Source organism: Sciurus carolinensis, chromosome 16, assembly GCF_902686445.1.
Source record: "Sciurus carolinensis chromosome 16, mSciCar1.2, whole genome shotgun sequence".
Lineage (NCBI taxonomy): Eukaryota > Metazoa > Chordata > Mammalia > Rodentia > Sciuridae > Sciurus > Sciurus carolinensis.
In genome coordinates, this window is record NC_062228.1 from 53823496 (window position 1) to 53895584 (window position 72089).

At 41.5% G+C, this 72089-nt stretch overlaps 1 protein-coding gene and 2 pseudogenes across 1 annotated transcript; 2 read left to right on the top strand and 1 right to left on the bottom strand.

The window, feature by feature from the left end:
* Positions 1-14192: 14192 nt before the first annotated feature.
* Positions 14193-14606, top strand: LOC124966467 (ubiquitin-like; annotated as a pseudogene).
* Positions 14607-23519: 8913 nt separating this feature from the next.
* LOC124966143 (voltage-dependent anion-selective channel protein 1-like) lies at positions 23520-51123 on the bottom strand (annotated as a pseudogene).
* A 1345-nt stretch (positions 51124-52468) lies between these two features.
* LOC124966459 (insulin growth factor-like family member 3) lies at positions 52469-58224 on the top strand. The gene is made up of 4 exons (XM_047527714.1): positions 52469-52568; positions 52935-52985; positions 53080-53338; positions 54371-58224. Exons 1-4 carry the CDS (start codon positions 52499-52501, stop codon positions 54447-54449), a joined length of 459 nt encoding a protein of 152 aa, XP_047383670.1. The 5' UTR covers positions 52469-52498; the 3' UTR covers positions 54450-58224.
* The last annotated feature ends 13865 nt before the right edge of the window (positions 58225-72089 follow it).

The window sequence follows — 72089 nt, forward strand, 5'->3', positions numbered from 1 at the left end:
GGTCACTAAAGTGCATCCTCCTGAGGACTGGAGACAGCGTCCTGGAGACCCCCTTAAACTCAGAGAGCCAAATTACACACGTGTGGTTCGGGAGCCTTCATGTTCGTCTCCGTCCCCAGCCTGGCACCAGAGTCTCCAGGCCGCGCCTTGCGTTTGTAAACCGAGTTTCTGGAGAACTGCAGCCGCGGGGCGCATCTGCTCCGGCTGCACCTATCTGTGCAGGGCTCCAGTCAGCTCAGCGGCAGCCCGGCTTTGCCTCAGGGACCTTCCGGAGAGGACGAGGGATGTGAATAGCCATTGCTGTCTTCTCCAGTGATGCTCAGATAGGGGATCCTTGGCACTCTGGTGTCTGCAGAAGCCAGATGCCACCGCAAGGTTCTCAGCCTTTCATGTCTGTGATGTGTATGGTGTCAGTGGACGATCACCCTAATGTTATAAATCAGAGAGGAGCCTTCCTGCCTCCGTCCTCCCTGCCTGTGCTCCCAGCAGCAGAGAAATAGAAGCCAGGTCAACGGAGAAGATGCACAGGTTGGGGAGACAGAGAGAAAGGCGCCCATATCCTGTCCTATGTCAAGCTTCCAGGAAGATAGAATAAAATGTAACTTTATTTATTTTTTAAAATCCACTTTTTTTATTGGTGCTTTCTAGCTGTACATAATGATGGGATTTGTTGCTGCATATTTGTACCTGCACGCGATATAGCAATATAACTTGGCAAAAAGTAACTTTTTTATTAAAATCTTTTTTATTTTTACAGATTGCATTTTGATTCATTGTACACAAATGGGGTACAACTTTTCATTTATAGGTAGATTCACATCATTCATGTAACCATACATATACATAGGTTAATACTGTTTCCTTCTACTATCTTTCTGTCCCCCAACCCCTCCCACCCCATTTTCCACAAGACTACCCAAAGTTCCTTCATTCTTCTCTTACCCCCACCCCGTCTCATTATATATTGTCATGTACTCATCAGAGAACACATTTGGCCTTTGGTTTTTTGTGTTTGTCCTATTTCACTTGGCATGATATTTTCCAACTTCATCCATCATCCATTTACCAGCAAATGCCATAATTTTATTTTTCTTTATGACTGAGTAATATTTCACTGTGTATATATAGCACAGTTTCTTTATCCATTTGTCAATTGAAGGGCATCTTTGTTGGTTCCACAATCTAGCTATTGTGAATTGAGCTGCTATGAACATTGATGTGGCTGCATCACATAGTATGCTGATTTTAAGTCCTTTGGGTATAAACTGAGAAGTGGGATAGCTGGGTCAAATGGTGGGTCCATTTCAAGCTTTCTGAGGAATCTCCATACTGCTTTCCAGAGTGACTGCACCTATTTGCAACTCCACCAGCAATATATGAGTGTGCCTTTTCCCCCACATCCACACCAACACTTACTATTGCTTGTGTTCTTGATAATAGCCATTCTAATTGGAGTTACATGAAATCTTAGGGTGGGTTTAATTTGCACTTCTCTAATTACTAGGGATGATGGGCACTTTTTCATATATTTGTTGATCACCTGTATATCTTCTTCTGTGAAGTGTCTGCCCATTTCCTTAGCCCATTTATTGATTGGGTTCTTTGTATTTTGGGTGTAAAGTTTTTTAAGTTCTTTACAAACTTTGGAGATGAGTGCTCTGTCTGAAGTGTGTGTGGAAAAGATTTTCTCCCACTCTGTAGGTTCTCTTTTCACATTATTGATTGTTTCCTGTGCTGAGAAAAATCTTTTTAGTTTGAATCTATTCCATGTATTGATTCTTGCTTTTTATTTCTTGTGCTATGGGGGTCTTGTTAAGGAAGTCTGGTCCTATGCCAACGTAATGGAGATTTGGACCTACTTTTTCTTCTATTTTGTGAAGGGTCTCAGGCCTAATTCCTAGATCCTTGATCCATTTTGAGTTGAGTTTTGTACAGGGCGAGGGAGAGGGGTTTAGTTTCATTTTATTGCATATGGATTTCTAGTTTTGCCAGCACCATTTGGTGAAGAAGCTCTCTTTTCTCCATTGTAAGTTTTCTGCATCTTTGTCTAATATGAGATAACTGTACTTATGTGGGTATGTCTCCCTGTCTTCTATCCTGTACCATTGATACACCTGTCTATTTTGGTGCCGATATCATGCCATTTTTGTTACTATTGCTCTATAGTAGAGTTTAAAGTTGTGATACCTCCTGCATCACTCTTCCTGCCCAGGATTGCTTTGGCTATTCTGGATCTTTTGTTCTTCCAGATGAATTTCATGATTGCTTTTTTGTTTTCTATGAGAAATGTCATAGGGATTTTAATTGGAATTGTGTTAAATCTGTATAGCACCATTGAAAGTATAGCCATTTTTACAATATTAATTCTGCCTCTCCAAGAACACAGGAGATCTTTCCAACTTCTAAGGTCTTCTTCCATTTCTTTCTCTAATGTTCTGTAGTTTTCATTGTAGAGATCTTTCACCTCTTTGGTCAGATTTATTCCCAAGTATTTTATTTTTTGAGGCTATTGTTAATGGAGTTGTTTTTCTCATTTCCCTTTCAGATATTTCATCACTTATGTATAAAAATGCTTTAGATTTATGCATGTTGATTTTATATCCTGTTATTTTCCTGAATTCATTTATGAGGTCTAGAATCATGTCATCAGCAAATAGTGACAGCTTGAGGTCCTTTTTTCCTATTTGTATCCCTTTAATTTCTTTGGTCTGTCTCATTGCTCTGACTAGTGTTTCAAGGACAATGTTGAATAGAAGTGGTGAAAGAAGGCATCCCTGACTTGTTCCCATTTTTAAAGGGAACGCTTTCAGTTTTTCTCCATTAAGAATAATGTTGGCCTTCACAATGTTGATGTATGTTCCTACTATCCCTATTTTTTCTAGTGTTTTACATATGAAGGGGTGTTGTATTTTGTTGAACACTTTCTCAGCATCAATTGAAATAACCATATTATTCTTAACCTTAAGTCTATTGATGTGATGAATTACATTTATTGATTTCTGGATGTTGAACCAACCTTGCATTCCTGGGATGAACCCCACTTGATCATGGTGCACTATCTTCTTAATATGTTTTTGGATGTGGTTTTCCAGGATTATGTTAAGAATTTCTCATCTATATTTATTAGAGATATTGATCTCCAATTTTATTTCTTTGATGTTACTTTGCCTGGTTTGGGTATGAGGGTGATATTAGCTTCATAGAATGAGTTTGGTAGGGTTTCCTCCTTTTCTATTTCCTGGAATACATTGAGAAGTAGTGGAATGTGTTCTTCTTTGAAGGTCTTGTAGAACTTGGCTGAGAATCGGTCTGGTCCTGGGCTTTTCTTGGAGGGTAGGCTTTTGATGGTTTATTCTATTTCATTGCTTGATATTGATCTGTTTAAATTGTGTATGTCCTTCTGGTTCAGTATGGGAGAATGATATGTCTCTAGAAATTTGTTGACATCTTCAGTATTTTCTATTTTGTTGACGTATAGATTTTCAAAGTAACTTCTCATATGTTATGTATTGCAATGGAGTCTGTTGTGATATTTCCTTTTTCATCACGTATTTTAGTAATTTTAGTTTTCTTTCTTCTCCTTTTTAGTGTGCTAAGGGTTTTTCTATTTTGTTTACTTTTTCAATGAACCAACTTTTTGTTTTGTCAATTATTTGAATTGTTTTTTTTTTCAATTTCATTGAGTTTAGTTCTGATTTTCATTATTTCCTGTCTTCTAGTACTTTTGGTGTTGTTCTGTTCTTCTTTTTCTAGGCCTTTGAGCTGTAATGTTAGGTCATTTAGTTGTTGACTTTTTATTCTCTTCTTGAATGCACTCCATGCAATGAACTCTCCTCTTAGTACTGCTTTCATAGTGTCCCAGATATTTTGATTTGTTTTATCATCATTCTCATTTACCCTTGTGAAATTTTTATCTCCTCTCATATGTTTTCTGTTATCCATGTTTCCTTCAATAGCATATTATTTAGTCTCCAGGTGTTGGAGTAATTTCTGGTTTTTATTTTGTCATTGATTTCTAATTTCATTTCATTATGATCTGATAGAACACAAGATAGCATCTCCATTTTTTGGTACTTACTTAGGGCTGCTTCGTGGCATAACATATGGTCTATTTTACAGAAGGCTCCATGTGCTGCTGAGAAGAAAGTGTATTCATTCTTTGATGGATGGGATATTCTATATATGTCTGTTAAGTCTAAGTTATTGATTGTGTTATTGAGTTCTATGGTATCTTTGTTTAGTTTTTATTTGAAGGACCTATCCAGTGGTGAAAGCGATGTGTAAAAGTCACCCAGAATTATTGTGTTGTTGTCTATTTGATTCCTGGAACTGAGAAGAATTTGTTTGATGTACATGGATGCACTGTTGTTTGGGGCATAAATATTTATGATCCTTATGTCTTCCTGATTTATGGTTCCCTTAAGCTGTATGAAATGTCCTTCTTTATCCCTTTTGAATAACTTTGGCTTGAAGTCCACTTTATCTGAAATAAGGATGAAGACCCTTGCTTTTTTACTGAGTCCATGTGCGTGGTAGGTTTTTTCCCATCCTTTCACTTTTAGTCTGTGGATGTCCTTATCTATGAGATGAGTCTCCTGAGGGCAGCATATTGTTGGGTCTTTCTTTTTAATCCAATCTGCCAGTCTATGTCTTTTGATTGATGAGTGCAGGCCATTTTCCTTTAGGAACATTACTGACATATGATTTGTATTCCCAGTCATTTGGGCTCATTTTTGGTTTTTAACTTGACTTGGTTTCTCCTTTGAGTGGATTTTCCTTTAAGGTATTTCTTCCCTTTGCTGCCCTTCATTGTTGTTTTTCATTTCCTGCTCATGGAATATTTTGTTGAGAGTATTCTGTAGTGTAGGATTTCTATTTGTAAATTCTTTTAATTTTGTTTATCATGGAAAGATTTTAATTTATCTTCAAATCTGAAGGTTAGGTTTACTGGGTATAGGATTCTTGGTTGGCAACCATGTACTTTCAGAGCTTAAAATACATTGTTCCAGGCCCTTCTAGCTTTTAGGGTCTGGGCTGAGAAATCTGGTGATATCTGTATTGGTTTCCCCCTATATGTAATATGACGCTTTTCTTTCACTGCCTTCAAAATCCTATCTTTTTTTGTATGTTAGGCATTTTCATTATGATGTGCCTTGGTGTGGATCTTTTGTAATTTTTTGCATTTGGTGTTCTGTAAGCCCCTTGTACTTGATTTTCCACTTCATTCTTCATGTTTGGGAAAATTTCTGTTATTATTTCATTGACTAGGTTGTTCATTCCTTTGGTTTGTATCTCTATGCCTTGCTCAATCCAGATAGTTTTAAAATTTAGTCTTTTCATGATGTCCCATAGTTCTTGGAGGTTCTGTTCATGATTTATTACCATCTTCTCTGTTTGGTCAACTTTGTTTTCAAGATTAAATAACCTGTCTTCATTGTCTGAAGTTCTGTCTTCCAAGTAATCTAGTCTGTTGGTGATGCTTTCCATTGAGTTTTTCAGTTGGTTTATTGTTTCCTTCATTTCAAGGATTTCTGTTTGGTTTTTTTGAGAATCTCTACCTCTTTGTTGAAATGATCTTTTGTTTCCTGCAGTTGCTCTTTTAACTGCTTATTGGAGTGATCATTCATTGCCTGCATTTGCTCTCTTATCTCATCCTTTGCTTCACAAATCATTTTAATTATGTATATTCTGAACTCCTTTTGTGACATTTCTTCTACCATGCTGTCACTGGATTCTATTAATAGAGAATCTAATTTTGTTTGGATCATTTTCTTCCCTTGTTTTTTCATGTTGTTCATGTATCTTCCCCTCTAGCAGTGCAGATTTGGGGTATTGCTGTTTCCACCCACAGGCTTGTAGTGACCCTATAGGTTTCCAAAACCTTTTCTTTAAGGGGGAGATCAATATTAGCAGTGCCCAGTACACACAATATGCAACCTTAAACCAATTAGTCCCTATGAAGATGTTGACAATATTGTCATAATAAACAGTATGAGCTCAATTATTATCTACATTTTAACAAATGGATTTGCAATAAAGTCTGTAGTTTCAAATGGAGGACAAAGAGGATGGGGACAGGTGTAAAAACTACAACTGTACACTCTAACAGTCACATAGTATTCCAACCTCCCAGTCTTCAGTTGCCTGATGTATGAGAGGCACCTGACAATGAGCTTCTAGTCTCCAGCAGGAGTGTCAGGATGAGATTTTCCCCTCCTAAGATGGGAACTACTGCTTCCGGGATTATCCTAGATGTCTGCTCTGGCTTTCAAATGTGTTGACAAATGGGGAGCTGCAGCTCGGTGCATTGGTGTTGGCAGCTGGAGGTCCTGGAGGTGGAGTGCTATTGATCAGGCAGGGATCCTGGAGGCGGGGTGTGGTGGGTCTGGTTGAAGGATCCTGGTGGCTGGGCACAGCCATTTGGTCTGGGTGTCCCAGAGGCAGGGAGTGGCTGGTTGGGCTAAGGGGTCCTGGAGATGGGGCTTAGTCAGTCTGGCCAGGGGTCCTACAGGTCTTGGCTATTGTCTCAAAATGGCAGCAGCCATGTGTAACCAAACCTGCAGGTACTGTGACAGTGGACTTCCAGGCAACAGCAGGCAACAGGTGCTTGGTTGGTGTGCTGGCTGCTGTCAGTGATCAGCAGGTGAACCTTGGGTGGTGGGTGATGTGTAGGTGAAAGGCAGGTGATGAACCAGCAAGAGGCAGGCAAATGGTGGATGATAGGTGCCAGTCAGTGAGCAATCTGTACTCAAAAAGTAGTCAATATGCTGGCAGACTGCAGGTGATTGCAGTAGACAAATGGGGAAAACAGCAGGGGATCAATAAGCAGGAAAACCTGCCTCACCAAGAAACAGATATCCTCTGCTTGAAACCCAGGTTATGGAGTGACAAGGAACACAGACTCCCTCTAGTTTGCCATCTTGGATCTCATCAAACTGTAACCTTTAAATTAAGATCATTGTTTTCACTTTTGTATATTTGTGGAAATAATAAGCTCATCAAGTGAGAATATTCATGAACATTAACAAACTAGAATCACAGAATAATTTTATAAGGGAAAATATGTGAAAGCAAGCTGCAGGGCCTTTGGGGAAATGTGAGATTCTGGGTGTGGGTGGGAAGAATATAACCTGATCCAGGGACATGGGATGCCAGGAAATAAGGCAGTGAAAAAAAAATGCACACATTTAAAACTCATAACACTCACATTGATCACCATGTGTCCGGGGCTCAGGAGCCAACTGGAAAAGCTCTCAGTGGCAACACTGGAACCATTAAGGCAAAAACAAGTTCAGTGATATTGGCTGATAACCCAGGTGTGGTTTGAATGTTTGTGTCCCTCCTAGAAGGTGTTGAAACAACCCCCCAGTGCAACAGTATCAAGTGGTGGGAACTTGGAAGAGATTAGGTTGTCACACTTCCAGCCTCCTGATAGAAACTACTGCTTGTATAAAGGGAATGAGGGAGTCTGCAGTCACTTGTCTCCTGTTTATTCTGCTGTAGTTTTGTTTTGAAATGTCCCCCAAAATCCCATTAGTTCATGGCTTGGTCCCAAGTGTGTGTCTCTGTTGGGATGTGGTGGAACTTTTAAGAGGTGGGGCCGACTTGTGAGCATTCAGGTCAGTGGAGTCATGTCCCTGTATGTGACACTGGGACTCTGGCCCTTCCTCCCTTAATTTCCTGACTGCCATGAGGTAAGTGGCCTCCTGTGCTAGGTACTCCTCCCATTCAGGCTTCCTCGTCACAGGCCCTGAAGTTGTGGGGCCCACTGACCATGCACTGGCACCTACAAAACTGTGGATCAGGGAAGCACATTCTCTCATGAAGTTGATTTACCTCCAGTATTTGTTACAGTTACAAAAAACTGACTAACATGCACCCTGTGAGACACCACAGCCAGGCACCATCTGAGCCAGGTATGGTGGCACACACCTGCAGCCTCAGCTACTCAGGAGGTTGAGGCAGGAGGATCACATGAGCCCAGGAGTCCAACACTAGCCTGGGAAACATAGAAAGACCCCATTTCAAAACAATTCAAAGCAAGGCACCACCTCTGAAGCCCAGAGCAGCTCTCACCAGACTGGACTTGCCACTGCCAGAACCAGGAGAAATAAATTTTGTTGTTTATAAAGTACCCAGTGTAAAGTATTTTGCTACAGCAGGAATGGACCAAGAAAAACCCAACATTTGAAATAAATATGCTTAAATTCAGACTGGTATGTATGTTTGTATGTGTGCATAAGTAAATAGGAAATGGCACATCCCCAGTGCAGAAGAATTCTAAGCAATTTATGTGGACACAACATCCTTAAGGATGGGGAGAATAACTCCATTCCTGACGTGTAGCTGCAAATAATTCTCTGGTTCCAAAGAGCACAGTATGTAAAGGGAAGAGAAAAGTAAATTTATCCTAGAGAAATCTAAAGAATACTCCATCTGTGTGGTGATCAGCGTCACAGTCATCAGTTGTGAGCCACGTTGCTCTGAGGTGATGAGTGTGGCAATTTACTTCTGTGACCTTCCTCCCCCAAACCAATGATTCAAGAGTACTCATGAGAAAAACCTCACCTAGATTCCAGTACCAGGACCTGCTATAAAATGCCTTACCTGTACTTCTCAAAACTGTCAAGTCTCAGAACCAAGGAGAATCTGAGAACTGTCACAGTCAAGAGGAGGCTGAAGAGACTTGACAACCCAATGCAGATGTGGTACCCTCAACAGAAAAGGGCACTAGGTGGAAATGAAGGAATTTGTATAGACCCTGGACTTCAGTTAGCAATGCTGTAGGGATTGTGTCTCACTAATTATATCAAATGTACCACACAAATGTAAGTAGTTACTACTGGGGGAAACTGGAATCAGGAAGTATGTAACCTTTGTATGCTTTCCTATTTTCTGTAAATCTAACATAATTCTAAAAACTGAATTTTGGTTTTAAAAAATATTGAAAATTCCATGTATGCAGTACCTTCAAGAGAGCTACAAATTCTTTCTATTTTTCCCAATGAAAGGTGGAATCTAGTCCCTGCCTCTTACTTCTGGATTTTTCTCATAGAATGGGGTGAAAATGAAATGATTTTCATGTCAGTGATGTTCTTTCCACAATCAAGGACAGATTATAAACCTTGTGGCTACTGCTCATGATTCTTGGAAAACTTGCTCATGGCTGTGAGGAAGCCCACATAGCCCCAACGAGAGGCCCATGTAGGAGGAACTGAGGCCCCAGCCAAACGTCTGGACTGAGCTTCCAAATGACAACCAGCACCAGCTTCCCAGGGAACACAAATGAGCCCATCTGGAAGCAAGTCCTCCAGGCCCAGTCAGTGCCCCCCATTACCATTTGTGAAGGACACATGAGCTTTCCCACTCAGCTGTGGAAATAAATATGTGCAAGGAAAATTAAATGACTCTTGCTTTTTAGACCTGTCATAAAAGAAGAAAGATGGTTTGTTATTACATTCCATAAATCAATGTTTTCAGGGAAATGATTCTATTTAAATATTAATAGGAATTTCATTTCTCATTATAAAAAAAGCTTTCAATCATTCTGGCAAAAATCTTTTTGTCTGTGAAGACTTCCACTTGCCAGAGGAGAAGTGGAGATGATGGCTCTGACTCAAGGTCATTGAGAGTTTTTCCAAGACTCTGGAGTTTTCCCAGCATGAGCTGCTGTCAGGAGAGGCCCGGGCAGCATGACCTGGGGGGAGGAATGTGATTCCTCTGGTGGTAGTAGAAACTGGAGCAGTTCAGACTCTAGAGGTTTCTCTGGGTTCCATAGGGTAGGTGGAACTTTGCCTCCCTGGCCTTCAACATCACACCCATCCCATGCTGAAATGGTCAACCTGTCTTTGCTCTTACACTAGTCCAACAATGGGCCAGTCATCTCGTGGGTGTAGAGTCACCATACCTGTGCCCCCGAATTCCCATGAACTCTCTCCTACAGCTCAGAAAGAATGGCCTAGACCACACTAAAGCCCAGGGAGCCTAGACAATAGTACTGAGAAGAGACATTTGTAATTGTAACTTCAGGCTTGAGGAGGCATTTAGGGTACCCTGATTGTGTCTTGAATGAGTTCATAGGATTTCTCTTGGCCTCTTTTTGCTTGGTTGTGTTTTGGGATAATGGACATTCTTTATTCAAAGGCAGTAGAGCCTCTCTATTGTATCATTTAAAATATTTCCTCTCTCCCCCCGTGTGTGTGTGTGTGTGTGTGTGTGTGTGTATGTTTTATTGGGATTGGACCCAGGGTGCTCTACCACTGAGCTGCATACCCAGTCCTTTTTATTTTATTTTTATTTTGAGGCAGCATCCCTATAAATTGCCAAGGTTAGCCTCATACTTGAGATCTACTGCCTCAGCTTCCCAAATAGCTAGGATGACAGAAATGTGCCATTGCACTTGGCTCATTTAAAATATTTTCTAACTTATTATTTTGAAATCATTTCAGACTTACAAAACGGTCGTGAAGACAGGACAGTGTCTGCCTTTCAGACAGCTTCCTCTCATGCAGCATCTTACGTAATCCCACTACAATTCTCAACACAGAAAGCTAACATTGACGTGATACTATCAACTCACCTATAGGTTTAAATTTAGTTTTCTCACTTGTCCCCTAATGTCTATTTCTTGCTCTAGGATCATGAATTACTTTTCAATATCATAACTTTTTTTCCTTCCAACTGGAAGAGTGATTTATGTTTTTACAGAGTCTCTATTTATCTCTTTGGTATCCATTAATTAGGCCCAAATAATCACCCAAATTGTTTACCTGTCTCCTATGATCTGCAGACCAACCACAGACCACCATTGGATTGCCTGCTGCCCACTGTTGCCTGTAAGTCTGTTGTCCCAGTTCCTACAGGTTTGGTTACAGGTGGTCACTGCCATCTTGGGACATCAGCCAGAGTGTACAGGTTTGCAGCTGCCATTGCTTCCATCTTAGGGCATGGCCACCTCGATCTGGAGACACAGGCCAGGGCCTGGAGATAGGTTGGGGTACCTGCAGTTCTGGTTGCACCTGAGGTCTTTCTGCTCAGGGTGGTGGTGGTTGCCATCTGGCTGCCTCTTTGCAGGGTCACACCTCTGTGTGAGTGCATCCTTAGTGGTCTCTCAGCAAGTTGAAAGGAAATTGAGATCTTGGGACTTCAGCAAGGCAGGGTCTGTGGAAGCTGAAGCCCAGGTCCATCAGATTGCAGCTGGGTTTCCATGGGTTAGTCTGGGTCTGACAAGCCTGCGGAAAGCTGGAGACCAAGGGCAGTTCCCTGTGGAGATAAAACTGGACTTTCTCCAGCCCAGTAAATACTGAAGTGTGCAGGGACAGAAGGGGCTGAATAAAATTAGTGGGAATACTGGAAGAGGGTGTGAGGGCATCTTTCTATCAGCTCACCTTCACAAGCAGTCCAGCATCCACTAGACTGGAGCTAACATCAAACTTCAGACAACCCCACCTATTGGTGGAGAAGGGAAGCTGAGAAAATTTTTGCAGTCTTCAGAAGCAATCATTCAATTTTCCATTGAAATTTTCCTTTTTTATTTCTTTTTTGTCATCGTCTCTCACACACCTCTACCATCTTTGTATCCAAACTTTTTCATGCATCAATTTATTGAGGAATGGGATGTCTGAATAGTACATTACAGTTTTGTTGTGTATTGTTATATTTTTACTTTTTAAAATCTGGATATATATTTTCTCTCACCTGTTTCCATGGATTCTCTTTCTCACTTCTCTCATACTAACGGCTGACCTCTATTAGTTCCTCACTCACTCTTACTATAAATGATTTCATCCATCTTCTCTCCTTCTCCCTCATAAACATCACATCTTACACTTCTGTTACCTCATTGTCAATCATTTGAAATGGTAAACCCTTTTAGCAAACTTACTGTTTATATTGCAGACAATAATTGAGCACTTCATAATTGTCCATTGTGACAAAACTGTAAATGCCTTCATAGGAGTCATTTGGGTAAAGGTGGCATATCATTTGCATTAAGTGCTGTTAATATTGGTCTCCCCCTTAAAGGTGAGTACCAGAAGACTTCAGGGACACTATAAGACAACAGAGTAGAAATTGTAGCACATCAGCTCCATACCACTAGATGAGCAGACACAAAAACAACCTGAAAAACCAATGAAACAAAATGCCGCAAAAAAACAAGATGTTCCAAAAATAGAATCCATTGACAACACAGTAGAAGAAAGTTGGAGAAGAAGTTTAGAAAATACATAGATTGATCTTTGAAATAAAGGATGGTATTGGAGAGAAAATACAGGAAGTAGAAGATCACTTCAATAAAGAGGCACAGGTTATAAAAGTAATCAAGCAAAAATCCTCAAGCTGAAGGAAACAATAAACCAAATTAAAAATTCAATGGAAAGTGTCAGCAACAAACTAAATCAGTTGGAAGACAGAACCTCAGACAATGAAGACAAAATATACACTCTTGAAAATAAAGTGAACTATACAGAGAAGATGGTAAGAAACCATGAACAGAACTTCCAAGAAATATGGGATAAAGAGAAAATTTTAGATATCAGAATAGATGAAGGCAAGGAGATATAAACCAAAGAAATGCACAATTCTTTCAATGACATAATATTGGAAAATTCCCCAAACCTAAAGAATAAAATGTAAAAGAATCAGCTACAAGAGGCTTACAGTACCTCAAATGTACAAAATTAAGCAGACCCACATCAGGACACAAGAAATGAGAATGACTGACATACAGAATAAAGAGAATTTTAAAGACTGTGAGAGAAAAATTCAGATAACATGTATGGGGATACCAATTCAGATTTCACCTGATTTCCCAACCCAGACCCTCAATGCGAGGACATCCTGGAATAACATATATCAAGCTCTAAAAGAAAATGGATGCCAACTGAGAATTTATATACAGCAAAATTAAACTTCAGATTCAAAGAAATAAAAACCTTCCATGATAAACCAAAGTTAAATAATTCACAACTAGAAAGCCTGCACAACAGAACATTCTCAGCAAAATATTCCATAAGGAGGACATGAAAAAAAAACAATGAAAAACACTAATGAAAATATCAATGAAAGGAGAAACTAAGTTAAGTTAAAAAAACAAAAATAAACCAAAAGTCTGGGAATACAAATCATATATCAACAATAACCGAACATTAATGGCCTAAACTCATCAATCAAAAGACATAGACCGGCAGATGGGATGAAAAAGAAAGACCCAACAATATGCTGCCTTCAAGAGATTCATCTCATAGATAGGACAACCACAGACTAAAGATGAAAAGATGGGAAAAACCTACCACACACAAATCGACTCAGTATAAAGGCAGGGGTTTCCATCCTTATTTCAGATAAAGTGGGCTTCAAGCCAAAGTTATTCAAAAGGGATAAAGAAGGACATTTCATACTGCTTAAGGGAACCATAAATCAGGAAGACATAACAATCATAAATATTTATGGCCCAAACGATGGTGCATCCATGTACATCAAACAAATTCTTCTCAATTCCAGGAATCAAATAGACCACAACACAATAATTCTGGGTGACTTTAACACACCGCTGTCACCACTGGAGATCTTCCAAACAAAAACTAAACCATAGAACTCAATAACATAATCAATAACTTAGACTTAACAGACATATATAGAACATTCCATCCATCAACGAGCAAATACACTTTCTTCTCAGCAGCACATGGAGCTTTCTGTAAAATAGACCATATGTTATGCCATGAAGCAGACCTTAGTAAGTGCAAAAAAATGGATATATTCCCTTATGTTCCATCAGATCATAATGGAATGAAATTAGAAATTAATGACAAAATAAAAAACAGAAATTACTCCAACACCTGGAGACTAAATAATATGCTATTGGAGGAAGCATGGATAACAGAAAACATCAGGGAGGAGATAAAAATTCTTAGACTAAATGAGAATGATGATATAACATATAAAAATCTCTGGGACTCTATGAAAGCATACTAAGAGGAAAATTTGTTGCATGGGGTTCATTCAAGAAAAGAATCAAAAGTCAACAACTCAATTAAGGTGAAAGATTGGGAGAACACACGACTCACATGGACTGCATAAACAAGCAGGGGTTTTCATACTCATATCAAAGTGGACTTCAAACCAAAATTAGTCAGAAGGGGTAAAGTGGAATTGGAAGTTTCTGGTTCCGCTGCCCTCTTTCTCTTCAACAAGGCTCCCGAGCAGCAGATGCAGAGATGCAGATCTTTGTGAAGACCCTGATGGGCAAGTCCATCACCCTTGAGGTCGAGCCCAGTGACACCATTGAGAAGGTCAAAGTCAAAATTCAAGACAAGGAGGGCATACCACCTGACCAGTAGTATCTGATTTTTGTGGGCAAACAGTTGGAGGATGGCCCCACTCTCTCAGATTACCACATCCAAGAAGAGTCCACCCTGCACTTGTCACTTCACTTGTGAGGTGGCATCACTGAGCCTTCCCTGCTCCAGCTTGCCCAGAAGTACAACTGTGACAAGATGATCTTTTGCAAGTGTTATGCCTGCCTGCACCCCTGTGCTGTCACCTGTCTCAAGAAGAAGTGTGGCCACACCAACGAACTCTGCCTTAAGATAAAGGTCAAATAAAACCCCTTGCTGGCTCCTTCCCCAAAGGGTGGCCTCCTTCCAAGCCCCTTGTATGGCCTCGGGACCTCAATAAAGTTTTCTTTACATTGCCTGGAGCAGTCAAACAAAAAAAGAAGGGACAAAGAATGACATTTCATTCTGGTTAAGGGAATCACACATCAACGAGTTATAACAATCATGGCTATATATGCCCCAAACAATCAAGCATGTATGTACATCAAACAAACCCTTCCCAATTACAAGAATCAAATAGACAACAACACAATAATCCTTGGTGACTTTAACATAACCCTGTCAGCAGTTGATAGGTCTTCCAAACAAAAACTAAACAAAGAAGCTATAAAATTAAAAAAATATAATAAATGATTTAGACTTAACAGACTCATATAGAATATTTCATCCATCATCAAGCATATACACTGTTTTCTCATCAGCACATGGATCCTTCTCTAAAACACACCACATGTTATGCCACAAAGCAACTCTCAGCACATACAAAATAATAGAAATACTACCCTGCATCCTAACAGATCATAATGGAATGAAGCTAGAAATCAATCCTTCAATAAAAAATAGAGGCTACCACAACAGCTGAAGACTAAATAGCATGCTATTGAATGATGAATGGATAAAAGAAGAAATCAGAGTGGAAATAAAAAATAATTAGAGGGTCTGGGGTTGTGGCTCAGTGGTAGAGCACTCACCTAGCATGTGTGAGGCCCTGGGTTCCATCCTCAGCACCACACAAAAATAAAATAAAGGTACTGTGTCCACCTAAAACTAAAAAAAAATGCATACATATATTATATGTATATATACATACATATAATTATTATATATATAATAATTAGAGGTAAATGAGAACACAGATACAACATATCAAAGCCTCTGGGACACTATGAAGGCAGAGTTAACAGGAAAGTTCATTGCATTGACCTCATACATTAAAAGAATAAAAAGTCAACAAATAAATGACCTAACATTACATCTCAAAGCCCTAGTAAAAGAAGAACAAATCACCATCAAAAGCATCAGAAGACAGGAAATAATTAAAATCAGAGCTAAAATCATTGATATTGAAACAAAAGAATTCAAAAAATTGACAAAACAAAAAGTTGGTTCTTTGAAAAACTAAAGAGAAGTGATAAACCCTTAGCCACACTAACAAAAAGAGAAAGGAAATTCAAATTACTAAAATTTATGATATTGAAGGAAATATCATGATGGACACTACTGCAATATATAAGATAATTAGGTAATGTTTTGGAAATTTATACTCAAATAAAGGAGAAAATTTCAAAGACATCAACAAATTTCTATAGGCATACAATCTACCCAAATTGAAGTAGGTGTTCATATGCAATTTAAACATGTGAATTTTGAGCAATGAAACAGAATACACCATCAAGAGCCTACCAACCAAGAAAAGCCCAGGACCAGATGGATTCTCAGTTGAGTTCCACAAGACCTTCAAAGAAGAATTAACACGAATTCTCCTCAAATTATTCCATGAAACAGAAGAGGAGAGAACCCTTCTGAATTCATTCTATGATGATAGTATCACCCTGACTCCAAAACCAGACAAAGACACATGAAGGAAAAAACTCTAGACCAATATCCCCGATGAACATAGATGCAAAAAATTCTCAATAAAAATTCTGGTAAATCACATACAAACACATATTAAAAAAATGCACCATGATCAAGTGAGGTTCATCCCTGGAATGCAAGGTTGGTTCAACATATGGAAATCAATGAATGTAATACATCACATTAATAGACTTAAAGACAATACTCATATGATTATTTCAATAGATGCAGAAAAAGTATTTGACAAAATACAGCAATGCCTGAGGCTGGTGTTGTGAATCAGTGGTAGAGCGCTTGCCTTGCATGAGTGAGGCACTGGGTTCGATTCTCAGAACCACACATAAATAAGTAAATAAAATAAGTCTATCAACATCTAAAAAGTATTTAGAAAAATCTTACCTAGCAACTAATGGGATTGTACAGCAGTTGTCTTTAAGAAAGCATACAGCAACCCTTCATGATCAAAATACTAGAAAAGCTAGGGATAATAGGAACATATCTCAACATTGTAAAAGCTATCTATGCTAAGTCCAAGGCCAACATCATTCTAAATGGAGAAAAATTGAAAGCATGTCCTCTAAAACTGGAACAAGACAGGGATAACCTCTTTCACTACTTCCATTCAACATCATCCTTGATAATCTAGTCAGAGCAATCAGACAGACAAAAGAAATTAAAGAGATATGAATAGGAAAAGAAGAACTCAAAACTATCACTATTTGCCGATGACACAATTCTATATTTAGAAAAACCAAAAAATTCCACCAGAAAATGTCTAGAACAAATAAATGAATTCAGCAAAGTAGCAGGATATAAAATCAGTACCTGTGGGGTTCTCTCAGCCATGTTCCACGTGGATGAGAAAAGAGTTAACTGCCAAAGGACAATGTTGGCTATAAATCCATCAATTACCCATAAACTTATCTAATCAATAAACACACAAGAGCCAATATTCTTTTGAAATGAGAGGGGGTGTGATGGGTCTGGCCATACCAGTTCTGGCCTCTAACAACATGGGGTAGCCAACTCTTTTTTATTTTATAGTCACACAGGTAAAGGGGCCTGGAATGGAAGGACTTCTTTTGTGATGAGCTGGATGATGTGGAGTTAGAAGAGCCATTTTCTCAGGGGAACTATCATCAGAATCAGACAGGGAACCACTCCCACACAGTGACACATGCTTCCTGGAATTCTGGGACATTCCCCTGTGGTAGCCAGTTCCTACAAACCAGACTTCTGTATCCCATGGCTCAACCTAGTCTGATTCTGCTAAATAAGGATGGCTCCCCACAAATACCCATAAATCAGATGCATTCCTATACATAAGCATTGAGTCCACTGAAAGAGAAATTAGGGACACTACCCCATTCACAATAGCCTCAAAAAATAAAAAAAATATTAGGAATCAATATAACAAAAGAGGTTAAAGACCTCTATAATGAAAACTTCAGAAAGAAACTGAAGAAGACCTTTTAAGAAGAAATGTCTCCCTTGTTCTTGGATAGGCAGAATTAATATTGTCAAAATGGCCATACTACCAAAAGTGTCATACAGATTCAAGGCAATTACTATTAAAATTCTAATGACATTCTTTGTAGAACTAGAAAGAGCAATCATGAAATTCATTTAGAAAAACAAGAGACCCAGAATAGCCAAAGCAATCCTTAGCAAGAAGAGTGAAGCAGGATGCATCACAATACCAGACTTTATACTACACTACAGTGCTACAGTAACAAAAAAATTCATGGTATTGGCACCAAATAGATATGTAGACCAATGGTACAGATGGAAGACACAGGGATGCAGAGACAAACACAAATAAATATGGTTATCTCATACTAGACAAAGGTGCCAAAATCATACATTGTATAAGAGATAGCCTAGTCAACAAATGGTGTTGGGAAAACTGGAAATTCATATGTAGCAAAATGCACTTAAACCTCTATCTCACCCTGCACAGAAATCGACTCAAAGTGGATCCAAGACTTAGGCACGAGAACAGAGACCCTGTACCTATTAGAAGAAAAAGTAGGTCCAAATCGTTATCATGTCAGCTTAGGATCTGACTTCCTTAAGAAGACTCCTAAAGCAGAAGTGAGAAAGAATCAATAAATGGAATGGATTCAAATGAAAAAACTTCTTCACAGCAAAGTAAACAATCAATAATGTGAAGAGAGAGCCTACAGAATGGGAGAAAATCTTTATCACATCCAGTGCAGATAGAGCACTAATATCTAGGATATATAAAAAACTCAATAAATTTAACAACAACAACAACAACAACAACAACAAAACAAAACAAACAGCCCAATCAGTAAATGTGTTAAGGAACTGAACAGATACTTCACAGAAGAAGAAATACAATCAGTCAACAAACATGAAAAAATGTTCATCATCTTTTGCAATTAGAGAAAAACAAATCAAAACTATTAAGATTTCATCTCACTTCAGTCAGATTGGTAATTATTAAGAATAGAAGTAACTGTAAGTGTTGGCAAGGATGTGGGGAAAAGGGTACAGGCATACATTGCTGATGAGACTGCAGACTGGTGCAACCACTGTGGAAAGCAGTATGGAGATTCCTTAGAAAACTTGGAAAGGAACCACCATTTGACCCAGTTTCCCACTCCTCTCTATATACCCAAAGGACTTAAAATCAGCACACTACAGTGACACAGCCACATCAATGTTCATAGCAGCTCAATTCACAATAGCTAAACTATGGAACCAACTTAGATGCCCACAGGAATGAATCAATAAAATGTGGAACATAAACAATAATGAAATTATGGCATTTGCAGGTAAATGGATGGATAGAGTGTAAACGTTAATTGGGGTCCAGCTGTAAAGGTTAAGGGGAGAGCAAATAAAAAGGTAAGTACACAGAATGGTGTATAGCAAGAAGTGGCTCCCATGGGAAAGCCACTTCAGTGTTCAGAAACATTCCAGGGTCATATCAAGTTGCATGAGGTTACATAGTGCAGTTAGCTTTGCACGTGTGCAGATCACATAACTTGCTTGCTCCTCCGAGTCCACTAGTACCAAAGGTTTTTATAATATGACAATGTCTCCAGGCCTCAGGGAAAGAGGTGTTGCAGAGTGTTTCCAATCCAAACAGAAGGCCTTATTGTCCTGAGGAGTTTTCTCACTCAAAGGATTTTCACTATACTATATTGACTGGCCTGAAACCTATGTACTAAAGAATATCATGCTAAGAGATATAAGTGAATCCCAAAAATACAAAGGCCAAATGTTTTCTCTGATAAATGGAGTTTAATCTATAGTGGGGGGTGGGTAGGGAAGAATGAAGGAACTTTGGATCATGCAGAGGGGAGTGAGGGGTGGGGATGGGAAGGGTAGTAGAATGAGACACATTATTACCCTATATACATGTATGATTACACTACTGGTGTGGCTATGCACCATGTACAACCAAAAGAATGAGAAGTTGTGCTCCATTTGTATATAATGTGTCAAAATGCATTCTACTATCATATATAACTCATTAGAACAAATAAAAACAATTTTAAAAGATAATCATTGCAGCATTTTTAGGGCAAGGCAGAAAAAATGGAACAAATTAAATGATTTCAAAATGATCAAATGAAATATATTACAATTTATTCATGAATTGCAAATCTGGGAACCCTAAGAAATATCAGTAGTCTTGTAGCATTTCAAGAGAATATTATATTATCCTTTTACATAAAGGGAAATGTGAACTGTATATACAGGTGTTTATATGCATGCGATGCATGTGGCTATTGAGAATACAGAGGAGAATGCAAACGCTGCCCTGCCCATGAAATCTCCTCTGGGGAGAGAGGACGTGGGCTGAGGATGACCAGCCCTTGGCGTGTCAGCAGATGAGTGTTTTTCAATATAATATATGCCTACATGTATTATTATTATACATGGTATTATATATTACCATCTCTATTGGTGTTCAAGTGTATTTGAAGATAGAAAAAAAGTCAGCATGACAGAGAAAAATCACAGAGGGTGGGAGAGAGAGAAAATGATCTCATCAACAGAAGGAGCAGATGGAGGGAACATAGGGAGAGGTCAGGGCACTCAGCTATTAGCACTGGCAGTGCCTGGTCCCTGGGGTGGGCCCTGGAACAAAGTCATGCACACACCAACATCTTGTCCCCTCTGGGGAGAGTCAATAATGTTCATGGGTTTCCACAGTCCAGGGAGGCATTTATCTGGCCTCCTGCTCTGAGCAGTGCTGACTGGACAGCTCTCCCTGTGCTCCCTGCAGTTCCAGGACCTGGACTCAGCACCTCCTCCTCAGCCAGAATCCAAGGCCAGGACAGAAACATGCTCTCCAATCCCTATTCATGGCTGAAGTGGTCTCTGGCATGAAGTTTTTAACTTGATGGAAACTGAAGTGGGTAAAGTAAAGCGATTTGGGTCCCCAGGTCTCTGAGAGCTGCTGTGACTTGAAAAGCCAAGCACACAGTGGACTGAGGCTGAGGGATGAGCACACACAGCTGAGGCACCTGTAATGCTTCCTCCTTAAACAAAAACAAGTGCCTTAGGCTGCATCCTAAACAAACTCTAGGGTTTGTCTCCAGATTGTTCCCCAAACTTTATCATGTGGAAGACCATGGGCAAGGCTTCCTAGCCCAGGGAGAAAGATGGAGACCAGCCAGAAAAATCAACTCTATCAGTGAGTGCACAGCCCTCCTCTTGGGCATTGGATCCCTCAACTCCCAAGAAACCCTAAGCTCTTCCTTGGGGAATCCTCAAGCCAGGATGATGAATAAGGAAAGAATTCCTATATGCTGAACTTATTCCACAGTCAGCAAGAAGTAAAGTCAAAGGAAGACCATTCTTTTCAGTTTATCACACAATTGAACAATTGGACCACCTTACCTTGTTCTTAATAATTATAAGAAATGATGCTCAGAGTTGGACGTTCCTAAAGGTGCAATGTAAACTGCCCATCCCCATATCCCAGGCCAGACTCCTCTCTAAGCTCCTGACAAAGATCATGTGCTGCACATTCTGGATGAGTCTTTTTTTTTTTTAATCTGGAAAGATAAAGAGAACCAGGCATGATGGTGCATGCCTGTAATCCCAGGAACTGGGGTGGCTGAGGCAAGAGGATCTCAAGTTCAAGACCAACCTCAGCAACTTAGAGAGATCCTATTGCAAAATAAAAAGTAGAAAGGACCTGGGATGTAGCTTAGGGGTAAAGAGCCCCTGGGTTCAATCCCAAGTATCCATTTTCCAATAAAGAGAGAGGCTTTCTGAAATTGGGATTCAGAGGAACACAGATGAAAAGCACGTGGAAGAGAACCTGGGAGGGGAGCTGGAGGGTGGGGAACACAGCAGGTCCTCTCTCAGGAGGGGCAGGTGCTGAAACCCTCCCCACTGCTCTCTCCATGCTCCCTCCTTCCTGGAGCCCAGCAGGCTTCCCAGCTTGTGCCTTCCTTGGTGGTGGCAGGAGTGCTGCAGTCACAGTTCACAGCTGGGACCTTTTGCCTCTAAGTCATCTGTCCCAAGAGACCCACAAATCTGGAGGAGCATTTCTAGAAGTGTGGCATTAGGTGTGGTTGAACCACAGGTGGGTAATTTGTGCTGAGGTCTAGTCCACACATTTGCTCTCTATGTGCAATAGATCTGGTTCCTTCACCTGGAAGCTGGCCAGCCCTCCCCAGGGATACATTAGATGTGGGGGGCAGGCAAAGAAAAACAGGCTTGACTGTAGTTCTTGCCTATGTGTGAACCCCATTGCCCCACAAATTCTCTTCTCCCTGTTAATTAACCTTTCCTCACTGGAAACTCCCTGAATCTAAGCACAAGTGGGCAGGGTTGCAAATCAGCCCTGTTGGGGAAGAATGAGTTGGTGATGGGGCTGATTTGTGATTGTGATTCCTGCCTGGGCATGTTGTAAGGTAGTTCTGGTGTTCGAAGACCAGTGTTCTTTGGGGGCTGATCATTTGGTGATCTAAGTCCTTGGGGAGTGGGCAGAGTTTCTGGGATCTGGTCTTGTGCTGTCTGAGATCCAGAGATGGGAAGGCAGGAAAGGATTCTCGAAAAAGTGAGGGGAGAGTCAGGGAGGGAGTGTTTCCTGGCTGAGTGGAGGGTGGCCCTGGGGCACAGCCACTTTGTTGGGCTCTCTGGTTCTCATTCATCTGTCTCATGCCAGGTCCAACATTCAGCCCCACACACACCCCAACACCTCTGGGCATTGACCAAACTCCTGGAAACTGGTTCTGACTGCCTCAATTGTTCCCCTGAGACCTCCCATTTCCCTCTCTGGAGAGCAACCCTGAGAATTCTGAATGGGGTGTGGGCTTTAGTAAGTAGCAATGTGTCAATATTGCTTCATTATGCATAACACACTACCATGTTGATTTAAGAACACAATAATAGTGTAAAATAGATTGGAGGTATATGGAAACTGTTATTTGTTTCCTAATTTTTTCTATAAACTTAAAGCTGTTTTTAAAAATGAACTGAATTTTTAAAGGTTTCAATAATGTTCAAGTTTTAAGTAATGTTAATTACATTATTTGAAGGGACAGATCCAATTCCACACAAAATGGAAGACCGTAAAGTGTCCCCATGAAAATACTAAAAAATAAATTAAGTGGTGAGAGTGCAACAGAGGTCCAGTGTAGATTCCTAGTGTTGTCACTGTGGATCACAATCATGCAGCCTCTTCCTAGATTGTAGCTGAAGCTCCTAGAAGCTGTTTCGTACACTGTTGAAAAGGCCAAAAAAACATGAAAAGGAAAGAAGTCTGAAATTACATGCTTTATTACACCCACACTCCACCCCAAAATGGCACCAAATAAAGATCAACCATCCCGTGAAGTCTACTTGTGGTGTAAACAAGGTCATGATGCATTAGGGCAGAAAAAGGTCATGAAGATATGTCTATGCAAAGTCCCTGTGGATGAGTTCGTACACACCACCAAGCACGAGCATCTCATCCATGAGGGTTAGGAAGCCGTGTGTGACTCCCAGGAAGTCACACTGCATTCATTTACTCAGTGCAGTTTACAAAGTGCCCATATATTACCAGACTCCACTTCCAGGCATTTCTAAGTTGAGAGAGAGAGAGAGAGAGAGAAAGAGAGAGAGAGAGAGAGAGAGATATCTATTATCTGTAGAGGGGGGCGTCAAGGACTCTTACACACAAGTCTACAGCTGAAAGGAAATTTTATGGACTTGGGTTTCCTCTGTACCTGTGAAATGGTAATACTTTAAAGATGAATCCTCTTTGATTGAGGTCTAACATGATTTTTACCAATTCTTGTATCCCATACATATAGCATTATAAGGTACACTAAATTCTGAAGGTAGCTATGGTGCAAAATAATTTAAAATTAATGAAGATATAGTATTCATTTCTGTTTGAACTTCCAGTCCTAGACCAAGTTTGTGACCACTGGGTTTCATCTACTTGCCATCCAGCAGAGCTGACCATGTCAGCTTGACACCCGACTTTAGGATCTGGGTGTATCCTAAACCTCTCAGGCTGGAGTTGTTTGCTTTGGCTGAGAAGCAGGCTTCAGGGTGAATCTGATAATTTGCTGCTATTCCAAAGCAGGTCTTTCCTGCTGTCCAGGTGAGATAGAAGTTGGTCTCCAAATTCTTGTTTACCTTCTGATAAATGGAGCCACCAAACTCAGCTCTGTCATTTACATTAGTGTGAAGCTCGAACTCGTCAGCCTTGTTGCCAACTGGGAAGTAGCTCTGGTCCCTTGGGACACTGCAGTCTCAGAATTCATTTGTTGGTCAGTCACACAGCGCTCTGACCCAGCACCAAATGCCTCTGTGGAAGTCCCAGGGATTCAGAGGCCACCGTGCAGCCCAGGTGGACATGCTCCTGCTCGTATCCTCTCTTGATTTCAGCACGTTTCCCCAGTGTTAGGTGAGAGGCATGAATCAAAGGTCAGTGTCAGTCCAGGAGAAAGATGCTCTTCCACCATAACCTCACTGCCTAGGATGTTGTCACTGTCCTGCTTCTCTGTAAATGTCAGGTGGTGTTTTTTCACCTGTACTTGCTTTCCAGGCTGCCTGTCTCTTTGGGGTCTCTGGTTGACTGATTCTGAGATTGTAATGCCAATCAATTCTCAGATTGTGTTTTGAAAATAAAAATTGTATCAAGCCAAATCCACAGTCGTTGGTGAAGACATGCCTGGAACAGTTGCCAAGATCATCGTGTGTGGCAGACACAACTGTCTTCTAATCAGAGGTGGTGGCAACAGGAGCTGTGGGAGTGAAGTTGGCTACCTCAGGAGCTGAGGCACAAGACTGAATATTATTTACTTTAATATTGAATTTCCATGTATCTGGTAGATGAAAGATGGCCACAAATGCTTCCTGTTTTTCCCAATGAAGAGTGAATTCTAATTTGTCCCCTGACCCCATTAAATCTGAGGTTGCCCTGATGACTGTGTTGGAAATGATCTGAGTTTCATGTCAATGGCAAGGTTTTCCACCATCAAGTCTAATTTTTAAAGTAGACCATAAACTTTGTGGCTATTGCACAAGCTTCTAGGAAAACTTGCCCACGAGTCACATATAGCTTCACATTCCTGAAATCCCAGCACCTTGGGAGTCTAAGGCAGGAGAATGATGAGTTTGAGGTGAACTTCAGTGACTTAGTGGGATGTTATCTCAAAATAAAGAATAAAAAGGGCTGTGGGTGAAGTTCAGTGGTAAAGTATCCCTGGGTTCAATCCCTAGTACAAAAACAAATAAGTTTTTAAAATTGCTCATGAAGTTGATCTGTTGGTCTGCAAAGAAGACCAAGGAGCCTTGTCAAAAGGCCCATGTGGATAGAAATGTTTTAGACTTATGCACATTGATTTTATATCCTGCTACTTTTCTGAATTCATTTATTAGTTCTAGAAGTTTTCTAATGGAATTTTTTGGATCCTGTAAATGTAGAATCATGTCATCAGCAAATAGTGACAGCTTTAGTTCTTCTTTTCCTATTTGTATCCCTTTAATTTCTTTGGCCTAATTGCTCTGGCAAGTGTTTCAAGGATGATGTTGAATAGAAGTGGTGAAAGAGGGCATCCCTGTCTTGTTCAAGTTTTTAGAGGAAATGCTTTAAGTTTTTCTCCATTAAGAATGATGTTGACTGTGGGCTTAGCATACATAGCCTTTACAATGTTGAGGTATGTTTCTACTATTCCTATTTTTTCTAGTGTTTTGAGCATGAAGGGGTGCTGTATTTTATCAAATGCTTTCTCAGCATCAATTGAAATAATCATGTGATTCTTAACTTTAAGTCTATTGATGTGGTGATTTACATTTATTGATTTCTGGATGTTGAACCAACCTAACATCCCTGGGATAAACCCCATTTGATCATGGTGCACTATCTTTTTAATATATTTTTGTATGAGGTTTACCAGTATTTTGTTAAGGATTTTTGCATCCATGTTCATCAGGGATATTGGTCTAAAGTTTTCTTTCTTTGATGTGTCTTTGTCTGGTTTTGGTATCAGAGTGATACTAGCCTTATAGAATGAATTTGGAAGGGTTCCCTCCTTTTCTATTTCCTGAAATACTTTAAGGAGTATTGGTATCACTTGTAGAATTCAGCTGAGAATCCATCTGGTCCTGGGTTTTTCTCAGTTGGTAGGCTTTTGATGGCTTCTTCTATTTAAGTACCTGAAATTGATCTGTTTTGATTGTGTATATCTTCCTGATTCAGTTTGGGAGGATCATATGTCTCTAAAAATTTGTTGATAACTTTGATATTTTCTATTTTGTTGGAGTATAGATTTTCAAAGTAGCTTCTAATTATGTTATGTATTTCAATAGTGTCTGTCTAATGCATTTATATTCATAAGTGATGAATCCTCTGACAGAGAAATTAGGAAAACCACTCCATTCACAGTAGCCTCAAAAAAATACTTGGGAATTAATCTAACAAAAGAGGTGAAAGACCTCTACAATGAAAACTACAGAACTTTAAAGAAATTGAAGAAAACCTTAGAAGATGGAAAGATCTCCCATGTTCTTGGATAGGCAGAATTAACATTGACAAAATGGCCATTCTACCAAAGGCACTATACAGATTCAATGCAATTCCAATTAAAATCCCAATGATATTCCTCATAGAAATAGAGAAAGCAATCATGAACTTCATCTGGAAGAACAAGAGACCTTGAATAGCCAAAACAATCCTGACTAGAAAAAGTGAAACAGGAGGTATAACAATACCAGACATTAAACTATACTACAGAGCAATAGTAACAAAAACAGCATGGTATTGGTACCAAAATAGACAGGCAGACCAATGGTACAGAATAGAAGTCACAGAGACAAAACCACATAAATACAGTCACCTCATACTAGACAAAGGAACCAAAAACATACAATGGAGAAAAGATAGTCTGTTCAACAAATGGTGCTGGCGAAACTAGAAATCATATGCAGTAAAATGAAATTAAACCTCTACCTCTCACCCTGTACAAAACTCAACTCAAAATGGATCAAAGACATAGGAATTAGACCAGAGACCCTGCTCCTAATAGAAGACAAAGTAGGCCTGAATCTTCATCATGTTGCCTTAGGATCAGACTTCCTCAATAAGACTCCCAAAGCACAAGAAATCAAAGCAAGAATCAATAAATGGGATGAACTCAAACTAAAAAGCTTTTTCTCAGCAAAGGATACAATTAAGAATGTGAAGAGAGAGCCTAAAGAGTGGGAGAATATATTTTTGACATGCACTTCAGATAGAGCACTTATCTCCAAAATTTATAAAGAACTTACAAAACTTTACAACAAAAATACAAAGAACCCAATCAATAAATGGGCCAAGGAACTGGACAGACACTTTACAGAAGAAGACACACAGGCAACTAATAAATATATGAAAAAGTGTTCAACATATCTAGTAATTAGAGAAATGGAAATTAAAACAACTCTAAGTTTTCATCTTACTCCAATTAGAATGGCTTTTATCAAGAACACAAACAATAATAGATGTCGGCATGGATGTGGGGGAAAAGGCACATTTTTACATTGCTGGTGTAGTTGCAAATTGGTGCAGCCACTCTGGAAAGCAGTATGGAGAATCCTCAGAAAACTTGAAATGGACCCACCTTTTTACCCAGTTATCCCACTTCTCGATTTATAGCCAAAGGACCTAAAATCAGCAAACTACAGTAACACGGCCACATCAATGTTTATAGCAGCTCAGTTCACAATAGCAGGATTGTGGAACCAACCTAGATGCCCTTCAACAGATGAATGGATAAAGAAACTCTGGTATATATACACAATGGAATACTATTCAACCATAAAGAAGAATAATATTATGGCATTTGCAAATAAGTGGATGGAACTGGAGAATATCATGCTAAGTGAAATAAGCCAAGCCCAAAAACCAAAGGCTGAAAGTTTTCCCTGACATGTGGAGGATGATATATATAGTGGGTGGGGATGGGGAATGAGAGAATAATGGGGGAACTTTAGAATATGTAGAAGAAAATGAGAGGGAGGGGGTATGAAAAATGGTGGAATGAGACCCTATGTACATGTATGATTACACGAAAGGTATGAATCTACATTGTGTACAACCATAGAAATGAAATTATGTACCCCATTTGTGTACAATGAATCAAAATTCAGTCTATAAAAAATTAAAAGCTAAATAAAAAAAAAAAAAAACAGGCCCATGTGAGAGAACTAGGGCCCCAGTCAAAGGCCTGGCCTAGGCTCCCAAATAGCACTCAGCACCACTTCCTAGGAACACAAATGAGCCATTCTGGATGAAAATTCTCCAGGCCAAGTCTGTTCGTCTATTAGAATTACATGAAAGAGACACAATCTGAGACCTGTTCCAATTTGTGTGTAAGGAAAAGAAATGTGTGTTTTTTAAGCCACTAATAAAGAGGAAATGTGGTTAGTAATGATATTTGGCAATCAAGATTTTTCAGCAATATGGTCTATTTAAATGCTAATAGTAATTTTGATTTACAGAAATGTTTGCCAGGTCCCTGCAGTTTTCCCAGCATGTGTTGTGGTCAGGTAAGATTCAGACAACATGGACTCTTAGTACAGACTAGATGTTTGGTCAGCTTTGAGTTACTGTAACTAAAATATCCAACACAAACAACTTAGGGAAGGAAGCTTTCTTGGGTGTGGGGGGCCTCATGGTTTCAGAGATCTCATCTAGAGATGACTAAGTCCATTGTTCTGGGCCCAAGGTGAAGGACTGCACAGGGAGTAAGGGTGTGGGGCAGGAGTGCTTCTCTGTTGGTTGCAGCCAGAAAGCAGAGAGAGAGAGAGAGGGGAGGGGTGACACAATGAAGACGAACCCTTCCAGGGCACCCCAAGTGATCCATCCCCTCCAAGCATGCCCCATCTGCCTACAGTCTGTCCATTTAAATTAGGATGATTAGGTTACAGCTATCAGAATCTAATAATTTCACCTCTGAATATTTCTGCATTAACACAGGAACTTAGGGGTACACCTTTATTCAAACCATGACATTCTGTCCTGACTCCTGACCTCCAAAGTTTATGTCACAATGCAATATGCATTCTGTTCATCTCCAAGAGTCACTTAGTCTTAAAAGTTCCATCATTGCCCAGAAGTCCAAGTTCAAAATCTCCTTTAAGACTCAAGGAAAACTCTTGACTGCGATACTCTGTAAATATTTTAAGCAAGGTGTATATATATATATATATATATATATATATATATATATATATACACACACACACACACACACACACACATCCATATACAGTGGCAAAGGGTAAACATTCTCATTCCCAAAGAGAGGAATGGGGCATAGAAAGATGGGATGAAACCAAAGTAGGACCAAAATGCAACAAAGAAACAGGTCCCATCTTCTGCCCTAATTCCACAAAGAATGTCTAGGACATACTCTCTTTAGTAAAGTACAACTTCCTCGATCCTAGATTGACAAGTCCTTTTATACTCAAACTGCAAGTCTTAAACATCCTTTAGCCTTGTTTTCTTCTCCTGATCCTCACAGTACACCTGGCTAAAAACCACCAGCAATATCTATGCTACTGACTGTATGTTGTGCTGCCATGAAATTTCCTCCACCAGATTAACTAGTTCACCATTATTATATTCAGCCTCACTGAAAATCTCAGGACATGGTCATGTTGTGGATAGTCTCTTTGCCAGAATGTAGCACGAATGGACTCTAGCCCAATTCCCAGGAGAGTTCTCATTTCTCTCTGAAACCTCATGAACAAAGATTGCATTCCTGTTGGCATTCTGTCCCTCTGAGTTTCCACCAGAATCACTATTAAGTTCTGCTTCCAGCATTCTAAAGCTTTTCCAGCCTGACTTATCCCAAACTCCCCCTGAAATCTGTTTCCAAAGGCTTTGGAACCACATGGTCAGGCTAGTGAGAGCAATATCCCCACTCCTGGTACCAACTTCTATTTTAGTAAGCTTTGTGTTGTTGTAACCAAACTATCCAACAAGAACAACTTAGAGGAAGAAAAGTTTGTTTGGTGCTCATGATTTCAGAGGTCTCAGTCAATACATGGCTGACTCCATTGCTCCAGGCCCAAGATGTGGGAGCTCAAAATGGTAGGAGGTGCTGACAAAGGAGCGCTGCTCCATTCGTAGCAGCCAGGAAACAGAGGGAACGGGAAAAGGGCAAGAGAAAAGATGAATCCTCCCAGGTCACACCTAATGACTCATCTTTTCCAAGCTACTCCACCTCCCTACAGGTAACCACCCCAGGCATCTATTCAAACTAGGATGGACTAATTAGGTTACAGTTCTCACACTCCAATCATTTCACCTCCAAGCATCCCTGCATCAACATGAGATCTGGCAGAGGGCAGGGGGCATACATAATAGGCAAACCATATCACTGGACCTGTTCAGCCTTTAGTGGTTTATGTGGGTTACACGTGGTAGTGAGGACATTGCCTCCCTGGGTTTCCACAACATGCCCATCACATTCTGAAATGATCAGCATGCCTTGCTCTTACATCTGGGCTAACAATTGGTCAGCTGTGTTTCAGGTGGTAGAGTATTATAACTGAGCACCAGGGTTCCAAAGAATCCCCTGGACCATGCCAAAACCCAGGGAACTTAGATATGTAGCACAGAGAAGAAGAGGAGTTTATGATCATAATTTCAGGCATGAGGTGACCCAAAGGGCTTCTTGATTATATCTTTGGGGAATGGTCATGATAATTGTGATATGTGTCATATAAAATATTTTCTAGCTTACTATTTTTAAATAGTTTCAGACTTCAAAAAATTGTGAAGAAGAACAAAATTTCTATGTATCTTTCACACAACATAGTTTCTTACTTACATAATCAGTTCTCCAAACTGGAATATTAACATGGACCCCAGGCTATTAACTAAAGTATAGACTTCATTGTAATTTTGTCATTTGTGCCCTAATATCTATTTCCTGTTGCAGAATCCAATCCAGAATCTTGTGTTACTTTAAAAAGAAAATTCTCAAAAATTTCTGTTCATGTCCTTGGTCAGCAGGTTTTAGGACACCTGATTTCACATCGCTTTCTCTGTGATGCAAATCACCACTATTTTCCTCTTCTACTTCCCCATCTCTGGTTAACTGAAAATTATTTATGTAATTGTGTATTTATTTGCTTATTTGTTGTTGTCCTAATTGAAGAGAAGTTACCAAGTAGTGATGTAAAAGAAACATTGTAAAGCAGAAAGAGGGTGTGGGAAAGTGTGCTGCTTTTGTAAAGAAGAGGGATGATACCAGAGATTTGAAATGAGACTAGGTACCCCTTTGTCAATTCCTTCTGTATTCTTGTTTACCAATTTGAAGAACAAAATCCATGAATAATAATGGAAGGAAAGAGCAAAAGGAACAGAATTTATTTAAATGAGTAGAGTGAGAACTCCCACCATGTGGAAAAGGGGCTGATAGCAGAAAAACCCATTTGGTGTGCTGGTTTAGGGGCTTCTATGGTTGGCGTACAGCATGGAGCAAAATCTATGTTAAAGAGGCATTGAGAAGGTATCAGCTGCATCTTTTAGTCTGAGTTTTTATCCTTCCTGTAACTCCCACCTGGTTCACTCCCCACTCCCATTTTCTTTTTTCTGGGACAAAGGAGCTGGCCAGGAGTGTTACCTGAGGTGAACCTCATGGCCTTTTACATTTAAGGTATCCATTCATATTTCTGCCTGTTAGCATCCTGGTGTGGTCTGCATTTAAACTAGACCTTGACTGGGGCCCATCATTTCTGATTGCTGACCATAGTCCCTTCATATTCGGCAACTTATTCCACCCCACATGGTCAAGGAGACATGCAGTTTGGTGTTCTGGTTCACTGTGTACTTAATCTCTGAACTTGACACCATGCCCATGTGCCACTGAATTAAAGGGAGTATGAGGATTGGGAAAACTGAGCTGATAGAGAGGTGGAGGAAGAACAAGGATCACATCCTTGATTCCTGGTTCCTGCAAGTCATAGGAACTGCATCCCAACCAAGTCAACAACCCAGTGTTAAGACTGGGCAGCAGCCAAGCACATGCCTATCCCAGCAACTTGGAATGCTGAGGCAGGAGGATCACAAGTTCAAAGACATCCTCAGCAAAAGCGAAGCACTAAGCAACTCACTGAGACCCTGTCTCTAAATAAAATACAAAATAGGGATGGGGATGTGACTCAGTGGTTGAGTGCCCCTGAGTTCAATCCTGGGTACCCAAATGAAAAAAGACTTGGTGGCAGCCCAAATGCGGAGTGTAATCTTGTTTGGGCCTGTGCTCCCATGGGTAAATATTATCGACCTCTGCAGAGTGCTGCATGGTGCCATCACATGGGGTTCCCTGGAGTTTCAGATGATTTATCCCATTACCAATGACTTCTTTTTCCTCCAAATAGAAAAACATTTTTAAAACTCTTCAAAGCACATAACACTCACCCAGAATAAATGGAACCCAACTGCCTTGATAAGGAGTATTTAGGCCTAGCCCTGCAATGGAGGGCATAAGAGTTCCAACCAACAAGCTGTGCATCTCTTTTTGAGAGGAGGTATATTTTGAATAACTCTCTCTTGTCATGATTTGGTGAAAGTGGATCACCTTGACATCTTATATTAATTATTCTCCCCTCAAAGTGATGAACATTTGTGTGAGGCAGTTAAGTTACAAGTTCCCCAGAATCTGCACCATTACACAACTTCAAGTGACTTCTCCAGGAATAAACCTCTTATTAACATGACTGTCTTGTGGAGTGTTTGGAGTTAGTAAATTTTATTTGCAGCCATTCCAAATGCATTTAAATTCATAGAATCAAAATCCTGGACATGCCATTGTTCATTCTTCTTGTTAACAATTTGTTTATTTTTTCTTCTCATGTGGCTCAATCTGTCCTGCACAAGTTGCATCACGATTTCTACTTCCACTGTTGTGACTGACTGAACCCTGTGATGTGTGCACAAAGACGTACACACAAGATGCTGTTACCAGTCCTAGATCAGAGACCTGATTCTGGGAGTTCCATCACATCAGGTCCAGGCACTCACTCCAAGAAACAAATAGAAAAGGTGATAGTGAAGAACAGGAAAAGACATTCAATCAACCGGCCATGTTGGGAAGGCAAAATGAGATCGAGCATCTCAGCCCTGTCTTCAGGTTGCTGACAGGAGTTTTAGGGTTAAATGGAGGAAGAATTGTGCAGCGGTGTGAAGTCTTCATACGTAAGCAGTCCTGCCCAAGTTGGTCACTCACAATGTTTATATATCAGACCTGTGATCCTGAAAGAGGCAATTAAGTTTCCAATAGAAGATTGCTCCTGTTTTTTGGGCGTGCGTCTGCCTCCTGCTGTAGGAACTGTAGGACAGTGACTGGAATCTTCCAGGGCCACTCCAGGCCTCTGAAACAGAATGCTGAAAATCTGCAAATATTGAAGGAGGATGAGAAGTTAGGTAAATCTAAGGCTGATAAATCTCATGTTATTTGTTTTTAGGTGAATTCTTCCAAAATGATTGACATGACTCTGTGCAGAGCTGAGCAAGGAAATGACCCAAAGTTTCATTTAATAAAGGAGACAGATGTAAGCAAAAGGCCAAGATGCCAAGCTTTATCCTGCTTTAGTTGCCCTTTGGGCATCTGCAGACCTGAGCAAACTCACTGTAGCAAAATCTGCTTTCCAAGCCCATGTTATAATGTATGTACATCTGTTGCAGCATTTTTAGGAAAAGACTGAAAAATGTGGTGCAAACTAAATGACTTTCAAAAGGGTCAAATGAAATAAATTACAATTTATCCCTATTATGGAGAACCAGGCAGAAATACCTGTGATCACTTAGGGTTTCGAGGAGGTATGTATGATAGTCTACCTATAAAAAGCAAATGTGTAGTCTGTATGTACACATATGCATTCAACTACGCAGAATTTATGGAAAAATACAAACTTCACCCTGTAAATGCAATTACCTCTGGGGAGGGGAGGGCATGTCATGAGGACCAGCCCTCACTGTGTAAGCTCTAGTTCTCAATGTATTTTCATAAAATATATTCCTACATTGTCTGTTGCAGGACCTTTAGATGGTTGCTGGTATAGTGTGGGGCGGGGGTAAGAAGAATTCACCAGGACAAAGGAAAGCAGTTGAGAGAGTTTATTGGAGGGATATAAGCTGGACCCTGGTAGCAGGAACATGACATAGATATCTGCCTATCCATTCAGAGGGGATATGGGCTTCTATGCACTTCGTTCACCTTTGATGAACTTTTCACTAGGAGTGGCTCATGCTAAATGTGGGATGATGGACAGATTCCCATGCTTTGCCCATAGTAGCTCTTGTGCTTTTACCAAATATTTGTTCCTAGGTTTTACACTGGATGAATAAGATAGAAGGAATATGTATGAGATCTTAAGTAGGAGATTATTCCCTCCAGGTACTATAGGTCAAGTTTGGGGATCTCTGCATGCTCCTTGGGATGGTGGGGAAATATTTTGGAAAACATGTTTGTCTGTGTGTTGTTTTGATTTTTTTTGTACTGAGACTTGAATCTAGGGGCACTTTATCACTGAGCCACATCTCCACCCCTTTTTATGTTTTATTTTGAGACGGGGTCTCCCTAACTTGAACAGGGCCTCACTAAATTGCTGAGGTTGGGTTTGAACATGGAATCCTCCTGCCTCAGCCTCCTGAGTCACTGAGATTACAAACCCATATGGAAAACAGGATCTTGCTGTTTATAACTGGGGAAAGGCTTGCTCTTCTGATAACTGCAAGGGACAGGATGAAGGTAGATCCTTAGCCTTGTGTCAGCTGTGCTAATCCAGGTGGAGTGGGGCCTGGACAAGGGTCCTTAATCTATTCTCCCTCATAATCTGTATAATTACTTTAAGTAATGTTTCAAAAATTAAAAATACAGAGAAGGATCACAGAGAATGAACAGACATACATCAAATGACCTCAGCAACAAAGGACCAGATGGAAAGAAAGTGAGGAAGGGGCAGGGGATTCTGCTCTAAGCACTGACAGTGCCTGATCCTGGGGTGGGACTTGGAACAAAGCCCTTCACCCCCTTCTCTTGTCTGGGGACAGTCAATAATGTGCATGGGTTTCCACAGTCCAGGGAGGCACTTATCTGGCCTCCTGCTCTGAGCAGTGCTGACTGGACAGCTCTCCCTGTGCTCCCTGCAGCCCCAGGACCTGGACTCAGCCACCCCTCCTGCAGCCACAAACCAAGGCCAGAACAGAAACATGCTCTCCAATCCCTCATCATGGCTGATGCAGTCTCTAGCATGAGGTTGTTACCTTGGTGGGAACTGAAGTCATTAAAGCAAAGAGACAGTGCTCTGTGTGCTGTGCTTGCAAAGCCATGCATGCAGTGGCCTGAGGCTGAGGGGCAGCCACACATGACTGAAGCACCTATAATGCTGGATCCCCACCCAAGTCTGTCTTTAGGATTCAGATCTTTCCCCACTGTTTATCAAAGGGAAGGCCATGCACATGACTGGTCCAGAAAGGAAGATGGATCCAGCCAGAGAAAAAATTCATCATCAGGTGAACGTCCAGAGGGCTTTAATGCCCTCAGTACTCTAAATGAACTTCAACTCTTTGATTCAGGAGTCAGTAAAGCAGAAAAAAATAAGGAAACAATGCAGTACTAGTTAACTAAGTCCACACTTTGCAAGCAAAATCATCAAGTAAAAATCATCTCTTTCAACTCAGCACACAACTAAAACATCATGTTTGTATTTGTTCTGGTTTACATTTCATTCTATCCTGATGAGAAATGACTCCAAACTCACAGTCTCTATAACTGTAGTGTAGTCTACCCATGTCCATAGCCTAGGACTACAGGCTTCTCTGTAAGCCTCTTCCAGAGAACATCAGCTCTGGCTTCTCTGACAAGATTTTTTTTTTTAAATCTGAAAAGCAAAAGGAGAGCCTTTTTGCAATTGGGTTTCAGAGACACAGAGGCAGAGCAGGTGGAAGAGAACCTGGGAGGGGAGGTGGAGGGTGGGGAACACAGCAGGTCCTCTCTCAGGAGGGGCAGGTGCTGAAACCCTCCCCACTGCTCTCTCCATGCTCCCTCCTTCCTGGAGTCCAGCAGACTTCCCAGCTTGTGCCTTCCTTGGTGGTGGCAGGAGTCCTGCAACCACAGCTGACATCTGGGACTTTTTTCCCCTAAGTCATCTGTCCCAGGAGACCCACAAATCTGGATGAGCATCTATAGAAGTGTGGCATTAGGTGTAGTTGTGCCCCCAGGTGGGCAGAGGTGCATGGTTTATTCCACACATCAGCCCTCCATGTGTAATAGATCTGGTTCCCTCACCTGGAGGCTGGCCAGCCCTCTCCTGGGGTACTTTGGGTAATGTCCTCAAGTGGCAGAGAACACCAGGTCTGGATCCAGTGCTGGGCTTCTGTAGGAGCCCCATCCCACAATGGCAAATCACCTCCTCCCTCTTCCCTATTCATCACTGGAAATCGCTGAGTGTGAGCATGGGTGTGCAAGGAAACAAACCAGCTTTGTAGAAAGGAAAGGGGGTGGTGATGGGGCTGATTTTCAGTCATGTTTTTTTCCCCTTTTTCTTTTTTTGGTATCACAGATTGAAACCAGGGATACCTAATCACACCTTTTTATATTTTATTTAGAGACAAGGTCTCACTGAGTTGCTCAGGAGCTCATTAGGTTGCTCAGGCTGTCTTTGAATTCATGATCAACATGCCTCAGTCTCCCGAACCACTGGAATTACAGGTGTGTGCCACAGCACCTGGTTTATCTGTTTCCTTCATGGAGAATCTCCTACATTACTTCTGGTTCTGCCTAAAGCCCAGTGTAAGTTTGAGACTGATTCTTTTGGGATCTTGGTGATCAGGATGGAGGAAGTGTCCCTAGGACTGGACTTGGACTGTATGGAACCTGTAAAGTGAAGACACAGAGAACAAACCTAAAAGACAAGATGAGAATCCAGGGAAGGGAGTGTTTCATGGCTGGGTGCAACTTGAATCCACATATGCCTCTGTGATGTTCTCTGATTCCCATGGCCAGATCAGAGAATTCCACACTCTAAAGAGGAGCAGATTGCACATGAGGAAATCTCACTCTGGCCCTGAACTGGACTAGAGCTGAGATGGTGGTAAGAGTGTGACAGACTAGAAATAATTCATGCTTTCTTAAGTGTTCCTCTGCCACAGCCCTAATTTAAACAGGTTCCTTGAAGTAGCGCTGGGGTTCCTTGATCTCATATTCACAAGGAAGTGGAGGGTCATTTCATGGACACTGGAGCCAGGTGCTGCTTGTTGAGTTTGCCAAATTCCAGAAATAAAAGCCCAGGACACTTTACTAGTCAGCATTCATCATCATAATGGAATACCTAGGAAAACTTGTGGAGGAAAGTTGATTTAGCTTGCAGATTTGGAGGTTCAAATGTATGAATTGCATCAGCTCAGCTCTGGGGAGGGCCCTCATAGCATCACACCATCATAGATACTCACAAGGGAGTATGTGTGGGTATAAATGGTCACATTTCTAGACAGGAACCCAGAGAACTGAATGGGGCCAGGTTTGGACTTTTGCAATAAACTTCTAAAGAGAACAACCATGAAATCCAGGGTACTTCCCTTAATCCCTACCATGGGCATAGCCCCAGTGACCTAGGGACCTCCTATGAGGCTCCATCTCTTTGGTTTTCCACAACCTCCCAATACCACCACCCTGAGGACAAAGCCTCCCATGAGTGGACCCTTTGGAGAAAAACCACACCCAAACCACAGCAGAGGCCCAGATACATTTGATATTCAGATAAATAATAAAATCATTTTTGGAGTACTTTGGGTGAAACATTTGATGGATGCTTACATTGAAGATTTTTATCTTCTTATTTGAAATTCACATACAAATAGCAGACCTGTGTTAATGTGGGAGTTTTCCTTGAGAGGTGGTGCCAGGTGTTTATTGAACTTGGGGTTCATGTTTTCAAGGAGTTGTTGGGTTGTGGTTCCCTGTGACTTCACAAGCTCATCCTTCCCACAAGGCAAGAGGGAAAATTCCCTGGCTGAAGGAAGCATGCTCATCTCTAGGTCTCTCCAAGGCTAATTTCATGGGGTCTCTTGTTCTCATTCTTATGTTTCTTGGAAGCTCCAACATTCAACCCCACACCGTCCACCAGCTCACAGCTTTAAACAAACTCCTGGAAACTGGTTTCTGGCTGCATCAATGAGTCTTCTGAGACTTCACAAATTCATGCAGAATGTGGGACAGGAACTGGAGAAAAGCCATGGTTACCACAGAGTCCAGAGAGAGAGGAGCAGTGACTGTGGTCCTCATATCTGCACACAGCATCCTGGGGCTGAAGCCTCTGGAATCCATGATTCTTTGGTTTTCAGTAAGACCAACTGATGCTTTCACATAAGGTCTGCTGAGGGGATATCAGGGCAGCACTCCTGAAAGGGATACCCAGTAGTTTTGGAGCACAGTGTACAAATATTCACTCTGAAAGAATAAATTAAAGTCATACATAGCCTCCAATTCTCATGCCTATTCTATCAAGATTTTCTGTCAAACTAGTAAAAGAACCACTGAAGCCTTCCCACGGAGCATCCATTCACACTCTGCCTGACCCCAGCACAGCTCTGCAGGTGACACTGTGGTCCAGGGATGAGTTATTTATCTCTTTCTTCATTTGTATATCCTCACCAATTTCAATATTTACACTGCATATTGTGACTGGTGCTTGTGTTCATGAGCAGAATGCATGACCAATGTCTGTACCTCGAGTCATTTATGACAGTGCTTTTTCCTATTAAATATCCCATAAGGGTTTTCTGAAGTTGCAAGAGTCTTTTCATTGCTCAAGTCTCAAAACTTTTCAATTTCATCTGAAGTCCTATGTCTCCTTCAGGAATCTGAATTGCAATCAGGATAAATAACATTCAGAAAAGATGGGCCTGGGATTGTAGCTCAGTTGGCGGAGTGCTTGCCTCACATGCACAAAGCCCTGGTTCAATCCCCAGAACACACACAAAAATCCAGAAAAGAAATACATTGAAAGGATATAAAGGAGCCCAGAGAATCAATCAGAAGTATAGACAAATGGGTCCACAGTTTACAGTCTGCTTTATAAAACAAAGTAATTGATTATAAATACAGAGAGACTGCTGTGATGGACAAGTATATTGTGTGTTATTCAGTTTGTCATAGCTGTGACCAAATGACCCAGCAAGAACAATCTGGAAGGGGAAAGTATATTTTGGTTCACAGTTTCAGAGTTTCAGTTCATGGTTGGCCAACTCAATTGCTCTGGGTCCAAGAAGAGACAGAACATCATGGTAGAAGTGCTTGATAGAAGAAAGCAGTTCAGGACATGGCGGCCAGGAAGCAGAGAGGGCTTGAGTGGAAGGAGTCAGGGATAATTCCCCAAGAACACACCACGAATGACCTACTTCATCCAGCCCAGCCCTACCTGCCTATGATTACCACCCATTAATACATTCAAAATCTTTATTCATCAAATGAATTCATCAACTTATTTAGGTTAAGACTCATTATCTACTCATTTCATCTTGGAACAGTCTGCTTTTTGTACATATGAGCTTTTATGGGATCCCATATATCCAAACCATTACATTTCACCCTGGCCCCATAAAGCTCATGCCCATCTCAGAATGCAAAATACATTTAGTCCAGGTTATGGTTTGGATGTGAGATGTCCCCTCAGAGCTCTTATGTGAGACAATGGAAGAAGGTTCAGAGGAGAAATGACTGGGATGTAAGGGTTTTAACCCAATCAATGATTTAACCCCCTGATAGGGATTAACTGAGTGGTAACTGGAATGGTGAGTGTGACTGGAGGAGGTTGAAATGGGAGTGTGGTTTTGGGTACATATCTGCATCTGGCGAGTGGACTCTGCTTCCTGACCGTGATGTGAGCTGCTTACCTCCACCACACAAGGCAGCCAGATGTTCAGCCTTGCCTCAAGCCCCAAGGAAAGAGACCAGCCCCCATGGACTAAGATCTATGGATCTGTGAGACCTCAAATAAACTTTCTTGCTCTCCAGCTGTTCTTGTTGGGTCCTTTAGTCACAGCAACTAAAGTTGACTAAAGCTGTCCACTTCCAGGACTCTCCACAGTCTTAACAGTTTCAGCATTGCCAACAAGTCCACGTTCACTAAGGCTCAAGGCAAACTCATGACTGTGAATCCATGTAAAGATCAAGTACAGATCTCCCATATATCATGGCACAAAGGGAATATTTCCATTCCAAAAGGGAGAAACAGGAGCACAGAAAGAAGGGGTGGGACCCAAGCAAGACCAAAGTCCAAAGTTGGGCAAACGCATCCATAGCTCCATATCTAGCACCAGGGGCACATGGCATCATGAGGTTCTCTCCCAAGGGCTTGTGTAGTTCTTCCTTCATGACCTTGCTGACTGTAGCCCACACGGCCTCTCTCTTGGCTTGCCTTTGTTTGATTCCTGCAGCTTCCTCGGCAGATGTTGCATGTTACTAGGAATCCCCACTGCAACTTTGACTTCCTTCTCACATTCTCACACATCAACATCTCAAGGGCTCTCTGCAGGGATTCCAACCCTGCTGCACATGGCCTGGCCTCTCAGGCCTTCCTTTGAAATCCTGACAGAAGCCTCCATGACCCCTAACTCCAGCATGCAGAACCACCTCACCCCCATGAGGCTTTGAGGGCAACTAAGAAACCTGCAAGTCTGTCTCACCATCAAAGATCCACAGGCCTTCCAGGGCAGAGAGCTTTGGGAAAGGGGTTCAGGGCTCTCTCCATGGACCCACTGTCCAGGGCCCCTTGGGACTCTGCCCCTGCTTTCCCACACAGTGCTCTGTGACTGCTGCAGCCATGGTTCAAGCAGGCCCAGGTGAGGCTATTGCCAGTGCAGCCCTTGGTGCATCTGTGAGGTGCTGGTTCTGCAGGCACACAGGATGCAAGAGTGAGAGGTCATGGCAGCTCCCACCAAGGTTGTAATGGTAAACCTGGGAAGACAGTCTGGAGTTTGCTACAGGGGTGGGGGTGCCATAGAAAACCCCATGGGGCAATGCCTGTTGGAACCATGGGAGTGGATCTGCTGCCAGGACCTCAGACATGCAGAGCAATGGGCACCATGCAGCAACCAAATAGGAAATCCACAGACATCACTGCACTGCCCAGGAGAGCAGCCATGTGGGCTTGAATAGCCACCCCGGGGTGGCAGGGCTGCCCAAGGCCCTTGGACACTGCAGTCTGCACCAGGTGCCAATCAGGTAGCTTAAGGCTTATTGTGTGCCCTATGCTGGGGCCTATGACCCCTTTCACAGGGTAATGTCCAGGAGTATTTTACCCTGTGCCTGTCCTTCCCTTGTATCCTGGAAGCATGTAATTTTTTTTTTTGTTTTACTCTTTGTTGTGGGAATTGAGCCCAGTGCCTTGTGCTTTCTGGGTCAGTTCTCTACCTCAATGCTGCATCCAGCTTGTAACTTGATTTTTTTTAAATTTTGTTTTTTTATATTACAGGGGCTCACTGCTGGGAAGGATTTGCCTTGAGTCTTGAATGAGGCTTTGAATTTGGCTTTTTAATAATACTGGGATGAGTTTGAATTTGGGGACTTTTTTATTGCTGCATTATAGTTAGACATAATAATGTGGTTCATTTTGATATAATTGTAGAAGCATAAACTATAATTGGCTCCATTTCAGCATCCAGTACCTCCTCTTATGCTCTCCTCTTCCCTCCCCGTTTCACTTCCTCCACTCTGCTTGTTCTCCTTCCATTTATTTGTTATTTGTTTTTAAAAATATGTGCTTTATAGATATACGTGAAGGTGAAGTTCACACACATAGCATAGCTTGGTTAATTGCTTTCTACTGTTCCTTCCTCTCCCTCAATCCCCTTTCTCTACTCCACTGATTGCTCTTCTATTTTCATGGAAATTATCAATGCCTCCTTTTCATTTTGCTTATTTATTTTGGTCTAGTCACATCAAGTTAAAAAACTGCAGAGAAATGAAAGCAATTAAGAGTATGAAGAGAGAATCTATTGAATGGAAGTAGACCTTTGCCACCTATTCCTCAGACAGGGATTAATATCTAGAAAACTTAAAGAATCCAAAACACTTCACACCAAAACAACAACAACAACAACAAACCCCAAATACCCAATTAATCGTACTATGACATATGGTGAGACAGACATAGACCTTGGGAGCCTGGGGAGTGATGCTTAATTTGGATATGACTTGATTGTGTCCCCAAAGACTTATGTGCTGGAAGGTTGGTCCTCAGTGTGGCAATGTTGAGAGGTGGTGGAACCTTCAAGAACTGGGAACTTGTACGAGGTTGTTAGGTCATTAGGAAAATGCTTGGAAGGGATTAGTGCTTGTCTCATGGGGTGAGTGAGTTCTCATGCGAGCAGGATATTATAAAATACTGAGCCTGACCCCATAGTCATCGCTGTCTTCCTATCTCATGCATACACTTCCACCACGTGTGACCATCTGTGATGATGCCCTCATCAGAACTGAGCAGGTACAACAAACATGCCCTTAGACCACCAGAACTGTAAGCTAAATGAGACTCTTTTCATGAGGCATCATCCAGTTGCAAGTATCTCATTATAATAATAGAGAGGAGATTAATATAGGTCACTAATGGAATAGGTAGACAACCTGCAAGAAGAGATTGGTGATGGTAGTAGAGCAATAAAGTTTTTGAAGGATTAAAAAGAACTGATAGATGGCAAAAACATGATGTGAAAGTTAAACTTATGAGTGAACTTGACTGAGCTATGAGGTGCCCAGGTGTTTGGTCAAACATTATTGTGTCTGTTTCTGTGAGGAAGCTTTTGATGAGTTAGCACTTAAGTTAGCAGATGAATAAAACAGGAAGCCTTCCTTGACATGATTGGTCCTCACTCAACCATCTGAGGGAGTAAACAAAAGGCTGGATCTCTTTAATGGACTGAATGATTGTGTCTCCCCAGATTCATATGCTGCAATCCTAACCCCAACATGATGGTATTAGGAGGTGGGGGGTCTTTGGTGATGATTAGGTCATGAAGGTGGAGCCCCCATAATTTGGATTAGTGCTCATAAAGAGAAACTCCAGAAATCTCTACTCTCTTTCTGCCATGTGAGGCTATGACTGAAGGTGGTGGTGTGCACCTGGAAGGGGGCCTCCCCAGAATGTGATCCTTCTGACCTGGCACCTGATCTCAGACATATAGTCAACAAAGTGTGAAAAATAAACCTCTGATGTTATTATTATTTTTATTTATTTATTTATTTTTAGTTCAACTAAAGTATTTAAAATTTTTTATTTTTATTTTCATATTTTTAGTTATAAATGAGAGTAGAATGTATTTTGACATATTATGTCTACATGGAGAATAACTACCCATGTAGTTGTGGTTGTATATGATTTGGAGTTACACTGCTCATGTATTCATATATAAACATAGGAAAGTTATATTTGATTCAATCCACTGTCTTTCCTATTCCATTTCTTCCTCCCTTCCCTTCATTCTTTTTTGTCTAATGCAAAGAACTTCTCTATTCTTCCTTCCCCATCCCTTGTAGTGTGTTAGTGTCCACATATCAGAGAGAACATTTGGCCTTTGGTTTTTTGGATTTGGCTTATTTCTCTTTGCATGTTAGTCTCTAGTTCCATCCATTTACTGGAAAATGCCATAATTTACTCCTGATGTTTATAAGCCACCCAATCTGTGGTACTTTGTTATAGTAGCACAAACTGACAAAAACACCTTTGCTTGAGTAAGAGAGAATTCCACCTGAGTGACAGTCTCCAAACTGGGACATTTTTGGTGGTGTTTTCCCCCATCTTCAGACTTGAAGTGGGTGGCAGCTCTTCCTGGGCTGAAAGCCTGTTTGTCTTCAGACTGGACCTACACCAGGGACCCTTTTGATTGTCAGCCTTTGGACTTGGACTGGAACTAGACCATTGGTTCTCCTGCATTTCCTGCTCACTTACTCACCCTGAATCTTGGGTCTGGAGGCCTCCACAATTGCATGAGGCCCTTTCTGTACTTTCAACCAAGCCAAGGCTCTTGTGTGCCTTTCAAGGAGCAGTTGTCCTGAATGGATAAGTGACAAGCAGCAACACTGGTTCTGGACTTAGCCTCCTTTTGTTGACTGTTAATGCTTCTCCATGTATGTTGGCTCCACCCCAAGCACCCTCGGTCCCTGCAAAGTCATCCTTCCTTTTCCATAAGATCCAGTTTCTGTTTCTTTCTATTTTTGGAGACTTCTTCCTGCCTATAGAATCTGATGCTCTGTAGGAATCCTCTCACTTATTTTCTCACTGTCGTTTTTCACTGGAGTCAACACTGCTTTGTTTACTACAATTACCTTTAACATGCTATGGCTTCTTTGTGTTTACTGAGGGGAGTCAGCCCACTAGACAGAAACCACACTACACATCTTTTTGATACAGGACCTTCTCTCTATCTTCAGCCCCCTGTGAGGAACAGTGACCTTAAGATTCTTTGGGAGATTCCAGGTAGGTGGTGCAATCTTGTGCTGAGAGGGTAAGGCAGCTCAATCCACAGGGATGTGATCCATCTAGACCTCACCTTCTGTATGGCTTCAAATGGCTATTTATCTGTGTCCTTTTAATATCCTCCATAATAACCTCATAAACAACAACAAAACAATAGATTCTTAGCATCCTAGAGTTTGACAGGGAAGGTCTGGGAGATACGCCCTTCAGATACTCAGAGGGCAACCTGTCTTGGAGAAAGGTCCTGTGGGGCATCCCCTTGGACATTTCTGAGGTGTGATGATCTGAATATAGTTTGAGTGTGTCCCCTGAGAGCTCATGTGCTGGAATCTTGGTCCTACTGTGGGTGGTGTTGACATAGTGGAAGCTTTAAGAGGGGGGCCTAGTGGCAGGTTGGATCACTCAGGGTGATGTCCTTGGAAGGGATTAATGTAGTTCTTAAAATATACTTGTGATCTTCTGAGAAAATGGGTTGCTACTTTTGTAAAAAGGAAATTGGACCCCTGTCTCCTGCTTCCTGTCTCACGTGTGGTCTCTCCCCTTCACATGAGCCCTCTCCCTAATGCCCTCCACCATAGCCAGGAAGCCCCATCAGAGAAGGGGACATGGGCCCATCCATCCAGGAAGTTTGGGCTCCAAAACTCTGAGCTTTAAAAAGCCTCTTTTCCTTATAAAGCACCCAGTCTCAGGTGTTTTGTTAGAGCCACCCAAAACAAAGACAGAAGGTCTTCAAGAAACTCAAACAACCTCACTGTGATTACATCTTCAACAAAATATTTTCTAAAAATTTCAGAAATGTTCCATTAGAAGAGACAGGAGTTTTGAACCTTTTTTATTTCTGAATCCAGAAAGATCTGGCACTTCTATGTATATGCTCTAAAATTTACCTGGAAACTGGACATTTTCCTTTTATTCCATCTTATACCTCTGTTCTTTCTAAATGTGGTTAAAATAAATGAATTGTTAGAATACTCTGTCTAGCAATATTTTCAACCAAATGCATAAGTTTATTATTTATTATTTTAAAAATTATAACAGGTGTCATTGTTACTGAACTTCACACTAGTATGTTGTGTTCCTTTCTTCTCAGTTTTCCTTTGCAGTTTCCCCTATTCTCCCAGCTTCCACCAAGTCAGACTAAGGTCCCTCCAGTCTTCATGAACATTTCCTCCACCGTCTTCTTGTGTCTACAGAGCAAGCTAAAACTGTGCTGCAGGTCTCCACACAGGGCAGCTCTTCATGGCCACAGGCCACATTCTGTCCTAGGGAAATGCTGCTTCACTATTAGCCACCAGAGTATAGTGACATAAAGGAATAATTTTATTATTTCTGTGCTATCTCAAGTCAAGAACAATGTGTCTCTGCTCTATGATTTCTGAGGCTTCAGCAGGAAAGACATGAAGGCTGGGACACTCAATATATGGGAGCTGGAAGTATCTGGAGGCTCCACTGCACAAGTCTGGCCCCTGGAACAAGGAGACACAATGATTCATACAGGTGGGTCTCAGGGTCCTCAGATGTTCCCTCTCAGTGCCTGGGGCTGCTGCAAGGCTGGATTCTGAGTGGGAGCCCTGGATCATTCAGCTTGGACCTAGGTTCTAGCAGAGGAAGGTGGGGTACCAAGATCATCTGCAGAAGGGAATGTGGTGTAGTAAATCTCACTGGGATCCTCCTTGTGAATACATACTGACACACAGAGGGGGCACATCACTTCCCCTGGCCTTACCTCTGAGCCCTTCCTTGTTCTCTCTGCCATCTTTAACCTTCCTTTAGGTTTTCCTGTGTGTCTCATGGAGTACATTGTTCATTGCTTGACCCTGATGCAAGTAGACTAGGATGACCCTGAAACTACAGGTGCTGATTCTGTAAAGGAAAGAGAGAACCAGCTCTGCTGTGTGTTTATGAAATCACCATCAAGCCTCCTGGAATGTTCTCTCTGTTTCTGAGAGTGGGGAGTGTCTCTGCCACCCAACTGCACAGGAGACATAAATTTCCAGACAGTAGAGTGGCCTTGAATGTCATGGATACCTGCATGCTTACAAAGGTAAACAGCTTAAACACGTTTTGATCTACAAAGCCCCGAGGCACAGCTCTTATCGAGGGGACACACTCATCCCCAGCACCAGCCAGCCTGTCTTCCTTCAGTTTGGCCAAGTCTCAGCCCAATGGTCAGGCTTCCAGTTGACCCTTAGACCAAATCCAGGCCCATTAATCATGGCAAAAACAGCACCAAAACAAAACAAAACAAAACAAAAAAACAACAACCAAAAAAACAACAAAACAAAACAAAACAAAACAGGGAAATGTCAGCTGTGGAAGGACATTCAATGTGCAAATTCTGCAGGGGAAATCAAGGCTGGAATATTCAGTGCAACCCCACACAGACAGGAATGGAAGGTAGACCTTTTCTGAGTTGCCAATTGAAAAAATAAAGGCAAGTCAGAGGTATAAAGATGGAGTGTACTTTAAATGCCACCTTTCATTCTTTTGTAGTGGGGATTGAACCCAGGGGCTATTTACTGCTGAATTGCACCCAAGATCTTTTTATTTTTATCTTGAAACAAGGGTGCTGCTGAATTGCCCAGACTGGCCTTGAACTTGTGGTCCTCCTGCCTCAGTCCCTGGTCACTGTGATTACAGGCATGGGCCATGGCACCCAGCTAAGTAGTGCCTTTTGAAAGTGGGCAATAAGCCTGCCTGAACTTCATTGTGGAGGAAGATGGCAGAGGGTATCATCATCATCATCAAGCAGGGCTCTGCTTTGCCCTGGAGGGAGACACTTTCTGTCTTCCACTGCTCACTATGTGACATCCTTGAAAAGACTGTGGAACAGGAGGACAGACACTGCCTCACTGCAATATGTGTGGAAATGCAAGAGGCCATGGAGACTTGCCTCTGATGCCCACAAGCCAACACTGATTTCAAAACGAATAAATCCACAAAGAAAGTAATAGTGCACAGGGTGTGATGCTGGGACAAGTGCCTCACAGCCCTGAAGACTGAGGGTCCCCAGTGTGTGGGGAAAAGATGCCCCAGCATGGCAGAAGTGGGACCTGCTTTTGGAAGAATGCAGATCTCTTTATGAGTTTTCACAACTCAGAGTTGTATGACTCCCCACCAGCCCTAGGTGACACCTTCCAGGACCTGGCCTTGTGTGACCTCCAGCACCTACTCCCCTCCCTGTCACCCCCACATCAACACAACAGTCACTTCCTACATTGCCCCAACCAGGCTTCCCTGTCCCAGCTCAGCCTCCTGTCCCTGCTTGCAGGCCTCACTGGCCCTTCACCCGAGTGACTGCTCTCCCCAGGCTCCACTCAGGCATCTCCTGCCCACCATCCTAGCCTGTTCCCATTGCCCTCTCTGGTTTAGTTATGTGCCTGCTCTGCATCCATAGGACTCATGCTTATGCCCTCACTGTGATTATCATGACAGCCTCTGATGCTTCTGCTTTTTCATTCAATCTGGATTTTTAAAATATTAAAGATAAGAAAAATTGCAGGATGTAATTGTTAACAATTAAAAATGAAAGTCTCCCTCCCTCCTTGTATTGCAGCCCCCACTGACACTGCCCAGAGACTGATGCTGTTCCTAGTTTCTGGCCTTAGTAACTTCACAATTCCTTTTTGTGGTTCTTGGGGCTCAGCTCTAACACAAACTGTGAGATTTTTATTAAAGTACTTAACCTCCTGAGCTTCCATTTCCTCTCCAAAGTCAATGAAATAGTGATATGTGCCCAGGTCTGGATTTATAAACATCAAATAAAATATTTGTAAACAGCACGAAAATTGGAATCTCCAGGCATATTCTTTATGAATTGCTACCAAATCAAATCCTTTTCTGGTAACATGTTGTATAGAGATTTTTGAGGACATAGGAGCTTAAATACTATTACTTTTATCTCTTTTAGTAATCCCAAGCAATTTCCCCAAATGTCACAAAACTAGTCTTAGAAAACCACAGAAGGGCCCATCAGGGGTTGCTGCATGATATGAAGCACTGGAGACAACTACTGTACTAAGGTGTTGAGATTGGACTCAATATCCACATGGAAGTCTAATGAAGAGGACTCTGTAAGAGCAGAAAATATGACCTGTTTCTTCTACACTGAAATCACCGTGTCCTATAGCAAAATACATTGTGAATGAATTGTGCCAGTCTTACTGAAGATCTAAATTATCAGCACCATAGCAGACATACCAATGGCACCTATCCAGGGTAAGCCCTCAGGGGCATGAGAGGGAAGAAGCCGAGGAGTCAGCAGGTAGGAACAAGCCCAAAAACACCTCCGAAGAGAGCCCCTGACATGCCTCCTGCCCAGCTGGTTTCTACATGTGCACTGTGAAGAGTTTTCACAAGATAACTTTGTTTGACTTAGTATTGCCATGTTTTCACAGGGGGGAAAACTTTTTTTTTTTGTGGTGTTGGGACTGAACCCAGGGCCTTGTGCATGTGAGGCACATAAGTGAGCTGTATACATATGGGGATATAACTGAGATATATCCCCAGCAGGAAAATGTTTTTATAGTAGAAATTGATGCAGTGAAGAATACCCACACTCTGCAAAATCAGAGAGAATTTCACTGACTCCCTTGGTTGTCCTGGTTGTGTGAGGTTGCTGGGTGGGGAGAGGGACCCACAGCTACTGCAACAGCAGGTGTTCATGTTCCTGAAGCCCCTCCTGTTTCTCAGGCTCTCTAATGTTGTCTCTCACAGGACAGCTCCTTCACCCCCAAAACTCTCCCCTATGTCCCTTTTGTGGTCACATCTTACTAACCCCTGGAAACCACAGTATGTTCTCCATCCTTGCAGTTTGACCTGTCCAAGAATATTAGGTAAGTGCTTGACACCAAGTGCAGTCTTTAGAGAGTGACTTCTTTCTCCACCCATAATGTTGATACTGCTGTTTATGAGTGAGGAGTTCTGCTTCCTCAGATGTTGAAGATTAACACCAAAGAAGCACGCCAAGGCAAACATATGGAGTAGATCTGATTTACAGATAGTAACACAGACTTATCCCAGGAGAAAGAAGGGGGCCATGACTGGTGTTCTGGAATCCCAAGAACTGAGCATGCTCTGTGCTTCTTATAGATTAGAATCTCCTGCTCTCTCCCCACTATCTTTCTCTTCCTGCCTGTGTGACTACAGGTCCAGGAGATGTCTGTGAGATGGCAAAATGTGAGAGGGAGATGGGCAGGGAGCAGGGCCAAGTGGAGTGACCCAGGCAGGAGGGGCCCAGGGGGCAGTAATTAGCAATTCCCTGCCCACAGACTTTTGGGAGGGGGCAGGTAAACTTGGTGATCAAAGGGCTCTGGAGATATTGACTTTCCATTCTCCCAGGGTGTTCTCCCACTTCCAGGACTCAGATGGCCTCCATTCCTCAATTCCACTGGACCCTATTCTACACTAACTGCCTGTCCTCAATTCTGGCTTCACTGTCTTGGAGATCCACCCATGTGGTTACCAGGCCTCTATTGATAGGGTTTTTATTTCCTTTTATTGCTGGGTTGTATAGATACATCAGCTTGTCCATCAATTCACTTGTTGATAGATATTTGTGTTGTTTTCCATTTGGCTTTATTCCCAGTAAAACTGCCATGAACATTCTTGTGCTTTTTTGTGGGAACAAGTTTTTGTGTCATTGGGATGAATGTCCAGGACTGTGAGAGATGGGTGATGTGGTGAGTGAAGGTTTCATTATAAGAAACTGCCAAACTGTTACCCAGAGTGGTGGTTCCATTTCTCATTTCCACCATTATTGTGAAAAATGTTCCCATTACAGTAGTTGTGAGGTGGTCATTCCTCATGGTCTTATTTTTAGTCCCCAAGGACTAATGATGTTGAACACTTTTCAAGTACTTATTGCTACCTATATCTCCTGTTTGGTTAGGTGCTGCTCTTACTTGTACTGAGTTGTTTGTTTTCTGTTTACTTTGAGAACTTTTCAGATACTTGTAAACACTGGATATATTCTTCCACATACATGCATGCTCAGCATAGATATCCTATGTTAAATATGAGATGGACAAATAGTGCACCCTCAAAAAATGAGTTTTGACAAAATTCTATTTATCAATATCTGCTTACCTTATTTATTTATTTATTTTTAAGTTTGGAAGTATTCTCTCCTCTTCTTTTTTTTTTTCTACCATTTGAACTTGGGATCTCATGTATAAGAGGCAAATACTCTACCACTGAGCTACATTCCCAGTCATTTTATTTTGAGACAGGGTCTGGCTAAGTTGCTGAGGCTGGCCTGCAACCTGTGATCCTCCTGCCTCAGCCTCCTAAGTAGCTGAGATTACTGGTGTGTACCAACACATCCAGGTTGCATTTTATATTTGGATCCATCCTGATATGAATTTTATATAAAGTGTGAGGTACACTTACAGATTCTTTAGCCCCCTGGCATGGGCCACTACTGTTCATTCTTAATTCTATTTCCCTTGAGTCTCTGAAATCATAACATAATGTTTTTTTTAAAACAACTTCCATTTGGTTTACCTTTAATTTCTGGTATCAGTCATAGGCACTCCTCCCCCCACACTTCCTCTACGTGTTTTATCAGACTCCTACGTAAGTATTTCATTGGGTGTTGTACTTCACAGTATTTTTCCAAATGTCAGTTTCCAGCTATTCAAGCTAGGCTAGAGAATTCCTGAGTTTGGGTACTGACTTTGTATCTTTCATCCACCCTCATTTCAGTGATCAGTTCCAGGAACTTTTCTGTGGGTTTAGGGTCATGTCTCCCCTTGTTCCCTGGTGGTCCTGCATGTCTCCACCTGAGCCATGGGGGCATGAGAGATGCTGCATGGTCATTGTCATTTTCATCTCTTCTAAGGGGACTGCCACAAGGAAGCCTCTGCTGGAGGCTCACCAGTGGGGGTTGATGAGGTCTGAGGCTCTCCAGCTCAGCCCCTGAGGAGAGAGCTGCAGGCTGTGAAGTTGTATAGCTGCAGCAGGCTTTCATGGCCTGGTCACAGTCTCTGATTTTCTAGTTTCAGTCACTGGGCTCAATTGATTGATTGTCATCATGGACAAGGGACATAGGGAGCTGGCACCTGTGGCTCATCATGCTTTGTCTATTCAAGTAATAGAATGCCTGATTCAAAAAAAGTCTTGCTTTTGTTGTTGTTCTTTGTTTTTTTGTTTTTTATCTGGAAGTATCTATCAGCCCTGATTTTTGCCTGACAGTAGATTCCATGAGATTTTCAGATGTTTCAGTTATAGAGACTGATTCTTCTACTGATCACTCTTATTATTTTCCTCCACAGTTTTGTTCACCCAGGATTTCTCTTTCATGGGGTCTTGAATTTCTGGGTTGCTACTCAGAGTCATGAATGTGGCATCAAGTTAATTAGCTAAGATGGAAATGATCTGTTTTCTCAGAGAAGTTTTGTATAAACGAGCGTGTGGCAGTGGGACGAGGGTGGTCTTTACAAGCAGCATTCCTGTTGGGATGCAGGGGCCAGGAGAGGCATGGCGAGAACCTGACACCCACACAGACACATCTGCAGAAGGAGAAGAGGTTGAGGCCGTATGCATGGCAGATAATTCAAGTACTGCACATCTAGTTTAGAGAGGAGGAGGAGGAACAGGGGTCTCCCTGATGCTACAAAATCCTTCAGTGACTCTAAAGCTTCTGCCTGACCCCTCCTTCACTTTCCCAGCTTTTTCACTGCAACTCAGAGGAAACCCCTGGAAATCAGGGTGGGGAGGGCCACACTGTCAGAACCCTCCAGGTGATAGCTTCTCACACACATAATACTCCTCACATGTATAATAGTGGTGGTGACAATAAAATAATAGTATGAAACATGGATGGGGCATTTCTAGGGCAAGGAATTGTACAAATAAAGGCACTACCCTTCCCTCTGCTCTAGGAATCCCAGAGCTCTGTCCTATGACCCTGTTCCTTTTTTGTTCTCCTGAGACTCTGTTCTTCCTCTAGTCCATGTTGAAACTCCATAATTCCTCATATTACCTGAAGAATTCTTCACATTTTGGATGGGGAGGTAGACTGAGATGCAGGGCTGAGATGCCTTGAAACTTCCAGGGTGGGGAGAATGGGAAGCCTAGAAACAGCCAGTAGTTGATGGGGGTTTGCACACAAAACTTGGGTTCCCCTCAGCAGTAATAAAGGGCACTTTCCAGATTAGCATGTGGTAATCAATTTGAAAACTGGTATGTGCTTTCATCTGTGGGTGTTTCCTACATGCAGATTCTTTGCCCAACCCTTCCCAGTGACAGCACTGCATCTGGATAATATGAGATGGGAGGGTCCCGCTTTAATTCCTCCTTAGGTGTTTCCATAACCCTTTATAAGCCATAGATCAAGGTCCCAGATGGTTGTGCTGTTGCTCTGCCTCCCTCTGCTCCGCAGCCTAACCAGAACCATGCTGCTGAGAATCTTTGGTAAGGAGGCTCTAGCCCCACGTTGAGCCTGAGTGTTCTCTCACCCCTTTGTCCCTCTGAACCTCGAACTCAGTTCTCTCTTCTGTATTCAGTTCTCAGCTTCCCACCTGGTGATCACCCTGCTGTCTTCCCTGACTGTCCTGCACCCTCTCTGCCCACCTGCAAATTTCAGAGGCTTCACTCTTCCCAGAACCCTCCCTGCATTTCCTCACCTGCCAGCCCTGACCTGACTCCACAGTCAGTCTCAAAATCCACTCAGCCATTACCAGCAACCCAAGAAGCTCAGTAACATTTTTTTTGGTCCCTGATTACAGCCAGTTGGCTACTGTGATCCCAGCATCACATTTATTTCCCTTCTATTCTCAGCTTCTGTCTTCATATCTTCACTCCTGGACTCAACATGCTCAGGACACATAGGTGAGAACAGGGGGGTGAGGAAGGAGGAGGTGGCTCTGTGGATGGGGTGGGTACTAGGCTGGTCCTTGGAACCCACTCAACCTGACTCTTCCAGATAGTGGCCTGTTGGTGTGCCAGTCGGTGTCCTGGTGTGGCGACCGAATCTACAACCCCTTGGAGCAGTGCTGTGATGATGACACCATCCTGCCCCTGAACCGTACCCGCCTGTGTGGCCCCAACTGCATCTACTGGCCCTGCTTTGAACTCTGCTGTCCAGAGTCCTTTAGTCCCCAGAAGAAGTTTGTTGTGAGGCTGAAAGTCCTGGGTGTGAAGTCCCAGTGCCACTCAGCCCCCATCTCCAGGGACTGTGGCAGGTAAGAGCCCTGCCCCTGGCTGTGGAGGGTGGGGAAACAACAGTCTGAATGTCTATACCTCACATTTTGAAATACCTTTGCCCTGTGGTCCAATCTCTTATTCAATTTTTTTTTTGGGTGCTTAGCCACTGAGCCAAATTCCTAGCCCCTTTTTTTCCCAGTTTAGTTTTTGTGTGTTTTGTTATTTCTACTTTGTTCTTTTTAGAGATAGATGACAGTATTAGGATTCCATTCTTGTGGATGAATATGATGCAGTTTCACTGGTCATGGATTCATTTATGAACATAGAAAAATTATGTCCAATCCATTCCACTGTCTTTCCTAATGTCATACCCCCTCCCTTCCCTTCATTCTCTCTTGTCTAATTCAATGAACTTCTATTCTTCCCTCATCCTTCTTATTATGTGTTAACATCCACTTATCAGAGAGAATATTCAACATTGGGTTTTGGGGACTGTCTCATTTCACTTAGCATGGCAGTATCCACTTCCATCTTTTTACCAGTCAATGCCATGACTTCATTCCTCTTTATGGCTCAGTTATATTCCATTGTGTATATATGCCACATTTAAAAAAAAAAACATTCATCTGTTGAAGGACACTTAGGTTGGTTCTATAGCTTAGCTACTGTGATTTGAACTGCTATAAACATTGACGTGGCTGTGTCACTATAGTATGCTGATTTTAAGTCCTTTGGGTATATAGAGAGGGTGGGATAACTGGGTCAAATGGTGGTTCCATTACAAGTTTTCTGAGGAATCTCCATACTGCTTTCCAGAGTGGTTGCACCAAGACATTGCTGGTGGGATAGCAAATTGGTGCAACCACTTTAACCCTTTTTAAATTTTATTTAGAGATGGGTTCTTGTTAAATTGCTTAGGGCCTCACGAAGTGGCTGAGACTGGCTTTGAACTTCTGAGCCTCCTCCCAAGCTGCTAGGATTACAGGTGTGCACCACCACATGTGGCTCAAATCTTTTCATTCATCTTCTTGTCTGTGAGTCATAATTTCTTGTTTTTTCCTTCTTTGTAGCAGAGAGATGTTTGCTCAAAGAAGATATAGAAGACAACCATCTTTCACTAAGGCAACTTCCCAGAAGAGACTAAGATAGCCTTCACCTTTGAGGGACTTAAACTAATTGCCAGTTAATTTTTCAAATATGTGTGTTTTTTTAATCTGCTGTTCATTGATTTGATGGGTCTCTGAATGGCAGAGCCACCCTCTGATTGTATGAGCTATGGTTTGCCTAAGCATCCTCCAAAGGCCCATATGTTGATGTGGTTCACAGGGTGGTGCTATGGGGAAGGGGTGGAACTCTGAGATGTGGGACATAGTGGGAGACTCTCAGGTTACTGATAGAGTCCAGTAGGGAACTCTATCATCTAGTACAAGGGGGACAATTTTCATTTACAACTGTGTGTTTTCAGCTTGTTTTGAACTTTTACCTGAGTGTTCATTCCCAATGTGTTTAAGTGAAAAGCCTGTTGATGACTTTGCCCTTCTCTTCCTGTTTTAGCCAGCTTTTATTTATTTATTTTTTACCTCTGTGACTAAAAGACTTAACAAGAACAATTTTAAGGGAGGAAGTTTATTTGGGTGGCTCACGGTTTCAGAGGTCTCAATCCATAGACTATAGGCCCCATTCCTTTGAGCTTGAGGTGAGGCAGAATATCATGGCAGAAGAGTGTGGCAGAAGGAAGCAGCTCATATGATGATCAGAAAACACAGAGAGAGAGGTCTGTACTCACCAGATACAAAATATATACCCCAAAGTCAAGCCCCCAATGCCCCGCCACCTCCAGCCATACCCTACTCACTCAGTTACCACTTGGTTAATTCCATCAGGGGATTAATGCACCAATTGGTTTAAGGTTTTCACAACCTAATTATCTGTCCTCTAAACCTTCTTTCATCATCTCACACATGAGCTTTTGGGGACACCTCACATCCAAACCATAATGTTCTGCCCTGGCTCCTAAAATCTCATGCCCATTTCACAATGCAAAACAATTTAGTCCATTTCCAAGGGTCCCCATAACCTGAATATTTCCAAGATTGCCCAGAATATCAAGTCCAAAGTCTGTGAGACTCAGGGCAAACTGGCACCATGAGCTCCTATAAAAATCAAAAGTAATTTACAAGTATTCAATATTTAAAGGTACAGAGTAAACATTTACATTCACAAAAATAGGGACATGGAAAGAAGGGACAGGATCAAAGCAAGGCCAAAATCCATCTGGGCAAACAAGTCCTGTATCTGCATGTGCAGCACCTGGGGCACATGTCATGGTGATGTTCTCTCTAAAGGTTGTGTAGCTCCACCCCTGTGGACTTACTGGTTGCAGCCCTAGTGGCTATTGTGTTTGCTTGTCTCTGCTCAATTCTTGTAGTCTTCCTCAGTAAATGTTCCATGCTACTGACCTTTCTTAATCTCAAGCGTCTCTACTGCAGTTTTGGCTTCCTCCTCTTGTCTCCATGCATCACCTTCTCAGGGGCAAAATGCAGGGACTCCCACCCTTCTTTACTTTGCCAGGCCTCCCAGGCCTTCCTTTAAAATATTGATGGAAGCCTCCATGACCCCCTAACTCCAGCATCATGCATTTCTGCAGAACCAGCACCACGTGGTTGACACCAATGTCTTCTGCCATCTAGAGCAGTAGCCAAACCTTCCCTGACCCTGGCTGCAGCGGTCTTTGAGTGCCTGGGTGACCAAGCACTCAAGATCCCTTGGGCAAGAAGGTTGCCCCACTGGTCTCTTATCAAGAGAATTCTTACTTTTACTTCTTGGATATGGTCTTTCCAGCTCCTGAGATGGCCTCAGGCCATTTTTTCTGGGTGCCTTTGAACCTAGGACTGTGAGCCAAGGCCGGGCACCAGCAGGATTTAGGCTTTCTCAAACTGGGGAATTCTACCAGGAGCTCCCAGAAAAGTAGCTTCTCTGCCTTATGTTGGCCCAAAAAAACTACAATTTATACATGGTTTCCAACAGCTTCCAAGGCTTTCTGGTCTTTCAGCTCTTGAATCTCACAATAAACTTGGCTAGAAGTCACCAGCAATATCCATGCCACCACCTGAAAGTTATGCGCCTATATATTTCTTTGCCAGATTAAGAAGTTAATCATTTTTAAAATCAGCCTCACAGAAAGTCTCAGGACATGGGCAAAATGCAGATAGCTTCTCATCCAGAACATAACATGAATGGCCTTTAGTCCAATTACCTATAGTGTCCTCTTTTTCCTCAAAATCTTCTTGATTCTTCTCTTCACTGTCCACACTACTATTAGCATTCTGGTCTTCTAAGCTTCCACCAGAATTGGCCATTAAGCTCTACTTACAACCTAAAGCATTTCCAGCTTGCACTGCTACACATCTCAAAATTTCTCCAACATATTCCAAAACGCTCCAAAAAGCATTTGAATGACATGGTCAGGTCAGTCACAGCAATGACCCTACATTTAGTACCAATTTCTGTTTTAATCTTTTTTGCTGCAGTGACATAACACTTCCCTTCCTTTTTGATGCTATTACATTGAAATTATCCAATGATTTATGTGCAGTGTTACATGCCTGTATCCCAGGGACTCAGGTGGCTGAGGCAGGATAATTGCAAGTTCAAGACCAGCCTTAGTAACTTAGAAAGATCCTGTCTCAAAATATAAATAAAAATGAAAAGGATTAGGGATGTACTCAGTGGTAAAGTGCCCTTGGTGTCAACACAGTAACAAAATGAAGGAGAAGGAGAAGGAGAGGCAGAGAGAGAGAGGGCAAGAGAGAGGAAGAGGGAGAATGAGAGGGGGAAAGGAAATTATCCAATGAGAAAGCATCCTGTGTGCTGCAGTTACCCCACCTATTTCTCAAGAAATACAACTGCCCACAAATACTTGTTTTGTTTTCACTCTGCTGTCATGATCTTGGCCCTCTTGGCATGCTGGGCCTCCCTTTTTAGGATCTGTGAGTGTAATTAATCCTTTCATTTCATAGAACTCTGAGTGTAATTTCCATTGTCATTTTTAAATGGGGGTCTCACTCTTATTAACATCTTATTAACATGACTAAGAGATGCTCCATCTCTTAGTCATCACTCTGTTGTTTTCCTGTCACTCCATTTTAATTTACCACCCTCACTAAGTTTTACTTAGTTATTCCAGGGAGGAAGAGGGGGTACTCTTATTTCTTCATGTGTGCATACATTTTCTTTTGTTGTTAAATATTTCTGGAATTTTATTGTTGAAATAATATATTTTTCAGAATCTAACAAACATATTTTCCAGGATGGATGATACTTGTTTATGTAAACTTAGAGACATTGTCCAAGAGACATCCTTAAGTCTTCCACCGTTTGCCATTGGAAAGAATTTCTCATGGCTGTAAATTAGCTGTAAAAGTAACAGAACCTTGCCTCAGATGTGACAATTTTCAAGGAAGTTAGTTGTTAGGTTGGATTTGGGCTGCTAGATGGGAGGGAGCAAGGCAGCCACAGTAGAATATCAGGCAGCCCGCTTGTACCCAAGAACAACCAATCAGACACTGCTAGATAAACCCTAGTGGTGTCTTGCAAAAGCCCCTCAATCAATGGAGTTCCTAGCCACCCTGGGTGGGTCACTAAACCCTCAAGCCTTCCCCTACCTATCCCAGACTACAAAACTTCACCCCACTGGGGCCATGGCATGGATTCCCCAGCCCTCCACCTTGGCCTTCACCCTGGAGAGCTGGTGTATTTTGCCTGAGAGCTGATCCCAATAAAGCTTGGTTCAGTTGCTTTTGATCTGACTCCTTTTTGGCTACCTGCATATGACCTTACATTAGTGATCAGAGCAAGCACCTGAAAAGATACTAAGTGGAAGTCTATTTTTAAAAAATTCTGTGCATTGTAGTGATACATAGAAGTTGGGATCTTTTTTTTTTTTTTTTTTTTTTGCGGTGCTGGGGATCGAACCCAGGGCCTTGTGCTTGCAAGGCAAGCACTCTACCAACTGAGCTATCTCCCCAGCCCGGGATCATTTTGATAAAATCATATATGCATAAAATTTGATTTATTTCATTTCAATCTCTCATGACCCCTCCCTCTATCCTCTCTTCTCCTCCCTGCCCATATTCTCCTTCCTTCTTCTACTTTACTGGTCCTCTTTTTATTTATTTATTTATTTTTGGTTATTGCTTCATGAATATACAGAAAGGTACAATTCACTGGGGTATATTTACACATGCACACAGCAGTGGTTTTTGTTAAATTCATCCCACTTTTCCTCCCTTTTCCTGATCCTCCTTCCTCCCACACTTATCTTTCTTCTATTCCACTGATATTCCCCATATCATTATATCAGGCCCCACCCCTTTACTTTTCATCATTTTGTTCTAGCTTCTGTATATGACAGAAAATATTTGATCCTTGACTTTCAGAGTCTGGTTCATTTCACTTAGCATGAAACTCTCCTGTTCCATCCATAGTTTTGGCACATTCCATAATTTCATTCCTCTTTATGGCTGAGTAAAACTCCATTGTGTATATATAACTCATTGTCTTTATTCATCTGTCAATGGTCATCAGGGCTGGTTTAATAACTTGGGTATTATGACTTGTGCTGCTATAAATATTGATTTGTCATACCACTATACTATGCCAACTTAATTCTTTTGAATAAATACCAAGAAGTGCAATATCTGTATCATATGGTGGTTCCATTCCTAGTCTCATGAGATATGGAGGGCCTCTCTGCCACATCCCATGTGGTGGAGGAAGGGTCCAGCTGTTGGAGGAGGATGCTGGCTGATATATCACCTAATTACCCAAAAAACTTATCTACTCAATAGACACACAAGAGCCATTACTCTTTTTCAATGAGAGGGGACATACCAGGTCTGGCCTCTTACAACAACCCATCTGACTCTCTTTTATTTATAATATACAGGTAAAGGGGTCAAGGACTGGGAGGAGTCTCTTCTGTGATGGACAGAATAGGGTGGAGTTAGGGGAGACATTCTCTTAAGGGATAATTCCAGGAGACAGGGAACCACTCCCATGCAGCACCACAAGCCTCCTGGCAGTTCCTAGAAGCCAGGTCTCTGTGTCACATGACTAAATCTAGTCTGATTCTGCTAAATAAGAATGGTTTCCTACATCTCCCCCTTTTTAATATTTTAAAATGCAAATGTTGGGCAGTTATGTTGAAGCTCCAAATCTTGGTTCTGAGAGCTGCTCTGAGGTCCCCACTCTTGGTTCTGAGGGTATGGTAACCAATTATCAAAATAGAAAAAGAATTAGTAGCAAACATATTATTCCAAGACCATTAAATTTAGGAAATATCTGATCAACTAGGAATACAGAGTCCATGAGATCAATTCTATCTTGTGAATGTCCTGGATGTGGTGATATGATTTTATAAGATCCAGGATATTATTACTGCCATTCAAATTTCCATTAGACAATACTTAATTATCTTTTAGTCCCATTGGGAAGTATGATATTTAGTTGTAACAACCTACATGCTTACAATCATTATGGCATTTAAGCCTTTGTTTAAATCTGAGAGAAAAAGGCTCATCGCTAATATTGGAAATAGTAGCTGTTAAAGCATTCAAGTTAATCTCAATCATTCTATTAATACTTAACTTTCAGGGGTTAACATCTTAACAGAAGGAATCGTGCCCCTAGGTATAATGAATGTGGGAACAATTAGAAACCTAAAAGAATACATTAAAATATATATGAACCAAATTATCATCAAAATAAAAACTGTTAGGGCTGGGGAGATAGCTCAGCTGGTAGAGCACTTGTCTCGCAAGCGCAAGGCCCTGAGTTCGATCCCCAGTACCAAAAAAAAAAAAAAAAAAAGAAAACTGTTAGAATATAAATGTGAATTATTCATCCCTTTAGTGTAATATCAATCTTTTCACTGAGTTCCAATTTGTTTTCCATTACATGGTTACCAGCAGTTCAAATATCCAAACAGAGAATACTTCAAATTATATGGACTTTCAAAAATCAGAATGTTTGTATATTTAATCTTATTTTGTATACTGAAAATAGTTTTAAAACAACTCAATTATTTACCTAGTTCCTTAGATCTGTCATAGCATTAAAAGATTTAGAGTAACATGGCTGCTTATAAATTCCTTTTAAGTAAAAGTGAAACATTCAGTGGTAATGTTACTACATTAGGCCTTGCTGGCTTTGAAACTTCTAGAGGAAAATATTTTGCTATAACTGTCTTTCATCAATTTTTGAAGGTCAATCCAAAAACATACCCACCACCTTTAGAGATAAGATGTAACATTGGCAAGACATTTGTATATTTTATCCATTTAGGAAAGGCACCAGATTCTATTGCAGAACAATTAAGGCAGTAAGATATTGGTGGATATTTCATAGAAAGGACTAGCTTTATATGAGAAAGTCCCATTCTAATAACTGTTTGAACATACAATCCTAAGTTCCAAAGGCAAGTATAATTGGCTAGCCTAGGTATTCCTTATGTTGTCTTTTTCTTAAAGGTTACTTCTAGACAGCCAGAGTCTATCAGGGGACCAGCATATAGATAAGTTTCCATTGCAGCCAGTATAGTCAAATCCAGTCACATTGATGGGTGTAATGTGACCATCTGTAAAACCTCCCATCATATGAATATTACCAGTAAACATTGGGATTGATTCTCCAGTCTACATCATTGGATGTATTAAAGGTGAATCTGGTAAATGGGCCCAACAGATTTCCCATATATTTTAATTACCTGAGAGCTCAATAGAGCTAACATATAAATATTTTGATTGGAGATTTAAGATCTCCTTATTTTAAAATCTGATGTGTTCTATTGCTCCACGAGTCACTCAGCAGTGGTGAAACTCCTAATATAATTTTTAGACAATATTTTTTGAAATTAAGTGGACTTATATAGGGATATGTTCCCCACTTTTTATTTTTATTTATTTTGTAGAAAAAGGTTGCTATAAACTGGAGCATTATTAACCTTAAATTGTAGACAATGCCCTAGTATTTTAAAAATATTTAAACCATAAGAAGTGGCAATAAATATTTCTATTTGGCCAGGAAGATTAATAAAAGTTACCTATTGTTAAGGTCAATATTATTAAGTTGAAAAGGGCATTACAATAAAAGAAAAAAGGCCCAGTTTCCACCAAATATAGGATTTGATCTTGTCTCTAATAGCAGGCTGAGTTTAAAAGATATAAAATGTAATTAGTACACTGAAAATTAGTCTCAAGATGTGTGTTTATACGTAATGGCCTTATTATTCTAAATTAATTTAAACTATTATATTAAAATTGGTTATGTCTGTCAGGATAGTGATTCAATAAACTATTTAAAAATTGTAGAATTTATGTTATTTATTTAACAATTGTATTTTAAGGGATCTTATGGAAAGACAATCTCTATGTATAAAGATAAAGTTGTATGAATATCTTTAAGAACCTTATTTTTGAAGTAGGAAAATGAATCCAAATGTCCAACATATGGTTTTGAATAAATGAACTATATGACAAAAACCTGGCATTAAAAGTAATGTTGGGGCTGGGGAGATAGCTCAGTTGGTAGAGCGCTTGCCTTGCAAGCACAAAGTCCTGAGTTTGATCCCTAGCACCGCAAAAAAAAAAAAAAAAAAAAAGTAATGTTGTAAAGGAATACTAATTATGTGCAATCTAAAACAATGTTATAAGCTTTAAAATGAACAATATAATTCTGCATATACAAAACATGTTTATCTCTGAGTTTAAGTATGGAAAGCAGTTTAGAAGATTTAATAAGTGTTAATAATAGTTGTTAGAACCTCAAAAATTCTTTTTATGTATATTTAATTTTTCTTAAGTAGGTCTCTTGACAAAATCTAGGGAAAGTACTTTAATCTTGAAACCATCTTTAGCCTCTTTATCTGAATATTATTTTATAAAACTTCCGTATATAATTCTTTGGATTAATATAAATTAAGCAGCATAATCTAACATCACATCTGAAAATATTAAACAGAAAGTCAAGAGTTTTCATCCCCTCTTAGGGGAAAGTGTCAAAATACTTCCATATCCCTTATTGTTAGACTTCAAATAAGTCAGTATCTCTTGAATGTCCTCTAAACAATATGGCTAAGTTTACTTCTTAGTGTAGAGAGTAATATAAAATGTATATCTTATTTTTATTTAATTTAAAAATATTAAATAATATGACTAGTTTCATTGTTTTAAATGTTTTAATTTCTGAATGCTTCATTTAAGAAATGCCATAATTCATGGTCTTACTGGGATGCAGGCTGCAATCACCAGCGGCTGTGGAGACTTGACTCTTCCCGGCATTGACGTCCACTCTGGCCCCAAATGTGCCTTCTTGATTGCTCACTCACATTTGGCTATTTGGAAGGACCTCGGATTCCTAACCATGAAGGTGTCACCGGTGGTCAATGCCTCCCTAATTTCTAAGCTCTTGGAGGCATTTCAGTTGCCATTCCAAGATGTCATCATACACTGCCGAGGACACCAAAATTCTTCAGACCCTATAACCATGGGCAATAGCAAGGTGGACTCTATAGCATGGGGGCTAACAACAAAGTCCTCAACAGCTTCTGTCCTTTTCCTACCCACTACCCTTAAACCAAAATATTCTCCACATGAACAGGAGGACCTAATAACCCAGGGTGGCCATTTCAGGGATGATGGGTGGATCTTCTTGGGGGACCAGGTTGCCCTTCCTAAGCAGGAAGTTTACAACTCATTGATGGGAATTCATACTCTTCATATTGGCCCCAAGCCTTTTTTGCAGTTTCTCCAGCCCCCCTTTTATCTTCCAGAAATGAGAACCATTCTCCAGCAGGTCCACTCCACTTTCTCTGTCTGCTCCATGGTATCCCCACAAGGGGGCATCAAACCCAAGCTCCCAACACATAATATGAGAGGCCATCAGCCAGGCAAAGACTGGCAGATCAACTTCACCCACATGCCTAGACACAAAAAGCTCCATTACTTACTTACCTTGGTTGATACTTTTTCAGGCTGGATAGAAGCCTTCCCCATCCCCAGGGAAACTGCAGAGTTCATTGCCTCCATCCTCACTGAGCAGATTATTGCCAGATTCAGACATTCTGCACCCATCCAGTCGGACAATGGTCTAGCCTTCACCTCTCAGGTTGTTCAACTAGTCTCCAAAAGCCTCAACATCACCTGGAGGTTACACATCCCCTACCGACCCCAATCCTCAGGTAAGGTTGAAAGGGTTAAGGCATTCTCAAGGATCATCTCACTAAACTCACAATTGAACTTAGACTTTCTTGGCCCATCTCTTTCCATTAGCCCTTGCCTGAATCTGGGCAAGCCCCTAGATTCCCCTCAGGCCTCAGGCTCAGGCTATTCTATGGGTGTCCTTTCCTAATCAACCAAATCTTCCCAATCCCCCCTACTCTCCAGGTATCTTATCTACCCTACCTCACACTTTTTTTCAGACTCCTAAGGGAACACACTGACTGCTGTCTTCCAGCACTGTCCACGATCTCATCTCCAGCCAGACTGCAAACCAAATTGGCTATTGTTCCTCTTCACCAGGTGACACTGTTTTGCTTCAAGAATTACATCCTCAATCACTACAACCTCACTGGACTGGACCTCTCACAGTCATACTTACCACCCCAACAGTGGCTGAACTTCTGGGTCACTCCCCTTGGTACCATGTCTCCCATATTAAAGAGTGCCCTTCTCAGATATCCAGTCTTGGGCTTCCACCGCACTGGGGCCTACCAAACTCAAAATCTCTCACCAATCCCTTATTATTTCTACCACTCATTAACCTCTCTCAAACCTCTATCCCAGCCTACAGGTGGAGTTTCTACACTCAGGAAACATGGCAGCAGGATGGAAATTCCCACTCTAAGATTATAGCAGAAAAGCACTGTTCCCCCATAGGATGTGACTGGGAAATCACCCCTATTTCAAAAATTTTAAAACTATATCTGTCCCTTATTGATTTACCTGTATGGTTAGATTTCTATATGACCAAACCAACACATACTGCAAAATGGAGCCCACCTTATATGGCAAGTGCCCCTACAATAGCTATAGAAGACATTTCCCTAATTGTAGCTGGGAAAAAGCAATAAGAATCAACATTAAAGATCCTTGGACCCCAAAATGGGCCTAGGAGGTCAATGGTAAAGTTTACACAGGGCCACCAGCCTGCCATCCCATGGCTTCACTTGGAATCTGGAGAGTTTATACTCAGGTGGTTCCTCAGGTTTACCTAACCCATCCAGGAGCAGGAAAAGGAGATCCAACGCCAGCTCAATGCAGCTACTCAGTCAGCCTCATGTTAATTCTTTATCATGGCTTATTTTGGTACATCAAGGTCTTCAATGTCTCAATCTCTCCAGAGTCAATAACACCTCTGATTGCTTTCTCTGTGCAGATTTGGACTGGATCCCTCTAACAACTGTTCCCATGAGTACCCCCCTTAACACTTCCTCAACACCTCAAAGAACCCCCGCTTCACCTTTGGAGGGAGTTCCCCTTTATCACAACTCCTCAGAGAACTTTGCTTACTCCTATACTCCCTCTACCTTGGTACTGTGCAACTGAACCATACAGGTCTCTTCTCCAATGTTTGCTCCTCCAGGATTCTTTTTCTGGTGTAATTGCACTCTGACAAAAAAATTAGTTTCCAATATGCCCTTTGCTTTCTGGGTGCCCTCCCCTTTAGTTCCTCAGTTGACACTATATACTGAAATGGAATTAATCTGGCTTGGTCAAAATCCCATCCCTAGAGTGAAATGGGCTGTTTTCCTACCAGTAATGATAGGAATCTCCCTAGCCTCCTCACACACAGCCTCTGGGTTGGGGGCAGGAGGACTTGGTTATGCAGTCACTGCCACCCAAAGACTAGAACAGCAACTCCAACAGGCAGTAGAGGCATCTGCTGCCTCCCTGGCATCCTTACAAAGACAAGTAATGGCTATTGCCCAAGTTCCCTTACAGAACCGCCGAGCTCTGGATCTCCTGATAGCAGACAAAGGGGTAACATGTTTGTTCCTAAAAGAAGAATGCTGCTACTACATCAATGGAACTGGGCTGGTTGAGAAAAATGTCAAAACTCTCAGGTGTCTGAGTGAAAGAGTGAAGCAATAACAATCAAATGACCCTTGGCCAGGATGGCTGAACCCCACTCCTGTCACCTGGTTGACCCCCATCCTTACTCCAATAGTAGTAATAGGATTCTTACTAATGATTGCTCCCTGTCTCCTCAGGTTTACCTGGAGTCACATAAGTGAGGTTGCCAGGGTAATATACAACCAAATGCTCCTGCATCCTTTAGCTTCCTCCCCACTGAACCGGCACCCTAACTTTTCCTAACTTTTCCTTCCCCATGATGCCCCCTAATAAGCAGGAAGTAACCAGATGGATTTTGGTGTCCTATATCACCAAAAAGGTTGGAATGTTAGGTTGGATTCAGGTGGATGGCTGAGAGGGAGCAGAACATCAGGCAGCCCACGCATGCCAAAGAACAACCAGTCAGACGGTGGCAGATGAACCCTAATGGCACCTCGCACCCACTTGTCACTCACTGGAGCCCACAGCTAATTCTGGACTATAAAGGTCCCAGCCAGTTGGAACCATGTGTAGATTCCCTGGCCCTCTACCTGGCCTTCACCCTGGAGGACTGGTGAATCTCACCTGAGTGCCAAACCCCAATGACTTGTTCAGCCACTTTTGGTCTGACTCCTATGTGGTCACTCGCATCTGACCTTACAGAAATTATGTTTATTGGTTCAAAGCTATTATACAAACTAAATATCTTTGTGGGCTTGTTAATTTTATTTTGTATTTTCCTAATAGAACTTTATAACTTTTTCCTGTTAGTGTTTTAAAGATACACTCCTTCTAACAGGACATTCTAAGTTAATTTTAAAAAAAGTCATAACCTATAGGACAGACAAAATATAAGACTGACTTCCAGTGCTGATGCTGACTCCCAATTAAATGGGAAGGATAAATAGCTATAACATTATAAACATTAAAGTTAAAACCCAGTACTCCCATTTTAAGACTAGTGAATCTGGCCTGTTGGATGATTAAGACCAAAACAAAGTTAGGAAGTTAAAGGACTAAAGGAAAATAACCAATATTTGGCTCTTGCCCTCTGAGGGCAGCTCAGACCCAGGGAACAATGGGTCTTCTCTAAGGACTTTGCAATTCTGGGTCATATGACCTCCCAATCAGGGAAATCAAAGGAGCCCTGGATAACAGGAGGTCAACCAGTTCACATTCTTCAAGAGGAGAGTCACTGGAAATGGAAATGTCCCTGATGCTTTGAAGGAAAGCCACATGTGGTCAGCAAGACCCTGACCCTCCTGGCAGATGACACTAAAGAAGCTAAGAGGCTTCTTTAAAGTTCCTGAGAGTGATCCCCTGAGGAATCTCAGTTAATAATTAGTAATAGATAGACATAAATTCAATTTTGACCAACCTACATGCCATAATTTCATTCTTAAGACTGAGTAATATTCTCATATATATATATATATATATATATATATCAACAATAGTTCTTTTAATGTACAAAGAGATGTACATTTTTGTCAGCACTCCCCAAGTAAATAAAACTGGGAAGAAAAGGTTTTTATACAGAATACCTAATGCATGAGTTTTTTCTGTGTCAGTTTAAGACCTACAAGTCTTCCTAACCTCCTACACAGGTAGACTTGAACTGTTCCTGGATTTTTGTTTGTTTTTGTTTTTGCATATGATTATTACAAACTGCTGCTCAGACTCCACTTCTAGAATTTGCAATTCATCACTTCTGCTTGATGACTTGGTTTTAATCAAGACCTGGGGAGAAGACAGTCTTCAACCGAGCTGGAAAGGACCTTACCAAGTGCTCCCAATCACTGGGATGGCTATCTGAACTGCTAGAAAGGGGAAAACTCAGTACCAGGCATAATTTCCACCTCAAAAAGTTTAATCCTAGTAGAGATGATAATACCCAAGGGTGCAATAAAAATAAAACCAAAAGGTCATTAAAATAAAAAGGGGGAATTTGTGAGAAATAGAAAGTGTGGGCTCCATTTTCAGAATATTCACCCTCAATTTGATCCAAATGTAGCCCCTCCCTTTTGCCCACCCTAATTATAAAATTAGCCAATTGGGTAGATTGTAACCCAGAACTCCTTCAATCAGAGCGAAGGGCAGCGCTGCAGCAGGCTAGACATATAGGTGGGTGACTTGCCTGCCAGGTTCTGGTGGTGCCCTCTTCTGCCAGAGTAAAGGTTTGCCTGGCCCACCCACTTTTGAGTACAAGTTTCATTTCTTGCCGCACCTCTGTTAATATCAAGTCTGAGAGAAAAAGTCTTTTTTGTCAAATCAAAGAGCCTGCATTTTGGTTAACTTTTTGGACTTATATTTTCTTGCAACCCACTCACCTCTCTGAAGTTATTACCTCCCCAGTAGTAATCCACACCAAAGATTGTTCCCTGGACCCCAACCAATGGACAATGGGCAATGGCCAAGTACCCTTGCATCAGGAACAAAAGCTCAGTGCACCTGCTTTCGGTGTTGATTGTTATCCACCTTTCTGCATGTAGAAGTAGAATTCTTGCCCTTTTGACAGAGCTGATTATGTTCCGAGTGTTTATTTCTGTTCTTGGGTTTCCCAGGATCCCCGCTCCCCATTAATTCCAACACATCCAAGCACTAAACTAGAAAATGTCAACCTAAATGTTTTCAGAAGAGCCAGGCCACTGTGACCTGCTCTGTGCTTCAAAATCAAAAGACTCAGCTTATTAAGCTGACAATACCTCACCCCTCATGCTCACCATTTAGAGTTTTTAGAAGAAAAAAACTGAGGCCTCAAAAGTGCCTCTTGCTCTCAAGCACCCACACTCCCTCTGCCTTTGAGTGTGGATCCTGCTCCACTCTTTGTTTTCCTAAGTAAACCTCCTTGCTTTCCCAAATAAATCTTTGCTTTTGCCTCTTTTGAAGTGTCCTGAAATGCTTTTCTGTGTAAATCAAGAACCTTCCAGGGATGAGCTGAGTTTCCCTCTTTCTTCTTGGGACATCCTCAGACCCCATCTGGCGACATCAATGAAACAAAATGGGTAAATGAGGTCATAAAGGTGATGCACTGACCCAAAACATTTAGTGTCCTGAAAGCTAAAAAAGTGATCACACAGAAGGAGAGTTGAATATAGGACAGGACACAGGCCAGGATGGGGAATGTTATGGTATATATCTGAGGTGTCCTCCAAAAGCTCATGTGTGAGACAATGTAAGAACATTCAGAGGTAAAATTTTAGGTTGAGATGTGAAATTGAGTCATTAGCTTAACCCAGTGATATGAATTAACTAGCTTTAATTGTAGGCACATGTGTTGTTGGTGGAGGAGTTGCGTCACTGGGTTGTGCCTTTGGGTTTGTTATTTTGTCCCTGGTGAGTGGAATTCTTGCTCTCTGCTTCCTAACTGTTGTGTCCTGAACTGTTTCATACCCTTCCTTTGTGAGCCCAAAATAAATGTTATGTCGTCCATGTTGTTCTCCTCAGGCCTCTTGTTCACAGTGATGGAAAAGCTGATTAATATGGAGGGGAAAGGGAAAATAGTTGTGGGAGATTTCTAATGTTCCATAGCACAGTGGGGTAACTCTAGTCTACCACAGAAACTTACACATTCCAGAATAATTAGAGGTGAAGAGTTTCAAGGTTCCCATCACATGAAAATGACAACTTGAGGAGATAGAAATGCTAATTACTTAGCATTTGATCACTGATATTTGATTATTACATGCTATTATAATAGACTCCTTCAGAATAGTCCTAGGCTTCTCCTTCCTAGTCCCTTAAAGATTCCTCCCTTCTGCCTGCCATTCTAAATTCTAACAGAAGCTCCACCTAGGTGGTTCATGGTAAACGGCATTTATTGTGTCAATGAACACAAAGCATATCAATTAGGTTGCAGAAGAGTGTCTGCTTGAAGATCAAATGCAGGAGCTGATTCCAGGAGGTCAAGGTCAATTGCAAGGTTTTGGAGAAGACTGAGGCCAGCTGACTGAGATTCCAATCAGCCTGCAGCCTTGCTACCTCTTTTCCCTCTGGCTTTGAGGACCTAGCACCTCTATCTTCTTCCTGACTGACTTTGAATAAACTTGATTCATACCAATACCTGTCTTGCAAATATCAGTACCTGAAAGATGGGAAGCCTCAACATTCATTTCCAGTACACTTTGTGCATGTGTTGAATTGGAGTATCTGACTTGATCATCACATACTGTATACCCACATTGAACTAGTACACTGTTCCCTATAAGTATGTACAATTATTTTGTACCAATTAAAATTTTTAAATTAAAAACATTTTTTTTGAGGGCACACAGGAGTAGGTGGCTGCCTGAGAACCAGGAAGAGAGCCCTCACTAGAAATTGATCTGATGGACACCTTTATCTGAGGCCCCTCCCCTTCTCCAGAACTGTAAAAAAAGATACTTGTCTATTGTTGAAGTCTTCCAGTCTGTGGAGTTTTGTTCTGGCAGCCCAAGCTGACTCATAAAGTATCTTCATAATGTTATCCAGAATGAGGAAAGACTCGAGTGGACTAAAGCAGTGGTCATACAGGAAGTAGCAGCCATTCATTTAGACTAGGATGTATTATGGGGAAAATTCCAAATAAACCCCCAAGGTTCACTTGCTCTTAGTTGACTTAAAAATCAGTAATTTGGGGTTTCACAGAGCTGGACAGTTCATTATTAGTCTCCCACTAGGTTTTCTGTAAGTAACAGATCTGACAGGTGGGTTTTGAGATAATGGTCATGTAGGTTGGCTTCCAGGGGTTTGAAGGCTGCTTTTGCAAGGTTCTAACACAACCATGGTTTCTGTATGTAGGGGCATTTCAGAATGGGAGGCAAGTCTGTGTCTACTGGCAGCTGACCTTTGCAGGGCCCAGTGATCACAGGAGCCTCCCAGCAAATTTCCCCAAGTCCCCTTTTTGAAGTCTGGCTGGTAGCCCTCTGCTGCCTGGGGCTGAGGAATGCAGTATGAGGGTAGCACTCAGAGTCAGGGCTGCCAGCAGTGCAACCTCGCATCTTTGGAGACCCAACTCCAACCCAGTGACCTCGGGGCCAGTCAGGCACCACCTGGTGGCCACATTCATATGGTTTTCTCATGTATCATTGGCAAAGCCAGCTTGGGATGGGAACCAACAGCCGGGCACTGAAGCACAGTTACAGGATGGCTGCAGTGATGGCAGGATCGCGCGGTGTTGGTCCAGTTCTGCTATGGTAGCTAATTATGGGCATGGCACTGATAGGAGATAGACAGATGCAAGTGGCAAAGACACAAAGTTAAAAGAATAAGTTCATAATGTGGACCAACTGTGCTGAGCCCACATGATTTCTTTTCCAAAAAGCAATGTACCTGCAGCCCTGCCTGGCCAGGATATGTCCATTCCTCAGAAAACTCTCTATTATCTGAAGGAGAAATGCATGCCTGAAATAGCATTGGTAAGAGGGACCAAGTGACCCTGAAGGGGGAAAATTTTCTGACACTTTTTACAGATCTGATCCCAAAAACTCAGAGAAATAATTTTTCCTAATCATAAAATCTGTCAGAATTTATGGTTAATAATCCAGTTAGAATGGTCCACATGGGCCTAGGTGACCTAGAGTCATCATGTCAGTGGGGACTTGAAAGTCTGATGTCATCCTGCTGTCAGTCAAAAGTCAAGAAGTGGACCTGGGCAGGACTCTCTGGAAATGTCTCTGGGATTCCCAGTAAAACTGTAATGCAGGAGAGGCACGCTGTCCCTCCTCTCTGGGAGGACCCACTCTGTTCCTTGAGAGTGTCCCCTTGCCCTTTTCCTGAACCTTCAACAAACTCAGACCTGTTACTCTGAGGGACATGTCTGAAATCTTTCTGACTTGATCACACTGCCTCAGTTTTATTGTTACAAGGCCCTACCTCTGTAACAATACCTGCAGGTACCTGGGCAAGTGGATTTCAGGTCATGGAAGGTGGGTGGTGATTCTGAGCTAACTATGGTCTGGGTAGGGAGCTCCTCTCTCAAAATGTAGCCACATTCACATGCAAAATGAAAAAAAGTCACATCGCTTTTCCTCTTCCTGATCAGTTGTCCTTTGCACAGTGAAACCATCCAGTTTCTAGTCTGACTTTCTGGACGATTCAAACAGGAGTTAAGGATTCAGTTGATCATAGATTTTGGTGCCCACAGCCACCACAGCGACAGATATGAGGATTTTACACATTTGGTCCCAAGTTTCCAATCTTTGGATAATTTCATTAACATTGGTGGATTGAAATAAGTTGGAAATAATCTAGAGTTTATGTATTACATTAATATTATTATATTATAATTATCATAGCATAATTATATTTCTGTTATTACATAATTGCATTATATATGCAAAGAGTCCCTTTAACCTCAGGGATGATAAAATGGAGGATATGGCCAGAATATATTCTCTTTTAGATTGGCCTTTAGTTTCCAGGGCAGGGAATTACACAGTCTTTCCCTGGTAAGGGAGCCTATATAGCAGCTCATAATAAATATAAGGGCTAGAATGTCAACCCAGAAAAAAAAAAGAAAAAGTACAGAAACACAGATCAATTCTCCCTATGTAGGAAGTTAGGTAGATTTGTAGGTTTCAAATTGATTCAGAAAAAACATGTGTCTGACAGCTTTTTGTGAGATTTGTCAGGCACTCCTTATGAAAACCCTTCCTTTAAAATCTCCCCATTTTACTTACTTTTGGCAGGACTGACACAA

Coding starts and splice junctions, on each gene's coding strand:
- LOC124966459 (XM_047527714.1), top strand. CDS start 52,499: ATGGTTGTGCTGTTGCTCTGCCTCCCTCTGCTCCGCAGCCTAACCAGA. Junction 52,569..52,934: donor CATGCTGCTGAGAATCTTTG/GTAAGGAGGCTC, acceptor TTCTATTCTCAG/CTTCTGTCTTCATATCTTCA. Junction 52,986..53,079: donor AACATGCTCAGGACACATAG/GTGAGAACAGGG, acceptor TGACTCTTCCAG/ATAGTGGCCTGTTGGTGTGC.